This window comes from Panthera tigris, chromosome A1 (genome assembly GCF_018350195.1).
Source record: "Panthera tigris isolate Pti1 chromosome A1, P.tigris_Pti1_mat1.1, whole genome shotgun sequence".
Classification (NCBI taxonomy): Eukaryota; Metazoa; Chordata; class Mammalia; order Carnivora; family Felidae; genus Panthera; species Panthera tigris.
Window position 1 is genome coordinate 9,785,131 of NC_056660.1, and position 70,548 is coordinate 9,855,678.

At 49.6% G+C, this 70,548-nt stretch overlaps 1 protein-coding gene and 2 long non-coding RNA genes across 4 annotated transcripts; all 3 read left to right on the forward strand.

Moving 5' to 3' along the window:
• Positions 1-3,451: 3,451 nt before the first annotated feature.
• On the forward strand, positions 3,452-31,249 carry LOC102960870 (arachidonate 5-lipoxygenase activating protein). Its single transcript, XM_007074332.3, has 5 exons — positions 3,452-3,601; positions 9,888-9,987; positions 19,695-19,765; positions 24,021-24,102; positions 30,764-31,249. The coding sequence occupies exons 1-5, from the start codon at positions 3,532-3,534 to the stop codon at positions 30,924-30,926; spliced, it is 486 nt and encodes a 161-aa protein (XP_007074394.1). The 5' UTR covers positions 3,452-3,531; the 3' UTR covers positions 30,927-31,249.
• LOC122240736 lies at positions 13,242-14,469 on the forward strand. Its single transcript, XR_006220473.1, has 2 exons — positions 13,242-13,732; positions 13,844-14,469. It is a non-coding gene; the product is annotated as an uncharacterized LOC122240736 (long non-coding RNA).
• A 16,694-nt stretch (positions 31,250-47,943) lies between the features above and the next one.
• On the forward strand, positions 47,944-59,715 carry LOC122240753. 2 transcript variants are annotated; one of them, XR_006220511.1, is made up of 4 exons: positions 47,944-48,294; positions 50,342-50,549; positions 57,622-57,789; positions 58,711-59,715. It is a non-coding gene; the product is annotated as an uncharacterized LOC122240753 (long non-coding RNA). The 2 variants fall into 2 exon arrangements; XR_006220515.1 differs by lacking the exon at positions 50,342-50,549 and having other exon boundaries at positions 47,950-48,294.
• Positions 59,716-70,548: the final 10,833 nt, after the last annotated feature.

Here is a 70,548-nt window from a genome sequence, read left to right on the forward strand (position 1 = left end):
TCACAGTCAAACTACCAGCAGTACTCTAATTAATGAATGTGCTAATTATCCTTCCCTTCTCCCAGCACATTTGTCTAACTAACCTGTCACACGCTGTAAGTGCAGCACAGGCATGATCACGGGGGTGCTGGGAGCAGGGATCTGGGAGCAGAGGGCTGGGCTCATAGCTCAGAGCCGTGGGATAGTTCTAGTTAAACTACCCTTACAACAGTGGGGTGTCTGGGGAATATGTTATTTCCTGTGACGTGTATTTGTTTTCCTTTCCTTCCTTTTAAAAAAATCTTTCTTGGGGCGCCTGGGTGGCTCCACTGGCGAAGCCTCTGACTTCGGCTCAGGCCATGATCCTGCAGTCTGTGAGTTCGAGCCCCGCGTCGGGCTCTGTGCTGACAGCTCGGAGCCTGGAGCCTGCTTCGGATTCTGTGTCCCTCTGTCTCTGCCCCTCCCCCTCTGTGCTCACACACTCTGTGTCTCTAAAATAAAATAAACTGAGCATTAAAAAAATAAAAAATAAATCTCTCTTTAGGGGCCTTGGGCCATTGATGAATGAATGCCCTAGCCTCTGAGGGGCCCGCCCAGCACCGATGCAGAAGCACCAGCGAGTCCCAAACTCTGAAAACTGTTCCAGAAGCAGCATTCAGAGCGGTTGAGGACCTAGCCTTTGAAGCTAGAGGAGCCTGGGTTTGAATCCTGGTCCTGCTCCTTTACTACACGGGGGTCCTTAGGCATGGAGTTTAACCTCTCTGAACCTCTGTTCTAGCCCTTTGGGCAATGGGAGGAGTAACCTGTGCACAGAGGGCTGTGTTGAGAAGCAAAAGCACAGGCCGATCAGGGCCGCGGGGCCTGTGCCCGGTCTGGCCTGGGCCCCGCCAGGCCCGGCTGCCCACCCGGGGACCATCTCGTTAACAGTGGGAAAGGAGAGCCGGCCGTGCACTCCCCTCCCCCGCTCCCTGGGCGCCCCTCGTCTTTTTGTTCTGTCTCAGCAGCTCTCTATTGAGATGAATGGCATTTCCAGAGGCTTCACCTCTGATAAGTGTTCCTCTGCGGCGGCAGCCGGAATCTTAATGCGCGCCCTGTAATTTAACGGCCATCTCGGCTGACTATTAAAACGCTCTTCCCGGGTGAAGTGAACTCGCTCCATGGGCACGTGCTCACGCTGCCAGGGTGACTCCGGGGAGCTCGGATGTGGCTGGCCCCCCGTGGGAGGGAGGGGGGGTGCAGCTTCTGAACTCCTACCGGGGCCTTCTCTTCTAAAGGGGAGATGGCTGGGCATCACCCACCCCCACCGCCAACCCCCTCCCCCCCCAATCCCCACACCCCCACCCCACCCCACTCCCACCTTGCGGGGCCCCTGGAGGCTTGGGAAGTAAGAGGAGAGGTTGCCCTTCTTGGAAGGCAGGAGCCCAGGCTGGGATGATTTTCAAAGACATCGTTGGACTCTGTTGATGCTGTTTGTTGTGTGCCTGCGGACACACACTCACACGCCAGAAACACAAACGCCTGAGCAGGAAGGAGACTAGGCTGAGCCTTCAAGACACCAGGCTGTATGAGAGAGACACTTCTTTGATAACTGGGTGTTTCAATCTGGAATTACAAGGAGTCGACAGTCACAGTGTGATAGTGTTTACGTACACCTGGCATGCCTCCACCCCTCCCAATCTTTCTTTAGGGAACGATATGGAAACCACCAGTTCGTTCGTTTTCCTGCCATCTGGTTGTCCAAGGAATGATATGTGACTACCCAGAGCCCGTGAGATCGTTCTAAGAATTCAGATGAGAGAAGTCAGTCCTTTAGAGTGTGGGGAAAAGTGATCTGCAGAGAGAATAAAGCTGACAAACCAAGAGAAAGTTGAGAGAGGAAGAGAGAGACTGAAAGAGAGAGAGAACTCTATTTGAGAGAGAGAGAGAGAGAGAGAGAGAGAGAGAGAGAGAGAGAATGCCTGACCTCCAAGGCCCAGCCACATCTCTGTTCTTTTCAACTTTTGGTTGCTTGGTTCCTTGGATTTTTTGAGCCAATCATTTCCCCCCTTTTCTTTTTGCCCACGCTAGTTTGAGCTAAGTTGCCACTGTTTGCAACGGGAGTACTTTAAAAAGGGACTGGCCTTCGCCTCTGATGCATTATCTCTAAGTTATGATGAGCATTAGAAAGGCAACCTCTTTATGAGGGTCAGGCTCCTTATCTACACGGCCCTAAGCAGCTCCTGAAACTTAACCAAACTTCCCATACGAATCAGATCTCATTAAGGTGAATATACAAATCTCGCTGGTGCTGAGCCCCCTAAGCGGTCTTGTGACATCACACCTGGCAGAGTGCCCCAGGCACTCAGAGAGTACTCAAGAGTGTCAAGACCATATCTGGATCGCCCTAGCTACTGGCCTCCACGCGTCCAAGCTCTGGACACTGCCTCCACGGGCGTCTGTCTCTTCTCAGTAGAACGGAGGACACCCAAGCCGGCCTCTCCCACACTACGGTGCAGCTCCCTGCGGCCACCAAGTATAGTGGCTAACGTTCTCTTTCAAAGTGAGGTTTTGATAAAGGCTCCACTCTGTCGCTGCTAAAGAGTTGTTGGGTCTGGGCCGAAGATTGCAGGAATCTCGCATTTTCTGTGTGGCTTCCGAGGGATTGCCATTTACACGGAGAAAGCTGTCCCGTAAAATGCCAGGTCACCACCTACCTTCCCCAGCGGGCTCACTCTTACACCTTCTCTCCTCTCTTATCAATTATACTGAGGCCATTGCAGGAAGGTGTTTCAACAATGAGCTCTGAGGGGTCAAGCCACGGTGTTTAATAATACTTCTGTTCAAGGTTTTCCTTAAGGGTCATCTGTAACCTCATTTCTGTTCCTTATCTACATTCTTTGGTTTAGTTTTAATTCTCTTGTTGCCTTTTTTTTTTCCCTTGTGGAAATAGAGATGTCAGCTGTCCCCCTCTTACTCATTCATCCATTTATTCACCCATCCAGGCCTTATTCTGTGGCTGCTACTCTGGACCCTGCCATGTGTTATGTATTCTGGGTTTTTTCCTGGGAATTCAAGAAAGCAGTCACAGCATTCAAAACACAGATCTTTTTGGTGCTCTCTAAATAAAACACAAGTTTTGTTTTTAGTTTATTTATTTTTAGAGAGCGAGAGAGAGAGAGAACCCAAGCAAGTTTCATGTTGTCAGCACAGAGCCCGACGTGGGGCCCCATCTCATGAACCGAGAGATCATGACCTGAGCTGGAATCAGGGGTCAGACGCTTAACCAGCTGAGCCACCCAGGAGCCCCTAAAACATAAGTTTTATTTTGTCTTCCCTTCCTGCTCGTCTTCCAAGCCCTGCTTCTCCTGGCAGGTCACACTGAGCCAGGACACTTTGGTGGCTAGTTAAAAAAAAAAAAAGAAGAAGAAGAAGAAAAAGAAGAAGTCACCGTGTAACTGTGCTGGGACCTTTGGAAATTCTAGTGATGAAAGGCAGGGCCCTCACTTCCTCTTTCCGAGCAGCACAGGGTGTCACCAGACAGGAGCAGTCCTTGCCGGGGAGCCTGAAGCAAACATGGATCAGGAAACCGTGGGCAATATTGTCCTGTTGGCCATTGTCACCCTCATCAGCGTGGTCCAGAACGGTAAGGGAACGCCCTCACTCAGAGGGGGAGACAAAACAGATTTTGTTTGTCAATCGCTTGAAAGTCAGAGGCTCACACCGTTCTCTGTGTCTGTGCACACTTTTGCCCACTTTCCCCTTATTTGTATTTGTTTTCTTTTTGCTTTGAATGTATAGGATATATGCATTTATGCATGACTTTGGGGGTTTCCTTCTGGTATTTCTTGCACTTCAATGTTGGTGACTAACCATGTTTGTAAAGCCGGGGCTGCGATCTAGAAGCTTTATAAAAACCCTTACTAAAGTGTCTGCAGTCAGCATTTTAACTATTAATTACTGTGGCCAGAGACTGGGTGGGAGGCAAGAAGCCTAGAAAGGGAAAGTGAAATACATATTGTCTCAAGACACCGGGCTTTTGTTAAGCGCAGCTGGGCTGACTTCAGTGAAACTGACGTTACCTGTCACCTGTAGGCTAAAAAAAAAAAAAAAATTGAATTTGGATGGTGGGAGGAAGAAATCACCTTATTATCATTTATCTCTGTATTGCTTCTTTTTTCTTTGGAAGAAAGAGATTCTTTGTAATATTTTTTTTTTCCTAGCGATGTATAGTTTTGAAGCATTTTTCATACGCATTATATATTAACTATTAATGTAAAGAGAGAGAGGAAACATTTTTTCTTGCGCGGGGTTTGCATTTCCATTCACCTCGCTATCACTTAAGAAAACCGAGCAAGGAAGAAAGAAATACGCAAGGTACTGGGACCTGAAAAAGACAAGACCGTGTAGCATTTTCTCTTTCAAGTTCCGAGTTAGGACTGCCACAGATTCTTTTTCTAAGTATTTCCAGTGCCTTTGTGTTTTGCAGTTTATTAAGATAGAGGAAAAAGGAAAGTAACTACCAAGGGCGGCTGTTACCACTTAATGGTAATTATTGCGTGTTCACACACTGTTGTCACACTTCGGAAATTTGAATGTTTCACCAATTTGGGATCCTCTGTTATTTCCCCCCAACTTGAATCTGGACAGAGGCTGAGGATTAGCCTTCTGAGCCCTGAGTAAGGCCTCCCTGAGACCTCCCCACACCAGAGAGACCCGCTTTCCCCTGTATGTTTCCTCTGTGGAACAACAGTTGGCTGCTTTTTGACCCAACTATTTTCATGTTAAATCCACACAATAAAGTTGCAGCTCTGAGAGGGAACAGGTGGGTTGTTTAGTCTGCCATTCCTCGAGCCATTGCTATTTCCTGCAGGCATCAGGAGCTCCCTTGGCCTTGCGAATCAACAAGGGATTCATTTATTCAACGTGCAGACACCTCCAGGCTCCAGGGACCGCCCCCCCCCACCCCCACTGCCCTTGTGATGGTCAGAGTCCTGGCTTTATGGGGACATAGCTGTGGGGTGGGTGTCCCAGGAAAGAAAGGATAGGGAAAAGAGATGACCAGGCAAGGTCAGTAGGAAGCCTTCAAAGACGGTTCTGGGTGGGTGAGTGGGCGGTGCTTTTCCAGCTCTGTGTAGGGTCTCCCCTCCCACCCTCCCCCTTGTAAATGGCAACGTAACTGACAAATACCGGTGGACCCGGGAGCCAGTGCCTTGTCACTGGCCAGTGTGGATGGGGCTAAGCTAGCTGGAAGGCTGTAGGTCACCCCGAACTGCTGCCTCTCGGTTCAGAGCTGAGCTGGGGGAGGCCGCAGGGTCTCCTGTTGTGAGAATAGAGTCTCTTCATCGCTCCCGAGATGCAGAACCCGGTCCGGGCCTGTCGAGTGGGTCCCGGGCTTTTCCCCGAGTGCAAAGCAAGCCCTGATCCGACTTGAGGGGGACGGCGAAGTTCCTAATTATTTTTGGCAGATGAGATTAAGTCTTCTTCCTTGGTACGGTGTGGAAGGGGAGATGATAGGCGGCCAAATGTCTGAGCCTTAACAGCCGCGGCATGGGGGCCTTGACTTTTGGCAGGCCATTTCAGATAGATGGCGACACAACACAGTGGCCTCACTGCTAGAGCTCCAGCCGCTGATGTGGGATGAAGGCTGCCCGGTGGGGAGCTGCAAACCTGGACCAGGGTGGAGCCACCGTTTGGGGCCCGGAGACTTTTTCAGGCTCTTTTTGAAGCCACATGAAAGCCATGCTTTCCCTCTGAGGCCGAGACCCGGACTGCCGTGTGATGTGGAGACCGCTGGGTGAGGCCTTTTACTTGTGACCGTCAAATGTGCCCATGTCGGGGAACAAGACAAATCCAAACGACCCGGAAGAGAATATCTGTGCTCGCTTACACCTGGGCTTTCAGGTGAACGCAAAGGTTCAAGTGCCTGTCCCGAACCTCTCTTTGCAATGCTAATTAACCTCAAGGTTGCAACCATGGGTCCTCCTCAGAGAGTTCAGAAAATATGCAAAAACGGTGCCTTTCTCTCCCTGCCCCGCCAAGTGCCACTTCAAACCCTTCCTCTTAGTTTTAAAAAATATTTCCGTGTTGTCGCCCGGCACCATAGACGTTGTCTTTGCCCCATGACAGAGAGGTCCGGTCCGCATGTGTCCATGATGGTGTCCAGGGTCTGTGCTCTCTGTTCACTGTGTGAGAACCTCATTTCCCAGAAAGAGGCCAGAGCCCGGCCCGCCTGCTGGAACTTCCCCCTCCGACTCTGAAACGTTGTTGAGTCATCAAGATCTTTGAACCTGTGGCCCTCTTCCAGCTCGATCCAGCAAAACACAGATCTGGAAGCACAGAGCAAGTTTCAAATACGTCGTTCCAAGAAAGCTGGGCCAGAACCACCAAAGGCTGGTTTCCCAGGGAATGCAGATAGATGCATTTCCTATAAATAGCATCCAGAGGGCCTCCGACCCCTCCTGCCGAGGTGCCAGCAGTGTTGACATGCAGAAACACGCAGGCAATAAGCATGGATTTGGAGAAAGTGATTTCCATAAGCAGCCCAACTAGTTAGATTGAGAGGAGAAGGTGAGCCGAGGGGAAGGGCCACTGAGCCCATGCATGGAAGCCTGAGTGGCAGCAGAGAAGAGATGTCCTCCAGCAGAAGAGCCGTTCCTGCCGCCCTTCTGGTTGTGGGGAAAGGCGGTGGGAACTGGCATCATCCTCTGGCCTCAACTCTCTTCTTACCATGAAGCCAGGAAGGGAGACATCGTGGCCCCGCTCTCACAGGGGTTTGTGAGCATAGGACAAGGAGGGCTAGAGAGCTGGCAGGGAACACCTCCATTTCCGTGACTTCCTTGGACTCCCACCCCCACCACACACACTTGAAGTGAATCTCACGGGCACCATATTGGAAGACCTAACGGCCCAACGTAGGGTTAAATGGGCCGTGGAAACAGGACTCAGGAGGCGCCCCCAAGGCAGAAATCTTATTTGCAGCATTCTCAACAGCTCCGGCCTGGACCCTCCCGTGATAGAGAGCTCACAGCTACTGAACTCCCCCTTTCCCTTGTTAGGTGTATTGGGAGTTTGCTTTGTGTCGAGCATGGTGCTTTGTGCTGGGTATAATACTATTTCACTGAATCCTTGCAGCCTGTGAATTATATCTATATCTATCTATCGATCGATCGATCCTATTTTACAGATAAGCAAAGTGGGGCTTGGAGAGGTTAGAACAATGGTTGGACTGAGATTCAATCCAATTCCAAAAAGTAGACGCTTATGCTATATTTATTGCCTCAAATTCATTTATTCAAATGCTCCCTACTCAAGAACTTCTTTCTTACACATGCTGAAATCTACTGCCCTGTAACTTCTATCCACTGGTCCTGTTTCTATTGTCTGGAAAAGCTTGGGCTATGCTTGCTGCTTCTAGGTTTACAGAGTCAGCTATCCTGTCATCAATGTATCATTTCCTTTGTGACTTGGTTTCCAGAGTCCCTTGTCATTGGGTTACACCCTCCCACCCATCTTGCCCTGAGCTTTCTAAGATGCAGACAGACGCTTCCTGTACAGGGAAACTCACTCTTCCTGAGATCCAGACATCAATCCTATTAAGATAATCACAGGTGCATTATTCTTTTGAACACTTGTTATCGCACTGCTGGCTCGTATTAACTTTGTGCCTAAGTCTTCAAGATCTTTTTATGTGATCCTGAGAAAGCTGTTTGCCTTCTCTGGCTCCCAGCTTCCTCAACTGACAAGTGGGGCTACGATAACTTCCGTACGTGTCTGTTGAATATATCACACGGAGAGGCGCCCGGGTGACCCAGTCGGTCAAGCGTCCAACCTTTGATCTCAGCTCAGGTCTTGATCTCAGGGCTGTGAGTTCAAGCCCCGCACTGGGCATGAAGCCTACCCAAAAAACAAACAAACAAACAAACAAACAAACAAACAAAACCACCCTGCAATGGAACAACCTAGGGAAAGTAGCCTGCGGTGCCCGGCATGCGGTGTGTGTGCTCTTTAGTGGTCGGCAGCCTTTTCTCTCTGTGTCTCTGACTCTGGCGCTATCTCTCTGGTTTGGCTTACCATCAGCAGCTGGCCAAGATAAGCGTATCAATGGTCTCTGTGCTCGAGGTTTCTGTAACATGGTAGAAGATAACACGGGGGTGGGGTGTGAATGGGGGGTGAGGCGTGGGCAAAGGAAGGCAAATTCGTTCAAGTGTAGCTAAGAAGGAGGGAGAGGGAAAGCCTCGTAGGCTGGGGCAGGCTTGCTTTTTTGTTTAATGGGTAGGAAAGATCTGAGTATGTTTCTAGGGTCAAGAGAAGGAGGAAAAAAGAGAGGGAAGGTTCAGGAATTGGGGAGAACACTGATGAGACAAAGGCCTGGAGAGGCGGCAGGAACGGGCTGGAAGTCACAGGTCGAGGGCAAGCCCTGCAAACGAGGAAGGCGTCTGTCTGAGCAAGGAGAGAGAGAAGGCAGGCAGGCACGGAGAACTATAGCCACGTCGTGCTGCTGGTTGCAGAAATCACCTCTGACTTTCTTAATGTTATCTCTGCCACCTGTTCAGAGGCGAGGGCCTCTTAGGTTCTGGGCCCTTAGGTTCAGAACCCTTAGGTTCTGGAAAGTCAGTGAGCAGGACTTCCTGCTGTCCTTTGTGCTAAGAAGAGACATTCAGAACAGACAGATGTGTACTTAAACCCCGTGTGGCTGGTGGGTCCCCTGCAGTGAGCTGCAATGTGACAGCAACAGGAAGAAAATATTCTCATCTGCCCCCTTGGATCTGAGTCCCCAGCTTCACTGTTCCCCAGTGGGGTGGCTCTGGGAATGCCACCCAACCCCCCTGAGTCACTGGGGCCTTGTCTACAAAGGGGAGACAGCGTGGCTCACTCCGAGGAGTGGGCACAAAGCCCATCGAAGGAATAGATGTCAGGGGTCTGCTGGAGGGTGACGCCCCCTGCTTACCAGCGGGCCCGTAGCTGCTATGCCCCCAGACGGGCACGTTGCTAGGGTACGGCTGTGCTTTTGCCCAAAAGGAAACCAGAGAAGGCTTTTATTCCTATACACGGTTGATAAGGCTTCCATTTCACAGCTTTTTGAGGAGGCTAATATCAAGCTGATGAAAAGGCATCCCACAGGGACCCCTGATATTCTGGAAATAGGAGCAGAGGAGTAAAAGAGGAGGGGAAGGGAGAGAGACCTTCATCCCTCCCCGCTCCATCCAATCTATAGACAGACCCTTGGGATTCTGGCTTCTCGGCAACCCCCCCGCCCCCAGCCCACCGCCCCACCTTAGCGGGCTCCCTATCTTCCGTTGTCCCGGTCCTGACCCCTCTGGACGCTCCCCATGCAGAAGACCGAGTGGCTTCCTGCTTCCACCACTTGCTCAGCTTATCCCTGCCAGTGACTCCTTGTGGCTCATGAGATGGGCATGAATTCTGATTTTCTTACCGCGGCTCACATCAAGGTCACAGTCACGCCACCAAATCCGGCAGGCGCTTCTCAACTATCCTCTTCTCCAGGCCTGGGCTCGCTTAGTGCTTTCTCGCTCTGTCCACCCTGTGGGCACCGCACGTGGCCCCCCACCAGGCTCTGCGTTCCCCTCCATCCGCGGCTGGGCGCACTGGATAAATTTCATCTAAGGGTTTTGTTCGCGGTTTACCGTCTGCCTCCTCCTCTTCCACCCCCGCCAGAGCATGAGCTTCTCAGGCCAACGTCCTTTGTGTGTTTTGTTCTCGGATGCAAGCTAAGTGTCTGGCTCGTGGCAAGTCAGAGGTTAGTAGAGACAGCTGCTGAGTGAATTTCTGGCAAATGACGTTTGACAGAAGACATTCGGGCTGTTTGGAGGGCACACCGAGGAAACATTTAACGTTCTAGTAAAATAAGGGGACAACAGGCTCATGAACGTGCCCATGGTAAACCAGATCCAAACCTTTCCCTCTGTCAGGGTTCTTTGCCCACAAGGTGGAGCATGAAAGCAAGACACAGAATGGGCGGAGCTTCCAGAGGACGGGAACACTTGCCTTTGAACGCGTCTACACTGCCAAGTGAGTTCAAACCCTGATACTGCAAACTAACAGAGTGGGGCCCTGGGGAAAGGGGGCCTTCCTACTGGAGTGAAGGCCACCGTCAAGGCTACATGTCTGTCTGGGTCGACCTTCAGAGTGCCAGGAAGGCAGAGCTCCCAGGGACGATTGAACCTCACCTGGGTGGGGGGTGTTGGGGGCACCCTTGGTCATCTTAATAAGGGCTAGTGTTTAAAGAAAGGAATCAGGGATAGTGGGGGCGGGAGTGGGGAGAGGTGCGATCGCCATAGCTCCCCCGTGCTCCAGAAACCTCTGAGCCAGTCACGTAGCCACAGCGTTACCGATTTCCTGGGGAATTCGTCCGAAGGGACTACCATGCAAACCAGCCATGCAAACTCATCGGCTGGCTTTGGAGGCAACAGGTGGGATGCGATGGTGACAGCCTTCAGCTCACTGTCCCTTGCGTCCCCCTTGGGGGGACATCTGGAGGTGTGCCAGGACCTTTGGTAACGCCCACTCTCCTTGAGCAACCAGAACAAGAACAGAAAGAATGGGGGAGCTGTGCAATTCCTCCCCATCCCCCCACCCCCCCACCCCCTGCCATTCTTTACTTTTGAATAAAAAAGCTGTTTGAAAATACCTGAGCAGCTCAGAGAAGGAGATGGGAGCTACTCGGGATGCAAATCTGAATGGACGTTATTCACACACGCGTTTTTCCTTTATGCAGAATGTATTTGAACAGCAGTTTCAGGCAGTGGCCTGTCTGCTTCTCTGTGCCTGTGACCAGGGGCCTGTCACGGGGAAAGGCTTCGGAGAGGAGCTGGCCAAGGAGCTGGCCTTCAGTCTCAACTCGGAGGTGGCTCTGATGGCCGCAGAGATCTTTCCACAGGGGCAGTCGTGGATACCCAAGGAAATTGGCACAGGCTGATATCCAGGGCCCCTCACCCTTTCCGAGCCCTTTGCCTTTTGGGCTCGGGACTTGAGGCCACTCCCGAGTGCTCGAAGCCCCTCCAAGACCTCCCCTTTACTCGGGCCCTCGCCACCTGCCGTGGGGCCCCCCTCGCTCACACTCTGCTGTCCCGAGTAGGGTCATTCCAGCAGTCTGGTCTCAGGGAAATCCTTTGCTAAACTACCTACGGGGATATTTCTCTTTTAACATGTGGACCTTCGGGGTATTAATTCTCAGAATCAGTCGGAAAAGTTTAAAGCTGTGTCTGAAGCCATTTTAGACACCGACGCTTAAAGGAGCGTAGGGAACGTACGTAGGGCGCATCTGTCTTTGTGCCATTTGCAGGGTGAGCCGTGAGAACGCCTCTCAGACACTCTGCGTGCGAGAGGTGCGAAGAAGGTGTCTTTGATCAGGGACGACCCGAATCGCTCTCTGCAAACAACCCCGAAGGGCACATTGACGCTATTTGACTACTTGGGAAAGAGAAGCTTCTTTCTGCCCAGATCTCCGTGTTATTAGCAGTTGCACCGGGTGGCTCCGTTCCGGAGAAGCCGGGCGGCGCAGGTGACCTGCGGTGGTTTCCCCGCACCTCGTGCGGAAGTTCAGTTTCCGTTTTGGCAGCAACGAAGACGACGTGGAGGAGGCCAGGGCGTCTGGGTTCTGCCGTGTCTCCCAGGGGGGCGCTGGCTCTGCGCCTAAAGAGTGGCTCCGCCCATACCCGGCCCGGGGCGCCAGCCCCCAAATTGCAGAAGTCGCCCTTTGGTGGCCGCTGCGCTGCGTCATTTGGGAGGGCGGTTTGGAAGTTCCGCAAGGCTGCGGGGTTCCGGAGGGAAGAAGGCGCTGGAGGACCGTGGTGGCCCATCCCGGCTGCGCCGGGGGTCCCCACGGTGTGGGCGCGTGGCCCAGCTCCCCCAAGCCACCCGTCTGTGCTTCACCTCCGTGGGAGGAGAGTCACAAGAGTTAGGAGGAGAGGGAGCTGCAGAGCGGGAGCAGCTAAGGGGGAGAAACGGAGAATTTTCTGGAAGAGGGAGGCGGCCCAGACGCTGCTGTGGTTCTGTTACAAAGACCACTTCCTTCCTGACCCAGCTGACGGCACTCTGTGTGCCTGTGGTGGTTTGTCCAAGGGCTGAAAGATCAGGGCCACGGGCCACCACGTGCTGGCGGAACCCAGAGGCGCCAGTGTGCCTGCGTCTGCCAGGAAGTTCCTGCCAAGGGGTCCTGTGTCATAGGGACTCTTCTCCGGCCGTAGCTCGTCTGGCCCCCAAAGCACCAAAGAGGGTGCGAGCTGAGCCGTGGACGTGCAGCAAGAAAAGAACAGGGATTTAATCTTGCTATCAAAAAAAATAAGAAATTAAGCTTTGCTCGGTTTTAATACACAGGTTGAGAGTGCTGTGTGTATCATACCCGTCACAGGGTTGCACGATCAGATCTTCTGGTTGATGGGGTGTGAGATCATAAATGTTTCCAGACCATGGCTGTAAAGAAAAACTAGCATAAAGGATAAATGATGCTGGCGGATTGAAACGCCTGATGCAGATTTTTCAGCACCAAATATGACTGCTGAGTGATGCAGACGGTTCGAGATCGGGGGGTGGGGGGGGCAGTCGATAAACGGGTATCGCGGCTGGGTGTGGCCCATCGGCTCCAACGGGGCCCCGGTTAACGGTCCACGAGGGTAGAGCCGAGTCAGGGTTTGAGAGATAAAAAGAATCTTGACCTTGACTCTGTTCACGTGTGCAAGGCGTAGTCCAAAGCCCTGTTCCCAGATGATGAGCACAGCTGGAACAGAGCTTGATTTCTGGAGAAAAATCTCAGTTAAACTGACCCAAGATTCTTCCCCATGATGCTGGTAAGCACGGGCTGCAGAGAGGTGACGGGTCTCCGGAGAAATGTAATTTTCTACACACGTCCCATAGATTGATTACACGTTCCTGGGCTGGCAACAGGTATTACAGAGGAGAGCAAGTTCTGTAAAACAGGACTTTTGAGAACTTCTAAGGTACTGAGGAACACTGTGATTCTTGGTTCTCCAAGAAGGGGAAGTCTTTTTTAACTACAGATACGCCCCCATCCCTTTTTTTGGGCAGATCATATCCAGGGTTTAGTGCCTCACAAAATGCATTTTTTGGAAAATGCCACCCTAATGTCCCTTCTCCCCTGCACCTCTCAAAATCCACTTTGTTTATTTTTATTTTTTTTTTAACATTTATCTATTTTTGAGAGGGGGGGGGAGGGGCAGAGAGAGAGGGAGACACAGAATCCGAAGCGGGCTCCGGGCTCTGAGTTGTCAACACAGAACCCAACGCCGGGCTTGAACCCACGAACCGCAAGATCACGGCCTGAGCTGAAGTCGGACGCTTCACCGACTGAGCCACCCAGGCGCCCTTCAGATTCCGCTTTAAGCTCACTTCTAAGTAGGGTGGACTTGTAAATAACTTGAAGCGAATAGTTCTGCATTGATTCCATCCATTAGTATAGCTACTATTACTATTATTAGTGATCATTTACTTGCTTGCAGTCAACCTAAACAAAACCCTTAGTAAGTTCTCCTGCACTTCTTCCCGAAGGTGGAGAAAAACAAAAGGGAAAATATGAGTCCTTTTCTCCACGAACACAGCAGAGTGGCTTGTCGACAAATCGGGCAAGTGCCTCAGAATCAGACCTGGGGAAATGAAGAGAGCCGAGATGGGCCTGTCAATTTTGTCTCGTAGAAAGAACGGCACAAAACCCTCCACAAGAGAAAATTTGGAGTAATAATAATTTGTCCGCAGGAAAGGCATTTCCACTGGGGACTGTAAGAAGGAAGACATTGGAGAGGTAACAGTCACCGTTTATTGAATGCTTGTTCTGGGCTGGGCACCGCTCTATCTCATTTTATTTTCATAAGCCAGGGCGGTAATTACTTACGTCTCCACTCACCTCTTATAGATGAAGAAAACTGAGGCTCAGTGCACTCACGCAGCGGCAGACTAGGCATCGGACCCGGGCTTTGTGCCTTTAAAGAGCGTGTGAACATCCATCCGGCTCCACCTCAAGGGACGGCCCTGTCACTGACCAGTGCCACTTGAATTCAGCCCGGAGGTGGCTCTCTGTCAAGGAGGGACATATGCGTGGGGAGCTGTGGATCGAAGACGGGTCAGAGACTCTGGATCGGGAAAAGACTGGCTTGAGCTAGATCGAGGGACAGGAGTTGGGAGTTTCATTCCAATCCAGACAGACCGTGTTTTATGAAGGACTCGGGTGACTTGAGACAACAGGCAGGAATGACTGAAGGACTGATCCAATGTCACATTACTATACCGTTCTCTCTAATGAGCAAATTCCTTAGATAATTAAGCATTTTGAAAAACTGCATCACCCAGCCCAAGCCAGTACTCAAATACAAACAAAACCAGAAGCACGTGAATGAGGAGGACGTAGGGGCGATCTTTGGCATTAATAGATCGTCAAATTGTTGGAGCCTCAGGTATTAGATCCCATCAGACATAGAACATTATTCAATTAAATAAATAATAACGTGACCTAGTTTTCCAGGGTCACATTCTCAGTCCCAAGGCTGTGGGTTTGTTCCTCTAATACGTAATAGCTGTGACGTTGGGGCGCTCCATAGCTGCGTACGGGACCTGTTTGTTTGCTGAGTACTTCACCCCAAATGATAAGTCGGTTCAAGGCTCCTGCCCTTCCTCCGGGTCTGATTCTGAGGCGCTTGCCGGGTTAGTGGACAGGTCACTGTGCTGTGTTCAACATGATGCACCACACCATCAATGTGTTCGTGGAGAAAAGGACTCGTATTTTCCCTTTTGTTTTTCTCCACCTTTGGGAATGAGACACAGAAGTACTTACGTAAGTACTACTGTGTCCGCTAGATCAGTGAAACCCCTGGGTACCCAGCAAGCTCAGCGGGGCTGTGCTCTCTCCCCTGTGCCTGTATCCCAGGGTAGGATACGCTGCTTTCTTACCTTTAATTTCATTGACCTCTCCGGTGGCGGATCTTTTGATCGTCAGAGGGACACGAAACTTCCTGTGGCCAGGGACACGGCACATCCTCTCTGGGTTCTCTGCGGGGGATGGACCAGGGCTCGGTCATTCCAGAGTTCTCAATGGTACCACTGAGGCATGAGACGCTATCAGTCTGAATAAGGGTCCGTCGCCGATTTAGGAGGAAAGTCATGAGAACCAGATCAGGGAGGGTCCAGATGAAGGAATCCAAGGAAGGGATTCGGATAAAAGGCCAAATACGTTTTGAAGAGTGCATCTTTGCTTTGCCTGTTAGTTTGAGTGACATTAGACCAGTGGTTTTCAAACTTGAGTGTGCTTCAGAGTCACCTAGAGGGCCTGTTAAAACAGCCCGTCAAAACACAGATTGCGGGGCCCCACCCCTGGAGTGTTTAATTCTGTAGGTCTCAGATGGGCATTAACACTTGCAGTTCCCAGGTATTTCTGATGCCTGCTGATCCAGGGACAACACTTGGAGGACCACCTCACTAGAGCATCAACTCTTAAAGCTTACGTGGATCTTAGAGTTACTATCAGTCTCTTAGTGTTTCAGGTGAGAAAACGACATCCAAAGTGATTATTTTGCCATTGACAAGCAGATGGTGAATGTCAGGTCAGAGGTGAAACCTTAGTCACGTGCCCTTTCCACTCCATTGCACTGCCCTTCCCCATTCACGCTTCCATGTCTCGTAAGGTGGTTTTTCCACGGATGTGCGTGTATTTTTTTTCTTTTTTCAAGTGTTTATCCAAGGTATAGGTAGTTCAAATATAGTGTAATATTGTTTTCAGGAGTAGAATTGAGTGATTCATCACTTACATGCAACACCCGGTGCTCAACACGACAAGTGCCCTCCCTGAATGCCCATCACCCATCTAGCCCATCCCCTACCCACCTCCCTCCCTCAACCCTCAGTTTGTTCTCATCATAAAGAGTGCCTTGTGATTTGTTTCCCTCTCTCTCTTTTCCCCCTTCCCGTATGTACGTCTATTTTGTTTCTCAAATTCTATATATGAGTAAAAGCATAGGGTATTTGTCTTTCTCTGCCTGACTTATTTTGCTTAGCATATCCTCTGGCTCCATCCACGTCATTGCACATAGCACGAGTAATACTCCATTGTATTTATGTATACCACGTCTTCTTTATCCATTCGTCAGTTGATGGACATTTGGGCTCTTTTCATAGCTTGGCTATTGTTGATAGTGCTGCTGTGAACTTTGGGGTACAGGCACTGCCTTTGAAACTGTACTTTTGTATCCTCTGGGTAACTACTTAGGAGCGCAATTGCTGGGTCGTAGGGTAGTTCTATTTTTAACTTTTTGAGGAACCTCCATATGTTCTCCAGAGTGGCTGCACCGGTTTGCATTCCTACCAACAATGCGAAAGGGTTCCCCTTTCTCCACGTCCTCGCCAACATCTGTTGTTTCCAGAGTTGTTCACTTTAGCCATTCTGACAGGTGTGAGGTGGTATCTCAGTGTGGTTTTGATATGTATTTCCCTGATGATGAGTGATGTTGAACATCTTTTCATATGTCTGTTAGCCATCTGGATGTCTTCTTTGGAAAAACATCTATTCATGTCTTCTGCTCATTTTTTCCTCTTCCTTCCTTCCTTCCTTCCTTCCTTCCTTCCTTCCTTTTTTTTTCTTTCTTTCTTTCTTTCTTTCTTTCTTTCTTTCTTTCTTTCTTTCTTTCTTTCTTTCTTTTCTTTTTGAGGATGGGGAAGGACAGAGGAAGAGAGAGAATCTTAAGCAGTTTCCATGACCAATGAGGAGCCTGGCATGGGGCTCGATCTCATGACTGTGAGATTGTTACCTAAGCCAACATCAAGAGTTGGACTGACTTAACTGACTCAACCTACTGAGCCACTCAGGCACCCCTTCTGCCCATTTCTTAACTGGTCTTTTTGTTTTTGGGGTGTTGAGTTTGACAAGTTCTTTATAGATTTTGGATACTAATGCTTTATCAAATATCTTCCCCCATTCTGTAGGCTGCCTTTTAGTTTTGTTGTTTGTTTCCTTCACTGTGCAGAAGCTTTTTATCTTGATGAAGCTCCAGGAGTTCATTTTTGCTTCTTGCAACATGTCTAGTAAGACGTTGCTACCGCCGAGGTCAGAGAAGTTGCTGCCGTGTTCTCCTCTAGGATTTTGATGGTTTCCTGCCTCACATTTAGGTCTTTCATCCATTTTGAATTTATTTTTGTGTATGCTGTAAGAAAGTGGTCCAGTTTCATTCTTCTGCACCTTGTTCTTCAGTTTTCCCAACACCATTTGTTGAGGAGACTGTCTTTTTTCCATTGGGTATTCTTTCCTGCTCTGTCAAAGGTGAGTTGACCATGTAGTGGTAGGTCCATTTCTGGATCTTCTATTCTGTTCCACTGATCTATGTGTCTGTTTTTGTGTCAGTACCATACTGTCTTGATGACTACAGCTTTGTAATATAGCTAGAGGTCCCGAATCGTGATGCCTCTAGCTTTGTTTTTCTTTTTCAGGATTGTTTTGGCTATTCAGAGTGTTCTGTGGTTCCATACATATTTTAAGACTGTTTGTTCTAGCTCTGTGAAAAATGCTGGTGGTATTTTGATAGGGATTGCATTACATGTATGGATTGCTTTGGGTAGTATAGACATTTTAACAATGGTTGTTCTTCCAGTCCATAAGCATGGAATATTTTCCCAGTTCTTTGTGTCCTCTTCAAGATACTCCATAACTGTTCTACGGTTTTCAGAGTACAGATATTTTACCTCTCTGGCTAGGTTTATTCCGAGGTATCTTATTGTTTTTGTGTGATTGTAAATGGAATCAATTCCTAGATTTCTTTTTCCGCTGCTTCATGATTGGCGTAGAGAAATGCAACAGATTTCTGTACATTGATTTCATATCCTGCGACTCTGCTGAATTCGTATTAGTTCTATCAATTTTTTGGTGGAGTCTTTCCAGTGTTCTCCATAGAATATCATCTTGTTTGCAAATAATGAAAGTTTGATTTCATTCTTGCCAATTTGGATGCCTTTTATTTCCTTTTGTTGTCTGCTGAGGCTAAGACTTCCAGTACTATGCTAAATAGTGCATGGTGAGAGTGGACATCCCTGTCTTGTTCCCGACCCCAGAGGGAACACTCTCAGTTTTTCCCCATTGAGTATGATATTAGCTGTGGGTGTTTTCATATGTGGCCTTTATGATGTTGAAGTATGTTCCATCTGGCCCTACTTTGTTGAGGGTTTTTATCAATGTGGATGTGCATATTGATGGTCCTGACCGAGACTGTCAACTTTTCCAGAGGATATTTGCTATTTTTTTAGTGTAGTCGAAAAGCTAACAGATATGGTTACAGAGTTGGACTGACCAGGACGTGCATCCTGGTCCCACCACCTTGTAGCTCAGTGACACTCAGCAGTTAGTCAACTTCTCCCAACCTCAGTTTCTCATGTGAAAATGAGGGTAACTGTGGTAGACTGAATAAAGAGCCCCCAAACATCTTTACATCCCAACCCCGGGAACCTGTAGGTTCTGTTACATGGCAAGAAGGAATTCAGATCGTTAACCACCTGACCTTAAAATCAAGAGATTACTCTGGATTATTTGGGTGGAACCAATGGGATCACCAGGATTCTTTTCTTTTTTAATGTTTATTTATTTTTGAGAGACAGCCAGAGAGTGAGTGGGGGAGGGGCAGAGAGAGAGGGAGACACAGAATCTGAAGCAGGTTCCAGGCTCAGGTGTGAGCACAGAGCCCGACGCGGGGCTCAAACCCGTGAACTGCGAGATCATGCCTTGAGGAAGTCAGACGCTTAACCGACTGAGCCACCCAGGCACCCCTAACAAGGGTTCTTTAACTGTGAAGGAAGGAGGCGGAGAAGTGGGTGTTAGAAAGACCCTCTTGGCCACTGCTGCCTTTGAGGTTGGAAGGGGGCCACAAGCCAAGGAATGCAGGTGATCTCTAGAAGCTGAGAAAGGCAAGGCAAGACCGATTCTTCCCTAGGATCTCCAGCAGGCTTGCAGCCATGCTGACCCACCTTGACCGTGGCCCAGTGAGACCCATTTGGACTTCTGACCTCCAGATGATTTGTCTTGTTTTAAGCCCCGATGTTTGGGGCTACCTGTTCCAGCAGCCGCAGAAAACGCATGCAGTCACCCTGCGCGCTCACACGGCTGCGGTGAGTGTCCGGGGGGGACAAAGGGTGTAAAATATCAGCATGGTGGCTGGTGTGAGGGGAGGGCCCCTCCCCGAGAGTGAAGACTGAGCCCTGAACACGGCGATCGCACCACCAGCACGAGACCTTTCTGAGCGTCAGCTTTTCTGAATCGACCCTGGTTTCTTTCACGCTCGAAGCTCATCTCCCCGCCCCCCTCCCCAGCCTCGCCTGTGGGTCTGAGCTGACTTGTGTGTCTGACAAAGGTTTCTCAGTTGGGCTCCTCTCTCCTGCACCCCCCACCCCCCACCCCCAATCCTGACAGCTGCCACAGCCCTGCTGTCTGTGTTGCTCACTTTTCAATTCCAAGAAGCACTTTGGCACAGCCAGGAGCAGGAACCCTGCCAAAACGAATCCATCAAGAAACCGAGTCTCCGACTGGCTTCACTGAGGAAGGGACTAAATGGATTCTGAGCATGTATTTGCTTTATACCACTGCCTATGTCTCATAAGTGGAGTCATGAATGGGGTTCGTGCTTCATGCGTGATGGTGATTATCGGCTTGGGGTTTCAGGTGATTTTCAGACGGTGCCGCGGTAGCGTGTTTCCTAATGCTTCTTCTCCTTATTTATTTATTTTTTTTTATTCTACAGCCAAAACTGTGTGGACGCGTACCCCACGTTCCTTGTCGTGCTCTGGAGCGCAGGGCTGCTCTGCAGCCAAGGTAACTCTGGCTTCTCCTTGTGTGTTCTCTTTCTGGAGCGTGTGCCGTGGGGAGGTTCAAACGCGGGCTCTTTTGTTGAAAAGACTTTGCTTGACCTCCAGCTCCGATCCCCGTGAAGCCCTCGGAGAGGTGAGAACCCTCGGGAGGTCGTGTTTCAGGCATGCTCTGCGCCTGTGCGGAGCGGGTGCGATAATGCATTGCTAATGCTTGCTCCCCGGTGGCTGGTTGAGAGCTTCTGCGCCGACAAGGGTGGTTTAAGGCTAAATGTGACTCAGAATCCTTAAGCAGTGTTAGCGCAGATACAAGGGCATTATAAATGAGGGCGCCTGAGGGATCTATTCTGGGACCAACGTCACTCTGCTCTTCTGCTAATAAGCTGGCAGGGTGGCAGGTCCTCTGTCGGGCCTGGGTCTGCAGAGCCACGGGCCGGATTCCAGGTCCCCAGCCTTCTCTGGGGTTAGCAGCCGCCCACGGTCTTGACTTCAGCAGGTTGACTCCCAGAGTTGACTTAAAAGGACCAGGAAACCAGAGTCGTGTTTTTCGGGTCCCCTTTGGAGATCGGCACTGTGCCTGGCGGGGGGCGGGGAGGGGGGGCTGGCGTGACCTGGCCAGCTTCCACAATGCGGCCCCCCGCGGGGGTGTGTAAGAAAAGGCCACAAGTGTCCCCCGAGGGACTCTTTAATCCTTACCTCTTCTCCCACTTGAGGGAGTAGGTAGAGGGCGTATTATCTCCCTCTGTTATCTTTTTGTTAAGTTTCTTTATTTCTTTTTGAGAGTGGTGGAGAGAGCGAGTGGGGGAGGGGCAGGGAGAGAGAGGGAGAGGGAGAGTCCCACACAGGCTCTGAACCCAAACCGAGAGCCAGACGCTTAACCCCGCGGAGCCACCCAGGCTCCCCTCCCTCTATTCGCCTGGAGAACACTTTGGTTCGGGGAGATGAGATGACGGGCTCAAGGTTACTCAGCTGGTGAATAACAGAGCCAGAAACAGAGCCCAGGTCTCTGGCGCTAAGTCCTGGATTTTGCACCAGGGCTTTTCTGCATTATCCACGTATATGATGCATAGACCTTGAGCACCTCCTACGTGACAAGCCCTGTGCTTAGCTACACGGTGATAAATAACAAGACGTAGTGGCCGAGCACATGGCACTTGGTGAGATGAACCACAGGAAAAAAAGCGAATGGATACATTGTTGCCGAGAGTGAGAAGCGCCATGAAGGAAAGAAATCAGGCGCAGGGACAGAGAACAGAGGTGAGGGATGGCAGCAGAAACTCCTTCGGGGACAGCATGTGGCCTCCTCCCGTGCTCCATAAGGCCGTCATCACTCACTATTTATTTACCACTATCTATCCCGAGTGAAATAGGAAATGTGTCTGGCGTCACTTGAAAAATCAAGCCAAACTATGCTTATACGAGGAGTTACGATTCCTTTTAGGTCCTAGATGATACTCGATAGAGATGGATGTAGAGTTGTTCTAGCTAGATAAATACAAAGGGAGTGTGAAGGTGTTTCAGAGCCCCGGGACTATGCATTTTCTGCCAAGCAGTTGTTGGCATTGCTAGGGGTCAAAAGTGTCAGTAAACCCTCTTCAGTAATCGTCACTTCTTACGCTCTATAGTAAATTACTGGATTGTTTAGTCAAAAGGAACCTCAGAGATCATTCTAGCCCAGATTCTTCACTTTACAGGAGCAGGAGCCCGAGTCCCAGAGGGACAAGCGGTTTGCTCAAACCTCAGAATTTTCGAGTCCAGATTCGAACCCACTGTGCTTTTCCTACTGTTCCAAGCGGCCTGGTGGGTCCACGAGGCATGAGCACAGCCATTTTCCACCCCTGACTCTTGTGAGCTCATGTTCAGTTTAGCTCCCGTTGAGAGAGAGATGTGCTGGTAAGTTAGAGCAGAGCCATCCAGATGGGACAAACCAGGAAAAACTTTGTTCAGGGCAGATTGTGAATTGTGACAGTTTCGTGACTTTCAGATAATAGCATGAACTTCATAAGTGGTTTCTTTTGTGTTTTGGTTTTCTTACCTGTCACATAACACTAGTATTTTGGGAGGGTCTGGGGACTGACAGACTGGAGACGGTTCTTTTTTTTTTTTTTTTTTTTTTTAATTCTTAAGTGTTTTCTTTCTTTCTTTTGAGAGACAGAGGGACAGAGAGAGAGAGAGAGAGAGAGAGCACACATGCATGAGCAGGGGAGGGGCAGAGACAGAGGGAGAGAGAGAATGCCAAGCAGGCTCCGCGCTGTCAGCGCAAAGCCTGATGGGAGGGCTCTAACACACGAACTGTGAGATCATGACCTGAGCCAAAATCAAGAGTCAGATACTTAATCAAATGAGCCACTCAGGCATCCCTAGAGACTATTGTGAGGACACTCATTGCTGGTGTTGTGACCCTGGGCTGTTCTTCACTCATCCTTCCTAAGCCTCAGTTTCCCCATTTGTAAAGCAGGAATAATTGAGTTCCCAGGATGCTTGAGAGACTGTGCATAAAGTCCCTGACATAGTGCATGGCATATATCAGATTGAACCATAGAAAACTGCTGATGCCTGACAGTTTAGGATCCACAAAAATGGCAGTTTCATATAGTTCAACCTAACAATAGAAGCCCAGTAAATGTGATTATTGATGGCACGGGTGGTGGTAACACGGTTTTAAAATTATACAAACTTGGTTTCAGATTCCACCTTGTTAAAAAATAAAATTCAACCGAATAAATTTGAAGACCTAATCGGCTTCATTAAAGGATTCACGATTCCGGCACCCCATCTAGCAAGAAAAGGGGGTGCAGAGGGGTGGTACAAAATGGAAGGTTTTTATAGGAAGGAGGGTGAGGCAAGAAAGTTGTCAGCAAAAGAAAAGGATTTTTTCCGGGCAAGGTTTCTTTCCCTTAGAGAGGAGAGGAGGGGCCCTTATCCTGCAGACCTCACCTTCCTTCCATCCCCCACGTGGGAGAGGGCCCATGCGACCCATGACTGCCTTGGCTCGGATCAGAAAATTCCTGACTACAGATTAAGACTGCATTTTGGAGGGAGATGGAAATTGCTATCAGGTTAGATAGGAAGCCCAGTCTGGGGACTTGGCCTAACTGATGCCATCTTGGGTGTGTGGTTTTCTTTTTAACAATCTTTTCTTTGGCTTACTTGACGTTTATTAATTCACTTAACAAATAATTTTTGAAAGCCACTATGTGCCAGGCGCTATGCCAAGCACAGAGATGATGGCTGGCCAAAGATGTGTGTCCTCATGGGTCTTTTGGTCTGGTAAGTGCAGCTGGGCAAACTGACTTCCTTGAGCCTAAATTTCCTCATCTGCCCAATGGCGACAGTGATACGCTCTTTACCAGGGGGCTGGGAGGATTGGAGACCCAAGTACCCAAAGTGCCTGGGGGCAGTGCCTGACATATAAAAAGCACTCTGTCGACACAATTAATTTGGCATTTGAATAATGCTGGCAGGTCTTCAGGGTGCTTTTATACCCATGCACTTATATCACCCTCATAATTATTCCTGAGAGGTAGGAAAGCTGCAATCAGCCCTTTGTCCAGATGTAGAATGAGTTAAGTATTAGCTCCTGATCTGAATGGTTCTTGTGGGGTTGGGTTTTCTAACTCTCAAATCCAAGGTTCAGGACTCCCGATGCTCACAGATGCTCCTCAGGGGACTAGAAGGCAAAGGGAATCTCCTTCCCTACAGATGTTTTCTGAATTGGCAGCAATTTTTCAGAAAAGGTTGAGCATTGCACTGCCTGGTGGCCCAGAGGGGAAGGGTATACTTTTAAGAGAGCCAGCCTAGAGCTGGGCTTGGGGTTCGGGTCTGGTTCCCCATCCCCTGCCCCAGACCACATCACACACACACACACACACACACACATACACACAAACACATACACACCACCCATCCCACCTGGCAGTCTTACACAAGCCCTTTGACCCCTGAAGCCCAAGTTTTCACATCTCGAATAAGCAAAGATGATATTGGGCAGGTGCGAAGGATTCAGATTACATGATGGGCAGGAAAACACTTTGTAAACTGTACCACGATGCCCGTAGAAAGTGACATTACTATCATCGAGGTCCTAGGTTTCTACCAGCCCTGGGCGTTTGCTGAAGTTCAGCCCCAGCTGCCAGCACTTGAGGCTTCTGCTAGATTTTGTGACCAGCATTCGTTGTGTAATGACTGGATTAATACCATGCTAACTTAGCATGTTCTGGCATCTGTGAAACTCACACGGGTGTTTCCTTTTCTCCACTCAGTTCCCGCCGCCTTTGCTGGCCTGATGTACCTGTTCGTGAGGCAAAAATACTTCGTCGGCTACCTGGGGGAGAGAACTCAGAGGTAGGCCACTGGGACTGTTTAAGAACCAGGGTGTGAGCCACGCTTTTTGAGCAAGAAGAGGGATCGTTCACCACCATATTCTGCCCAAGATTTAAGGCTCTGGGCGGGGGGTCACTCGGGGCTGGAGGGTGAAGGCTATAGTATCCCTCCCCCTTTTCCCCCTGAACTTTGCGGGCTCGGCAAATACAGCTGGGGGACTTGATTCCTACGCCCCGTAACAAATTCCTCTACGTGGCGTCGGGCCCACGAAGGATGCTTTCACACCGCCCGCTGCCCATTCTTGCACCCCCTCTGCCCCCTGCTCTACTCCCACCCTTCAGAGTCTGACTTTCTGGGTCTGGCTTCCCAAGGCCTCCGGTGAGTGAAGCGTTTCGTTGTTTGCCTAAAGAAGTGAGAACTAAAACGCGCACCTTGTGATCAGTTCTCTTGAGTAACAGATTTTCCAGGGACCAGCAGGAAGAATGTTGCAAAAATAGGACGCATGAACACTCAGAGGACGGAGCCTGTGAATAGAGTCCCCGTTGCATGGCTGATGGAGGCTGCCAGACGGAAAGCCCCAGAGCAGCAGCTATAACTTTGGCTACACCCGGTTTGGGAAATCCGGATTTCCATAAAATAAATGAGGATACTTACAGGAGACATGTTATAGTCTGCCACCAGTTCCTCAGGATTCTTGTTAGAATGTTTTTTATTTATTTATTTTTTGAGAGAAAGAGAGAGAGAGAGAGAGAGTGAGCAGCAGAGGGGCAGAGAGAGAGGGCGAGGGCGAGAGAGAATCCCAAGCAGGCTCCGCGTGGCCAGCGCAGAGCCCGATGTGGGGCTTGAACTCGTGAACCGTGAGATCGTGACCTGAGCTGAAATCAAGAGTCGGACACTTAACTGACTGAGCCACGCAGGCGCTCCCACTTCTTTCGAATTCTTAACGTACCAGCAGGGCTCCAGGAGCCAGGCGTGTGTTCTGGGAGGCTCCCGCCTGCCCAAGTGGTGACTCCAGCCCTCCCCTCCATTTTTCTCCCTTGTCTAGTTTCACGTCCCCCCACCCCCCCCCCCCCCCCCCCCCCCCCCGTCTCTTACGATAGCACCCTCCTCTCGCGGTTAATGGGCTCTCCGTTTAGATAACATCTGCAGCGGTGACAAAGGCATTGACATCCCGGGAGGTCGGCAGGTGAAAGCATTCTATCTGGGGACCTTGGGAGCCTGTGAAACTAAATGGCTGGGGGCCGGGGGGTGATGGCGAGCTGCAGCCAGGAGAAGAATGACTCGTCTCTCAGAGATTCTTTCCTGGGCTCGTCTGCTATTCATTCCTCTCTAGTGGGGTTCTTATTTACCCTTGAAAACCACAGTTCCATTATCTCTCTTACCCTTATCAACACTCTCATAAATGATATTCCTCATTCTCTTCCACTCTGGAAAGCCTCTATTCCGCCTTTTCCCGGGAGAGCACCTGTTGTCAAGAAGCGAGGGGTGGTGGGGTGTCTATCAGTAAAATAAGGGGGTTCTGCTCTCTTGGGCTGCCTCCCCGTGCATCCCTGTCTTCCTCCGCAGAGTCTCCGGGGTCTGGCCCAGTCACTGTTCTCTTCGCCTGTCACCTCTCGCCTGAGATCTTAAAGTCGCTTTAATTCTAAGACAATCTGTGGAGCATGACAACATTTGTTGATTTGCCCGTAGGCTCTCTGCATTTTAAAGGTAATCACTGCTAGGGAATGAACCGAGGTGGCAAAAAATAATAAGATCTAGACTTAAAATCTTAAAAATACTAGACTTCCCTGGACCTCATTAAAATGTAATTGGCCTAATGTCTTAAATCCTGTCCTAGTCTCCCCCGTGAGATCCCACCGGCCCCTTTACCACTGTCTGTGGTGCCTTCAGAGCCTTCTCACCTGTCCCGCACCCACAGCCTTCATTACTCATCCATCACGGTGCTCCTTCCTGCTGAGACCAAACACGGCCTCACAACACTTCTGAACACAGAGTTCGGAGCTATTGGCATCAGGAGAAATGACATCTATGGGATGAAATGTCTAATCCTAATCTAGACCGACATATAGTTTGAGGTAGATGCAACCCCGAGAGCCTCTATGGCTAGGTCCAAGAGGATTTTCAATTCTGCCTTCTGGAAACTATGTGCTAATACCCTCTTCCGCCGTGGACCCCCTCTTTCGGATCCCCACTTCCGTCCCTGGGCCGTGTCGCACTTGTTCTCTGCAGATGCTCTAATGGCCAAATGTCTTCGGGATCTGCTTTAGTTCTTGGGCTCACCATAGAGGAAGATACTGCTCAGGGAGACCTTTCCAGGAATTTCTCCCGGGGGCTGTCAGTCATCTTTGCTCCTCCCCAGAAGTTGCTTTGGCCCTATCCACATCAGAAGTTCTAGTGTCATTTTGGGTGCAGTGGGTGGGCATGACATTCCTTGATGTGTCTCCCCCACCAAAGCTTCTTCCTTCTGGAAATTTGGAGCCCCCACCTTTGTCCCTCCTAGAAGCTTATGGCTCTGATTCTCAGCCCCACATCCTACTCCCTGACACTTTTCTCCCTGTTTTGATTAGGTAGTTTGTAGCATCTCAAACCACGTGAATTTCAGGGGCGCCTGGATAGCTCAGTAGGTTAAGCGTCCGACTCTTGATTTCAGCTCAGGTCTCAGATCTCAGATCTCAGGGCCGTGAGATCGAGCCCTGTGTTGGGTTCTGTCCTGACAGCATGCAGCCTGCCAGAGATTCTCTTTCCCTCTGTCTCTCTGCCCCTCCCCTGCTCACTGTCTGACTCTCAAAAAAAAAAATGAATTTTAGTTTCTTCCCCTTTCATTCTAAGCTACTATCGGGACCCAAACTCAGCGGCAGTTGGCATTATATTACAAGACTGCTTGCCTTTTATCATCTACCTTTACTTGACTTTTTTAAAAAAAATGTTTATTTATTTTTGAAAGAGAGAGAGAGAGAGAGAAAGAGAGAAAGAGAGAGCATGAACAGGGGAAGGGCAGAGAGAGAAAGAGACATAGGCTCCAGGCTCTGAACTGTCAGCACAGAGCCCGACGCGGGGCTCGAACTCACGAACCGTGAGATCATGACCTGAGCCGGAGTCGGACGCTTAACCGACTGAGCCACCCAGGTGCCCCTCAAGGCTGGTGTTTCTAAAGTCCAACCCACCAACCAACAACCAAGTGCACCAAGAATTGCCTGGGGGTGCTTGTTAAAAATAGGCATTCCTGGGCCTCACCCTCAACGTACCGAATCAGAATCTCTAGGGTGGGAGCCTGGGAGTATGCATTTTAACAACTTCTGCACACAGTGTGGGAATCACTGAAGGCTGTTCATGCCTCTTTTCTGAGAATGGTTCATTTGACAAAAATCTCTGGAGGGCCTGATTTATTGGAGATATGTGGGTGAGCAGAGGAACAATATCTTGTTCTCGTGGGCCTTACAATTTTTATTCCCTTTAGAAGTTACCGGGTTTAAAGTGGTATTTCCTTTCTGAAAAGAACAGAATTTTAAGGCCAGATGGGACCATGCAGTTTTCTTTTTCCACCCACATTTTGTATATATTTTTATGTGAGGCGGGGGAGGGCCAGTGACTTGCCCAAGGCCACACAGCCGGGAGCGGGGGCTGGAGCTCAGGGGTCCTGGTGCCCCAGCCACACCTCACACCACACCTCCTCCTCCTCGAAGTTTTAGGCACATTCGAGTTGGGAATTGTCTGTCATAATGCCTTTTTGAATTTTTTATTTTATTTTATTTATTTTTGATAGCGAGAGAGCACAAGTTGGGGGGGCGGGGGGGGCAGAGAGAGAAGGAGACAGAATCTGAAACAGGTTCCAGGCTCCGAGCTGTCCGCACAGAGCCCGACGCGGGGCTCGAACTCACAAATTGTGAGACATCGTGACCTGGGCGGAAGTTGGGTGCTCAACCAACTGAGCCACTCGGGTGTCCCTGTCGTAATGCCTTTTTGATGTTTTCACGTAGGTTTGATGCTGTGTGTGTGTAAAAGAGAGGGGGTACATTTATTTCAAAACGTAACAACAAAATCCTAGTCTCCAAAGGAGCCCTCGGGAAGGTAGACAGAGCAGGACTCTGGCCTCACCCAGACAGGTTTGAATTCCCCCTTTGCCTCTTCCTGGCTGTGTGCCCTTAGGCACATCATTCAACCTGTCTCTTCTCAGTTTCCCCACCTGGATAATAGGTTACCAATACCCCACAAACGAAGTCACAGATATAAAATGCCTGTCTCTCAGATGCTTCGTTTAATTCTGACCTTCCCCGCCCCATTTAGAGAGAACTGTGTATCAGCTTCCAGAGACAATCACAGAGATGCCTTGGGTTTCAGTCTAATTATGCAGGACGTGTCCCGCGGGCCCCCCACCCCGGCCCTTCCTTCTGCCCCCACCGCGCCCACCGCCAGGCTGGACAGATTTCAAACTGAGGCTCCCGAAGTGCCCGAGGTGGGGACCCCCATTCACACTTAGCCCTGCGGGTGGTGGGCACGTGCTGGACCCTTGCCTTCCACGCCCTTCGCACGGTCCGGGAAGAGTTAAGGCACCACCCAGCCGTCTCCTCGGGGGCGGGATGCCTTGAGACCTTTGAAAAATGCTGCCCCGAAGTCAAGAACACCACTATTTCAGCAGCAGGCGCTGCCATTTCATCCTTCACCGCAGATTTATCTCGAGCACATTCTGAAACAGCTTTGCAGATCGCTTTTTCTTGTTTCTGTAATGAGCATATGGTGGCCTCATTCCTGTGATAAATCTGAGCCACCACAATATTTGACTTTTCACAAGTTAATTTCTCTGAACCCTCTATTCTCTGGCTAAAAGATAGCCCTTCCTTAGACTCTGTTACTTTCTCATCAGCATTAGCAGGTGACTGTATTTGTCCGCCAGGGCCACGGTAATCAAGTACCGTAGACGGCGTGGCTCAGACAACAGAGACTGATTGTCTCCGGAGGGTAGAAATCTGAGATCAAGGTGTTGGCTGCCTTGTTTCTTCTGACGCCTCCCTCCTTGGCTCACGGGTGGCCATCTTTCCCTTGTGTCTTCCTTCTGTGTGGGTCTGTGTCCAGATCTTCTCTTCTTAAAGGACACCAGCCATATTGAGTCAGGGTCCACCCTGGTGATTACAGTTTTACCTTAATTACCTCTTTAAAGATTCTGTCTCTAAACACGGTCATGTCCTGAGGAATTGGGGTTAGGATTTCAACATATGAATGGGGGGGGGGGAGGGAAGGACACAATTTAGCCCATCATGCTCTCTTTAGAGAGCATATTATTTTTCTCCCCAATAAAGAAACAGGAGGTCTCACTTCATGAGCATGACTGTAAACAGGGAACCGAGGACAGAAGAACAGGTCAGAACGGGGCAGAAGAACACAGCGGGCCAAGGAGCAGGGACAATGTCGGCCAGCCATGTTTCTCAAACTTTAATGGCCTGTGAGTCACGGAGGGACTTGTCAAAACGCAGATTTGGATCCGCTGAATCCAGAGAGGGACCTGCGATTCTGCATTTCTCAACAAGCCCCGGTGGATGCCAACGCTGCTGGTCCGCGGCCCACACTTTGAGTAGCAAGGAAATAGTCGCACCGCTGAACGTTTTTCAGACTCTTGACATAGGGAAGTTAGGAGTTCCGTGATGAAGCTTTGGGGTCCATTTCAAAAAGATAAAATTTCTAACGTCGAGCCTGGGGATGCCAAATTCTGCTCTCTCTCTTGATTATGTCAAAAACCATAATGCTCAGCAGCACTGACGCACCTGTTTAGCTGAGTTGGCTGTTCTCGTTGAGCAGCCATGATTGCCAAAGGGTCCCCTCACTGGGTCGTTACTAACAGCCTTAACGAGCCATTTGGCTGGACTTTCCAAACGCGCTAGCGCTACCCGGGTTGGATCCGGCCACGGCGGTCACAAAAGGATCGTTCAGAGGGAAGCCAGGGCAGCCGCTGTGCACAATTAGGTGGTCACCGATCACTGGGGAGCTGCCTCCTGACCCCAGCTGACGATTTGCCTAAGCAGCGTAGGATTTAGAGCCTTTGAGAGAAGAATATGAATGTACTAAAACATCTCTGCCCCACCTCCATTCGCTTAAAATGTAAGAGCCTGTCTTCCGCTGCTCGGGGTCCAGCTTTCATTAGTGTGAACATGGCTCATTCCCAAGCAGCCTCAGGAGAATAGATTGAACCCTCAGATCCTGAAGCACCTTTTAGATTCCATCAGCCTCACTGGTTCGTGAAACGAGCCCCTGTCTCAGAGAGGCACTTCAGTCCTGGGTGAGACACAGCGGCCAGCACGGCTTCGCAGGCACTCCTGGAGCAGAGCGGCTGCAGAAAGGGTCGGAACGAGTCACTGGGGTTCCTAATCCCGGGTCAGAATGCCTGACGACCGACCGACAGCACCCACTGCCTTCACGCCATCAGGGTTCAGAAGGACACTGGGGGAACGCAGAGAAGCTGTAGAGCAGAGCCCTAACGATGATGGGGTTTGGGGTCTCGGCTCTCGTAGCTTGGTTCTGAAATACGTTCAGTGATTAATAGTAGCAGAGACCCTTCCGTTCTTCATAGGAAGTCAATGGAGCCTTCCTGAGTAAAAGGAACTATAATTGAAACCCCTTGTGTCTCAAATTGATGACGTTCTTTGTTAAGCCCATCTCAGTTGCCGCTTCTACCGTTTTCTCTCTTTTCCAGCACACCGGGCTACATATTTGGGAAGCGAATCATACTGTTCCTGTTCCTCATGTCCCTTGCCGGTATCTTCAACTATTATCTCATCTTCTTTTTCGGAAGTGACTTCGAAAACTACATAAAGACGGTAACCACCACCGTCTCCCCTCTACTCCTCATCCCCTGACTCTCCGCCGAATACAGGGTCGGCACTTCTATCTGATCGATACCTGAAGTCATCATAACTCAGCCCTTGGAAAGATACAGCTCCTCTTTAGACAGCTGTAAATCGAATGACCATCTGGGCTCTGCAGCTTGAGTTAACCTTGCTTTCCCCGGAAGAAAATAACTTAGTGTCCGCTCCCCCGCCCTTGAGAATGGCAGTGGCCCCGTGTCTCTTACTCAGACCCGTTCGGTAGTTCTGTAGGTTTCCTGAGTTACCCCACTTCCCGAAGATGTTTTGTGACCACATTTATGTTTTCCTCAAATAAAGCGCAGAGACATGTTTCAGGCTGGGGGTCGAGTTTTTGTGTGGGTTTCTTGCTACATTTGAACACCTAGTCGGTTTTCCTCAACCTCGACGACGATAATAGAAAATACACTGTCCTTGCACGCAGGCGTGCCTGGAAGGCATTCACCAAAATGTCAATTAGGATTATCTTGGGCTGAAGCGATTTGGGGGTGAGTTTTACTCCGTGTTTATATTTTCATGTATTATTTGCAGCAAATAAATGGCACTCAGCACAGAACCAGAAGAGACAATAGCCGGAGCGTGGCCTTTCTGGGAAGCCTTTCCCATCTCCCGGTTGGTCTAGTGTTGCCCTCTGACCTCCCACAGCACCCTCTGAACATCTCAACCGCAGCAAATCCATATTACAATGGAAAGATGTTTATTAGCGCGTGTCGCCCCGTCCCACTAAATCATTAGCTCTTGGATATCCCTGATGTCCCATCTATTTTGCTTTTCCTGTGCCAAGCTCGGAGACTGTCACATCGCAGGCATCCTGCCTCAAGCTAGTTCGGAACTCAAACAGACGTCCTGCAAAGTGATATATGGTAGGGGACAGTTGGGGTGTTTTATGAGATTAAGATGTTTTCTTTCGATGTTTTAATGGGATTAATTGTGGAGAAATGCAAAAGCAAAAACGAAAACCAACCCCCCGCCCCCCACACTATCCTTCCTTAGACAGACAGACTTCCTGAAGGATCTTTTGTTGACTTCCTTAAGAATCCTTCACACACCCCATGAGGATTAGGTTGGTATCTTTATGTGCTAGCATCGTGCCCAGCACCCATCGTATCATCTCAGTTTAAAATGTGCTGTGGGGTGCCTGGGTGGCTCAGTAGGTTGAGCGTCGGGTCATGATCTTGCGGTACGTAAATTCGAGCCCCGTATCGGGCTCACCGCCGTCAGCGAGGAAGCCCACTTCAGATCCTCTGTCCCCCTGTCTCTCTGCCCCTCCCTTGCTTGTGTGCTCTCTTTCGGAAATAAACATTTAAAACAAAACAAAACGGAACATGCCGTAACTCAGTGTCAGAGCCTAGGATAATGCCGGGCCCATTGAGGGGCCCCCAGGTATTGGTTGAACAAATGAATAAATGAATGAATGAGTTTATAAATCACTGGCTAGCAGCATTTAATAAAATATGTCTGTAGAGCCATTTCCCATATTGAGGATGGATTCACGGTGGTGCAACCAACTGTCACACACACACACACACACACACACACACACACGGTGTCCCTTGTCACGATTTAGATAATAGCTGGGTGTGGTCAAGAGTCCAGGACTCCCGACAGAGAGAAGCCAGCAACTCCTGAGGACTGAGCTCTCGGCTGAGGTGAACAGCGATGGATGAGTCCCTGCTACCCCCGCTGAGTCTCATGATGGTCACAGTCTTAGGCAGAATGAGACAAATCCAGGGGCCACAGCTCCCCAGTTTTCTCGGAGTTGCCTGCTTGGGGCGTGGAGGGAATGAAACACGGAATCCGGCCCGTGCGACGTCTGGATCAAGGTGATTCGCGTGCGGTGCCCAAGGCAAGCAGATTTCTCAGTTCGCGGGAAAACCCCCATGTGGGCATGGTTTCCTAGGCCTATCTGGTGGTCCAGACTAAAGCCCCGCTTGGGCTTTTCTGGCCAAACCCCAACCAGCAGAAGCTTCTCCATGCCCATGGCTCCAGAAGAGTTGCTTCCGCTCTTAGCCCTCTGTAGAGACCAGGACCCAAATGTCCTAGTGGGCAGTGGGAAGGAAAGGGCTTCGCAGACCGCAAGGTGGAGGGGGCTCCAGGGGCCACCTCATCCTGGCTTGGTGTGGAGGGCAACAAGGTGACCAGGCATCCATGTTTGCCTGGGACTAAGAGATTTCCTGGGAGGAGACGCTTTCGGTTTTAAAACTGGGACAGTCCTGGGAAAACCAGGATGAGTGGGTTGCTCTAAGGGCGAGCTGGGCCAGGATATGCTCGGGGGAGCCTGGGGACCCCTTAGCTCCCAGAGGCCGCACGGTCCGAGCTGACCATGGGACCTCCAGGGTGCAAAGACAGGAAATGACGTAATGGCCCATCAGAGGCTCTGCGGACTCCGGCTTGGGTGGAGAGTCCACGACTGAGGGCACTCAGGGGTTGAGGTGCAGGTAGAGGAGACTTGACTGTTATGAAGAAGAGGGTCTCAGGGCAGAACTCCTGCTGTCTGGTTGGAGGCGACCCCGCCTAGTGGTCAAACTCTGTCTTCAGAGTTCCAGGCCTGGGCTCAACCCTTGCCCTGTCACCCCCTCCATTCTGTGACTTCCCCCCAAGCCTCCAGTTTTGCATTTATTAAATTGGGATAATAATAGCGTCAAAATATGGGGTTGCTATAAAGAGAGAAAGCAATTGAAAAATTTTAGCATACAATACGTGCTGAATATTATCATCTGGTATTGCTATACTTATTATATTTATTATCGTTACGTTGTTTGATTCATTTTCTATTGCTGCATAAGAAACTCCCACAACCTTAGTTGATTATCACCCCATACGTTGCCACCTCACCGTTTCATTGGGTCAGAGGTCATATGCTTGAGCTGGGTCCTCTGTTCAGGGTCTCAGCAGGCCATAATCAACATGTCGGCCTGGGATGCAATCTCCGCTGAGGCTTGGCATTCTCTTCAGGCTCACTGGTTGTAGGCAGAACTCGGTTCTTTGCCACTCCAGAAGAAAAGCCCTCAGCTCCTGGTAGCCCCTTCCCTGACACATGGGCTTCTGCACAACATGGCATTTTTACCGCTTTAAGGCCAACAGGAGAGCAACATTGGTGTCTTTTTCATCTCTGACCTCTAGACCCACTTTTATAAGGTTCTCCTGATTAGGCCAGGCCCACCCAGGTCAAGCTCACCTTTGATGAACTTAAAATCAACTGCTTTGGCACCACAGTGACATTGCAAAACCCCTTCACTTTTACCTTATAATGTAACTTAGTGAGATTACAATCTAGGCCCTGCTCACCCTCGAGGCGGGGGGCAGATGATACAGAAGGGTGAGTCATTTTAGGATTCTGACTACCCAGCTTACCTTCCAGTCTCAGAGGAGCCAAAGGGAGCGGGATGGATGGTGAGATTATGGGTCTTCTGGGCAGAAGCAGGGTGGAGTGTGTGTGTGTGTGTGTGTGTGCTCGTGCACGTGTGAAGATTTGGGTGAGAATTCTGTTAGGAAGGAGGCTGGGGTCTCTCCCAATTCCTTGGGAGCGGGGAAGCTTCATTCATAACCTTTTCTATCCCCTGTGGGAAACAGTGCAGTGATAGAACAGATGAAGCTGAGACAAACAAGAAGTGAACCCCACCCTCCCCTCCCATTTTGACTAAAATACGCTATTTTCATAAGAATGTCCCTGACTGGCTGTCCCCGTTGCCTGAGCCGACGTTACGTCTCTCCTGGACCATTTCCGTAGCCACCTCCATTGGGTGTTACATCACATGCCCTCGCTTGAAACCTGCCAGGGCATTTTTATCACTCTTAGGATAAACCCCAAGTGCCTTGATGTGGCCTTCCAGGGCCTGTGCGGTTGGTGGCGGTGTTCCTCTTCGAGCTGCCCGCCTTGGCTCACTGGGCGCCAGCCCCGCTGGCCCTCCTGCTGCCGGCTGTAATGCGGGGCTCCTCCCCCAGGTGCTCTGTGGCTCCCTCCCTCCTTGTGCTGAGTCTGCCAGTGGTCACCTCCTCACAGAGCCCTCCAAGACCAGTGCGGAGTCTACAGAGACGTGCAATTCCTCCTGTGCCCCACCCTCCATCTCCTACCCTTGTTTTACTTTTTCTTCTCTGTCGCCTGAAGTTAGATCACCTATTTAGTCCTCTACTTGTCCATTGTCTGTCTCCTGCACTAGGATAGAAGCTTCCAAAGGGCAGGGATTTTGTCTGTATTGCTCATCCCTCTATTCCCATGGCCTAGAACAGTGCTAGGCAGATAATCAGTGCTCCAGACATACTGAATGAGTCAATGGAAGAATGGACTGGGTTGGATGATTATGTCTACTGGCTTAAGTGACTGGGAGGTAGGTTGCAGTGGTGATGGCTAAAGGGCTGTGAGCAAATTCAGGACAGGGAGCCTTACAGATGATCTTAAATTTGAGTAAGCCAAACTCCAGCTAGGGGACCCATTAGAAAATGGAAATCCCTCGGCACCACCCCCAGAGATATGATCTGGTAGGTTAGGGATTGGGCCCAGGAGTTCACATTCTTATTAAGATTCTCTGGATCGTCCTGATGCAGACAGTTGAAGACCACTCTTCCAGAAGCTTTTCGTTCTACAGCTGTACCACCCAATATGGCGGCTACTGGCCCTTGAAAGATGGCTCCTCTAAACTGAGATGTGCTGTAAACGTAGAGTGCACGCCAGATTTCAAAGATTTAATACCAAAAATGTAAAGTATCTCATTTATAATGTTTATGTATGGATCACACGTTGCAATGATACTCTCGTGGCTGTAGGTGTTAAGTAAAATGTATTATTAGAATTAACTTCACCTGTTTCTTTGTACTTTTCTTAATCTGACTACTAGAAATTTTAAATTACATATACAGTTCACATTATGTTCCTATTGATCTAGAAGTTCTACGGGAGCCAGCAAGCCTCACAGCTGAAATAAGTGCTGGACCCCACCCTGCGCACTTATCTTCAGGGATGATCTCTTGCAGACAATATTGAAAAATGTGCCGATGAAAGTTACCGCAAGAAGCAAACTGGTCCTGTCTGAATCTGGAAGTAGTTCTTTGAAGCTTGTTACCATATGATCACGAGAGTGTTTCATTAAGTATTTCTGATCACAGATGTGGCACATTATTAAAATATCATTTTTACGGTCACCCTAGAGGCGAGGGTTATCTGAATATGGAGAGAGAAACAGCTTGTGGGAGCTGTTGTATAAATGAAATTACTAGAAAGCAGTGCACTCGATTGCATATTGGCTTGGGGGCTTATTCTTATTAAAATGTTTAGATAGCAGTTTCTGTTCATTTTCTGCAGAATTGCTCTCCAAATTAAAAATTTGGCTTGGCACACCAATAGACCAGAGTCCCGGGAGAAGTTTATCCTCCTTTTCTTCTCGTTATCCTTGCCTAAGCACTTAGATGCCGTGCTGATAGGGCGCGCAGAAGGTCTGCACGGAGCACACGTGTTTGAATTTCCTGCAGCCCTGCAAATGGGCGCGCTTGAACTTGCCTAAAAGAAGTCAGCGCGGGCTTCAAGCATATCAGAAGGTCTATCTATAGGAAAGCAACCACTCTGTCTCTCTTATGATAATTTTTAGAAACAATTTTTAACGGAAATTGGCCTTCCTAGTTGAAGACTTGCAAAAATGGACTTGCTATTAATAGACTAGAAGCCACTGCATAAACAAAATGAAATATAAGCCTTCGCAGAATTCGGACTAATAAATGGCTTCTCAGCCAATGAACAAGGCAGCAGAAGACTGAACCTTTGGTGCAAGATGACTTCCTTCCCTACGTGTACGTTTGCTTCCTCGACGTCAACACGATGGCCACCAGAACGCGGCCACAGCAACTGTCTGGAAACGTCTATTCTCACCCGGAGCCCAAGAGCCACGCCCACTGGGCACACAGCCTCCCTCCCTCACCTCAGTTATATTCAAACTTACCAATGCTTCAGCTGGTGTGAAAAGAGTGCTAGCTGATGCGATTGACCGTGAAGCGGGATGATTCTTGTAACTTCCGTCAGCAAAAGGCCTTATTGGCAGTGGGGTTGGGGAGCTGGGGAAAGTGTGTGTGTGTGTGTGTGTGTGTGTGTGTGTGTGTGTGTGATTCGTTCGCGCCTACAGAGAGGACAAAACCCACAATAACATTTTGTGATTCAGCTGACACATCCTTTCTCTCTGTCTCTCAATCACCTAGGTTAATGAGGACAACAGAAAACATAGTTAATGCCTGAACCTACTCTCATCATAATCCTTTGTTTCAAAGCCCTTCCTTTCCTGAGATCCTTACCTTCACTCTTCCCTGTCGTGAGGCTGTTATTGAGGAATTAAATGGGGGAGGCCAGGCAGAGAAAGGAAGTGGGCCGCCAGAAAGTCAAGAGTTGCGTGGGTACTCTTCTAGAATGTTCCGCATTGCTTCAGTGAGGGATTCTTAACTAGTGTGTTACTATGAAACAAGTCAAATAAATCTCTGACCTTGATAAAGTGCTAACGAATTAATTAATTTAACAAGCAGCCATTACTTGTTACTTACATTCCTCCTTTTTTTCAAGTTTACTTATTTATTTTAAGAGAGAAAGCAAGCGGAAGCTGGGGAGGGGAAGAGAGAGAAGGAGAGGGAGAGAATCCCAGGCTGGCTCTGCACTGTCAGTGCAGAGCCCGACTCAGAACTCGCACTCACAAGCTGTGAGATCGTGACCTGAGCCGAAATCGAGAGTCTGACGCTTAACCTACAGAGCCACCCAGGTGCCCCTCTGTTGGAAGCATTTTAAAGCATCGCATCAGAAAAGCTCCTACCACCGACAGATATATATGCAAGATAGATATGGCTTTTCATATAAAACACAAGGCTTGAAAGTCACGTCTCCCACTGTGTACTTGAGTCAACCTCCTCTGTGATTTGGGGAGACTGGTAGGAAGGTTTGAGAGACGCTGGACTGTGAACACAGGCATCAACGGCAGATCATGAGTAAACCATTTTGACTGGAGTGAAAGATCGCCCAAAAGGAAGGTCCACGGGTTAAGGTCGCGGACTCTTCAGCGCCGCCCAGCCTGTGGGATTTGGATGCTCTCAGTTGAGGGTTGTTGAAAGTGTTTGTTTTTGTTTTTAAGAGAATGATGCCTTGTGCAAAGCAGGATTTTCATAGAAAAACCTGGCAGCTTTACTGAAGATAGCCGAGGAAAGGAAATATCTAGATGGGGGAGGAGGAACGCGCTGGAGATCATTGGTAGGTGAAAATTTCAATGGTTTAAATGCAAGATGGGGCCCGGATCCAAGTTCAAGTCTATCTTTTATTTATTTATTTATTTATTTATTTATTTATTTATGTTTTAGAGAGAGAGAGCATGGGGAGGGGGTAGAGGGAAAGAGAGAGACAGAGAGAGAGAGAGAGAGAGAGAGAGAGAGAGAGAGAATTTTAAGCAGGTTTCACGCTCAACACAGAGCCCAACGTGGGGCTCGATCCCACGACCCTGGGATCATGACCTGAGCTGAAATCAAGAGTTCGATGTCCAAACTGAGTGAGCCACCCAGGCTTCTGAGTCTACCTCTTTTTAAGGTCATTGTGAACTGACCTTACCACGACTCGTGGGTAATTTGGGGCATATGATGGCACTGGGGCATTGAAGGTGGGTGAGAGTTAGCTATGTCCTCAGCCTCATTATCTTGTTATCAAGGAAGCAATTCTCAGGCCAGATTTGGCCACAAATATAGATCTTTTATTAAACAAACCTCCCTTTAGAAAGCAGGCCTGGGACAGTTCATATAACTGCGAGCTTGGGGATTCCTCTCGTCTAAAAGCTTCTTTTGAGTCAGATGCAACAACATTCGGTGCCGTCCCTAAGGACATGGTCCCAAGCCTCACTGGATTCCTACAGCCCGTTCACACCCGGGCTGGGGAGCACCTGCCCCATATTTACCCAGTCCTCAAAAGATGAATACGTTTAATTTGAACACTGGGAGCCCATTTTTGACATTCATCATGTAAACCAGCAAGCCTCTCTTTTCACCAACAGAAACTCACTTCTCACGGGGGCGCCTGGGCGGCTCAGTCAGTTAAGCCTCCAACTTTGGCTCAGATCCTGATCTCACGGTTCGTGAGTTTGAGCCCCATGTCGGGCTCTCTGCTCTCAGCACAGAGCCCGTTTTGTATCCTCTTTCCCCCTCTCTCTCTGCTCCTCCCTCTCTCGCACTGTCTCAAAAATAAATAAACAGGGGCACCTGGGTGAGCTTAGTCGGTTGACCGTCCGACTTCATCTCAGGTCATGATCTCACACTCCGTGGGTTCCAGCCCCGCGTCAGGCTCTGTGCTGACAGCTCAGAGCCTGGAAGCCTGCTTCAGATTCTGTGTCTCCCTCCCTCTCTGGCCCTCTCCTGCTCATGGTCTCTCTCTGTCTCAAAAATAAATAAATAAAAACATTTTCTAAAAAAATAAAAAAATAAATAAACACTTAAACTCACTTCTGATACTCACTATCCTGAGTTTTAAAGCCTCAAGTGGTGATTGAGATCAGAAGAGCCGATGGCTTTCTGCTTTCAGCTTCGAGGCTGAATTTCTCTATTGCCCTTGAATTTCTTTCTTTTCTTTTCCTTTTTTTTTTTTTTTTACATGTATTTATTTTTGAGAGACAGAGAGAGAGCACAAGCAGGAGAGGGGCAGACAGGAGGAGACAAAGAACTCGAAGCAGGTTCCAGGCTCCGAGCTGTCAGCACAGAGCCGGCTGCGGGGCTCCAACTCACGAACCATGAGATTATGACCTGAGCTGAAGTCGGACGCTTAATCGACGGAGCCACCCAGGCGCGCCACCCGCCCCTGAATTTCTAAGGGCTACTAAATGCCCCTAGAGTTGAGACTTCCAGTAATACAAACTCATGTTCTCATGCTCAATGTCCAACTATTTTAAAGTAAATTAGGAACATTGTAAAATAAACCCATACGTTGAACTGTTATTCCATAAAACTGTAATATGGATTTTTAAAAAATGGTAGCAATAAACTGTAAAGCACCTATATTATTCTTTTTGACCGGGAAATCTTGACCTCACGGCCCAGGCATGAAAATAACACATAACGATTGCTGTCATGATGGGTGAGAGACTGTGCCAAGGGCTTCAGATGTATCCACTCATTTAACCTTCGGAACAAACCGATGAGGCAGGTGTCATTATTCCATTTTACAAAGGGGGAAAGCGAAAGTGAACCTTAAAGAGAACAAGTCATTTGACCCAGGTCGGACAGCTTGAAACTCATGGACGTGGGATCCAGGTCTGGACCTTGGGGGTGGGGAAGCTCAAAAACCCTGAAATTATCGTCAGGATTGTGGATGTGTGGGCATCCGTATCGTGCATGATGTTTCTGGGGATGGAGGGTAGGGAAGGGCTGTGGTAAGTTTCTATGACTTTCAATGGATTCTTGACGACTTTCAGCCCCACGATCTAAACCAGCACCATCAGAATCCAGACGCCCTGCCTGACATCTGCCTGTCATAAGTCCATCTTCCTAATGGATGCATTTTCTCTTCCGCGGATAGACATACTGAACCGGGTCTTTGAATCTAAAAACACAGCCACATTATCTTAATTTATGGAAAGCATGTCAGGTAAGAAAAATCACGTTCATAAGAAATCAGTTGATCTTTTGTATTTATAATTGACTTTTCTGAATTTTCCAATTTAAGATTGGGCTCAAAGAGAACAGGATGGCTCCACACTGTGAAAAATAAAAATATGTTTAAAATTGTTTAAAATTGTTTCTCTGCTAAAGACAAGAGACTTTAAGGCATTTTCCTGATAATGGCCTTACAAGCCTTCCAGACTTTATAGGTAATTTCTAACTCTATGGTCCTTTGCTGTTTGAAAAGATAATCTACTCCCCGTATTTATCTGGACCAAAGCGAAATGATCATGTTTCCTTTGGTTTTGGTGGGGTGTTGACAGAACGGATAATTGAAATATCTTACTGTTGCTAAGGCAAACTGACTTGAAGAAGAAGAGGCGGGGGAGATAGAGGAAGTAGATATTTTCTTGAAACAATTTGTCCTTCAATCTTCCTTTTGAGCTATTTTGAGCTGTAGTGAAATAGTATTTCAGGAATTCGTACAAAAAGAGAATATACGGTTTCTCTTATCCCTTCTCTACTCTGGTCATACACAGTTATCTTAAAAATTGTTTGAATTGATATAGAAAAAAGCACATAACTTGTACAGTAACTTGAAGCATATTCTGCTTACGCGTGCCCAGCAATCCACTGCTTTACCGCCCAGCCCGTCCGTACTCCAGAAATGAGGCTAAAAGAGGCAAATCCTTGATTGTCCTTTGAGGCTCATCTGCCCCTTACACAAAAAGTTCCAGGGAGCACCGAAGCTTGGCTCAGTCTAATATGAGGATTGGGTTATATTATGCAGAAATTCATGAACTTCCCACTGTAATGTTTGGGTATGCAAAATTGAGAAGTATTTTGGGTTACTATATCAGACTGAGGGAGAAATTGGTGTGGAAATTGATTTTTCCAAAGCCTCAACATTTCAAATGCAAAACCTCTTTTATCTGGTTACTTCTGGGGAAGTAACAGCTGGGAGCTAATGAATGGGAAGAGACACCAAGATAGCTCCGCGTTGGTTGGCCCCGATTCCACTCACACCACCAGTCCCAGCAGATGCTTAATCATGAGGCTGAGCACCTAGAAAAAGTCTCCTCTGACTGGCAGCGGGTGGCCGGTGTGCTTTGGGGCCACTTTCTCAGAGGCTGTCACGGTCAGATGCTGATTTATTTACATCTTCTTGCCTGATGGCCGCCTTCCGTGCCTCTCCCATCCCCCAGGCCTATGTGAACCACCGCAGAGGGGAAGCATTTCAGGCTGGAGCTCAGGAAGAGAGGCTTTTTAAGATGAATGGTTTCCTCCTTCCTCAGACACCTAGGGCATTTGCCTTTATTTCTTCTCTAAATATTTCATTTGTGTTTACCCCGGTCCCAGTTTCCTCTACTGCACTATAAATTCCGTGAGACAAATGCCTTTGTTGTACATTTCTCATTTCTCATATATAAGTGTGTGTGTATATATATATATATATATATACACACACACTCATATATCTGTGTGCATATATATATATATATAGAGAGAGAGAGAGAGAGAGAGAGTTTATTTACTTATTTGGAGAGAGCACATGCAAGTCAGGGAAGGGCAGAAAGAGAGGGAAAGAATCCGAAGCAGGCTCCCCACTGTCAGCACAGAGCCCTGGCCTGATGCAAAGCTTGAAACCATCAAATACGAGATCATGACCTGAGCCGAAATCGAGAGTTGGGTGCTTAACCAAGTGAGCCACCCAGGCTCCCTTCTCTTGTATATATTTTGTTTTATTTTTATTTTTGAGAGAGGCAGAGCATGAGCAGGGGAAGGGCAGAGAGATGGGAGACATGGAATCAGAAGTAGGCTCCAGGCTCTGAGCTGTCAGCACAGAGCCTGACGTGGGGCTCGAACTCACAGACCGTGAGCTCAGGACCTGAGCTGAAGTCGGATGCTTAAACTGACTGAGCCACCTGGGCGCCCCTCCTTTGTATATATTTATTTATTTATTTATTTATTTATTTATTATTTTATTTTATTTTATTTATTTATTTATTTATTTTTCCTCCCTTGTATATTTTTAACCATAAGGAGAGTGCTGAGTTTAGTAGATACCCAATGAATACAGATGGATTAATTCCTTCTTTTGATGTGACAGAAATTTTTGGGGATATTGTGTTTTCTCCAGCAGAAAGCTTCATGAGGACAGAAACTATGTATTTATCATTTTTGCACCTTATGTGAGATCCAGTTTAATTTATCGGTCAGGATACATGCTCAGTAATTATCCTGGAAGAGACTGAACAGATAAGGCAATGATTGGCGGGCCAAGTTTTGTGATGGCCTCACCAGAACAATTCATAGTGTTAGAAAATGGCAATGGGTGGTATTTAGATTTCCTTCCTTGCATGGGACCCCTTACCACACATGGTTTGACCACTCTCTTCTCCCGAAACACTTTCTTCCTTTGGCTTCTGACACGACTCTGCATGCCTGCTTATCTTCCTAACTCAACCTTCTTTGCTGGCTCCTCCCCAAGCTCCCCAACGGCGGAGAGTTTGGGCTTGGGGGGGAGGATCTCTCGGATGTGTTCTTACATTTAAACCGAATCCCTGAGTATTGTTCTTTACATTTGCCAATTTCTAAGATTCTCTCTCTTATTTTTTTTCATCTCCAGGCCTTTTGTTTGTTTTCAAACCTCCAGACTAAAATATCCAGTTGCCCACTTGTCTACGTCATACATCCAAAACAGAACCCCCCTTGCTCCAGCCCCCAAATCACTTTCTCCTCCAGGGGTCGTCATTTCAACCCATGGCAGATCTGTACTAATTGCTTGGGACAAAGCTTTGGAGTCAAGTCTGACTCTGCTTTCTGCACATCCAGTTCTGAGCAAACTCTGTCAGTGTTACCTTCAACAGACATTCAAAAAAAAAAAAAAAAATCTGACCGTCCTTACCCCCCTGCCAATCTCTGCTCTGTTCTCAGCTTCCGCCATCACTTCAAGGGGAGCTCCGTGAGGGTGCCCACCTCGTCTGTTTTGTTCGTTGTGGTATCTTCAGTTCCCGGTGCATTGCCTGGCACATCGTAGGTGCTTGTTCTTGCCTAGATTATTGTAGTAATTCCCTGACTCTGGATTTCCCAACCTCAGCGCTACTGACGTTCTGGGCTGGGTAATTCTGTTGTGGGGGCTTTGTGTGCGCTGTAGGAGGCCAGCATGCATCCCTGGCCTCTACCCACTGGATTCCAGTTGCACTCACCCCTTCCGCCTCAAGTTGTGGCAGCCAAAAATGTCTCCAGACGTTGTCAAATGTCCACTAGGGGGCAGAACCACCACCATAGCTGGTCTGCTTTCTGCGGGGACCCCATGGTGTCTGAGCAGCCGGAGTGATTCTTTAAACACGATGAGTCAAATCATTGCTTCCCATCCACTCAGAGTAAAATTCAAATACCTTACAACACCCGTAAGGCCTCTCTCTTCTCCTCTGACCCCGTCCGTCACCACTGCTCTCTCCGTCTCAGATCCACTCCTTCCTCGTCTTCCAGATATGCCAGGCGTGTTCCTGCCTGAGGGCCTCTACACTTGCTGCCCCCACTGCCTCGAATACCCTGCTCCCAGACCCCTCATGGACCTATAAAGCAGCATGGTTCTATTCCTGGGTGCTCCATATTTCTCGACCTTACTGCCTCTTGATGGACAAATGTGCCTAGAATAGCGCCCGGCAGTGGTTAGTTGGTCAAAACACGTGTGTTGAGTCAGAGACAAATGGATGGATGGATGAGACGCAGAAGACACTGGTTTATTGAGGCCTTCATGGCCTTCGTCCTCTTCTGTCTTTGGCTCTCTTGTAATTCTTGCCAAATCACGATTGGTTCTCCTTCTTCCTAACGTTGAATATATGACCGAAACTCTACAGATGAAACAAACCAACATGGACAACCAAAAGCTTCATGGGGAATATCTTTCAGAAACTAGCTTGGACTCTGCCCCATTTATGTCCCAGGATTTGGGTTTATTTGGGGTTACCAGCACAGCTCAGTGAACGGTTCCTACAGTTCGGAGGTGGACTTCCTGGGTGCATCCAGGCAACTCTTACCCCGGTGTGGTCATGGGCAAGTTACTTTTCCCGCCTGTGCTCCAGGCCTTTGTCTGTAAAATGGGATCGTGTATAACAGAATTCCTAGAGCTATGGTGAGAATTAGGGGAATTAATTATACATGTCAAGTGCTTAGGCATGTGGTAAGCCCTGGATCAATATTCACTAGCATGATCAGTCTGTGTATATGCTGTCTTCATGAGGGTTTCTTCATGATGCTGCCTTCAGAAGGATCTGGTGCCTGGTGATACGGCAAAGCTTTGAAAAAGTTTCTGCAAGACTCATATAGTGACAGCCTACGTGCCGTTCTGGGCACTGGGGATATGGGTTGAGTAGGACAAATAAGATCTCTGTTCTCTTGGAATTTACATTTTATTTTAAGGATACAGACAATAAACAGATAAATAACAAATTATGAGCTAGTGGTAAGTGTGATGATAAAAATGAAATAAAATAAGGTGAGGAGAGGGGGAGGGATGGGGGAGGGAATTACTTTAGGTTTCATGATCTCGAAAAGCTGCTCTCCAAGGCAATTTTAAGCTGTTACCTGAATGACAAAAGGCAGCAGCCAGCCAAACACCGAGGGCAAGAATTTTTCAAACACAGTAACCAGTTCATGCAGAGCCTTGAGCAGGGATCAGGCTTGGTGTGTTTGAGGAGAAGAAGGCGGGCCAGTGTTGGTAGGGTGGGGTGAATGCCGTTGGGGAGAGTAGAAGAAAGTGAGGTCAGAGAGGTCGAGTCATGAGCATTGTAGCCCGCACCAAGGGGTGTGGATATATTTTTTAGAGGGCTGGGAATCGTGGGAAGGCTTAAAATGGGAGAATGACATTTTACAAAGATCCCTCTGGCTGCTGCTGGGTTGAGCATGGCCTGCCGTGAGGCAAGCCTTAAAATAGGGACACCAGTGGGGGACAGTGACAAGTAAAACACGTGGCCAATGAGGGTGATTATGATGGAGGTTCTGGCACAATGTGATGCTTAGATGCAGCTCCGAATCTTGTTACTAACACGAGGCATCATAACACCAGCCAGCATGTGGTGGTAGCTGTCTCAAACCAAACCTCCCGACCCAGGATGGTGATTTTGCCTTACCCCTTTAGCCCTCTTGCCTTTTCTCTCGGAGATTTTCCTGTAAACTTGTCATGTGATCAGTGTGGGGGAAAAGGGGTGAGGTTAGATTCCTTTTGCCTCTAGAACTTTCTCCCATGGCTGCTAGGAATATTAAGATAAGCTAAAATTGTGTCGAATCCAAAGGGAGAGAACAACAGTGTCTAAGTAAAGACCCACCAAGAATTCTGTGCCGACAGTGGACTATTTATTAAATATCAGCTTTTGGACAAAGACAGTAGCTATATGTGAATGACATTTGTTTTGAGAATCTTGAAAAAAAACACAGAGAATTCTTCTAAACGTTGAAAACAGCAAGGCCCCTTGTACCCCCGTTCCATAAATTCTGTTATGAATGAGGTTGTATGTTTCACATTTAATAAACAGTCACTGGCTTGGAAGGATTTCTTTTCTGGATCTAATGGACTGAAGGCCAAAGTTGTTTTTTTTTTTCCCCCGTTCTAATTTACACCACTATTTATAGACCTGCCATTTTCCATACTTAGCATGCTTTCCAGAATGCAGGAAAGAGGCCAAATGAAGTTGCTACAGGTCTTATGCCTCCTGGTTATCCACACGAGGCAAACCGCCCTGATAGTGAGACTGAGTCCCTGAAACAATGGTCTTTGATCATCCCATGTCAGCTCCCTCCTCCATTTGTCCAGACTAGATCAATTATTGGGCAGCCTGCTTTAGGGTTGCCAGATGAAATTACGGGACATGCAGTTAAATTTGAAGATAAGATTTTAAAAGATGAATAATTGTTTAGTACCAGTATGTCCCAAGTTTTATAGGGACAGATAGTAGTTGTTTATTTGAAATTCAAACTTAACTGGACATCCTGTGCTTTTATTTGAGGAAGTGGCAAGCCCAGCCCTGGCTGGGGATGGGTGTGAAGCATTTTCAGCAGTAGGGGCCACTTAATGCCACACATTGGCTGCCTCGTTGGGCCTGTCCATCTCTGGTCACCTACTGCCCTCAACCCAGCTGGATTGCAAATGGGTATTGTCACTGGAGTGACCAGCTCTCTTTACCTACCTTCCGGTGTCTCAATTAGACTCTCAGCCCTATATTTAGGACATTCTCTCCTTTCCCTATAGTAGGAACCCTATAGTAGAAGCTATTTTCCATCCATCCATCCATCCATCCATCCAATAAGTATTTATAGAACACCTTTTAAGTACCAGAGACCAGGCAGAAAGTCCATAATCTCCCTGGGAACATGTCATGGGGACAATTCATGCTCTGTCTTGGAGCCAGCTTCTTGGAAGGCCTCCAGAGCATAGGAAGCAGCTGTTGCAATGAACAAAACAGCTCTGATCCCAGCATCTCTGGACTTGTCCAACTGAGCCTATATATCTCAGATGCCACGAGTTGCCCTGGAACTAGCCCTAACCTGTGAGACATGGCACAGTGAAGCTGAAAGCCAGACAGGACTGTCCTGTCCTATCCGTTAGGGAAGGCTACTTGTAACAACAAACAGACTTCGACATGTAACATCACACTAGAAGTTTATTTTCTGTTCAAGTAATACTTCTGGGCAGGTACAGAGATTTGTGGGGGAACCCACTCAGCACAGTCATTCATGGACTTGAACCGGTGGAGGCTCTGTTATCTTCACCAGGTCACTGATCATTTCCAAGGTTGCCTGGGGATCATCATCAGCCCACCCGGCCATAAGAGGGTCAGGGCGTGGAGGCGTGCGTGGGAGATTTGACCAAGCCTGGAAGGGGCCCACATTGTTTCCTCTCAGATCCCTTGGACAGCCACACGGCCGCTCCTAGTTGCAAGGGAAGCCATGCAACGTGTGCCCAGGAAGAAGAAACCAACACGGACTCAGCTAACTTCTCTGAGCCTCAGTTCCCTCATCTGCGAAATACTCCACCGATTGCCAGCTGGTAAAGTGACTGCTGGGACCCACCACCGGCAGGTCTGACGACGTTCCCCAACTCCCCGATTTGCCAGCATCGGACTTGCCACCCCCAGTCTGGAGATAAAGGAGGTCCTATCCCTCTTCCATTTGCCCAACTGCCTGCTTCTTGGTTCTCACCCTTCTCAGACCAGCTGCCTAGAGCCAAGCCCCTTTATCTCACAGGTCGTGTTCCAGGAGTTCACTTACTGGAACTTTGCAACTTGGAGTGCACTCTTCCATAAAAGCAGCTGTACGGGGATCACGGCCAGGGCCCGGCCTCCATCTTCTGGCCCGAGGCAACTCTAAGGGGTGGGCTGGAGAGAGTCGCTGGCACCCGGGCCGTTCCCACGGTAGCATCTGAGAAGGCTCTGCAGCAGGGAGCACGGGTGGAGTTCGGGGCCCCAGAGGCTTTGTGAGTGGCTGGTTCCCATGGCAACCATGGGGTGGCCTCCACAGCTGCCGGGAACTGAGTAGCCCTGGTTAGAAGCTAACGGTAGGCTTGTAAGCCTGGAGCTGCCTGTGGCTGCAACCCAGAGCAAGGCGCCCTTCCAGCTGGGGTCGTTCATTACCAGCACGCCCTCTGCAGCCCTGCGTCCATGTCATTGAAACAAATACCTATTGATCATCTGCTTGCCAAACACCGTGGTGGATCCTGAGAACCCAGGAATAAGACACAGCCCTGGTGTGCCAGCCTCGAGGGGTGAGATAAACACGCATCCACAACAGAGAAGGACAGTGCCATGTGACCCAGGCAGGGGACAGGTAGTTGGGAGGCTCTGGGAGGAGAGCTTTGGTCTAACCCGTGGCCACGGCATGTGCAGAAGCATGGAGGGAAGCTGCAAGGACACTTTGACGAGGTCACGTGGGGTGTGTGTGTGTGTGTGTGCGCGCGCAGGGGGATGGCATGGGAGCTGTTGGCAGGCATCGGATCTGGAGCACCCTAAGGAACTTGGGTCATGTGGGCCCAGAAGCCTTCTTAGAGATGAGCATTCGAGGAGGGTGAGTCCAGGGGATCCATGAATATTTTCAAAAATTTTATCTAGTTTTAGATTCCTTGAATTCACATAAAGGGAAGAAAACCTTAGGGATGTTTCTCTAATGTTTGGCAAATCTTACCCACTGACAAAACCCACGTCCACTACCCAAATGATCATGACGGTGCTCTGGCCTGGAGACTCAAGTTGTAACCCTCCGCAAAGTTGGAAGACTTGTCATTGCAGGGTCTGTCCTGCAGGGGGCTTCTCTGTACATAGTGGATATTCTTTCTCTTGGCTCTTCACCCCCTGGCATCTGCACTCCAACCTGAGGCCCACCTTAAGGTCCAGATGTCCACCCTCCCTCGATGACCAACTGTCCCGGTTTTAGTACCAAAAGTCCCACGTCCCACGAAACGTCTCAGTCCCAGCGTTAACCTTCAGGCCAGAGAGGAAAGTCTGAGCCCAGACCTCAGGTTTATAGGATGTTGACCGGCAGGTGAGGAACAGAGAGGGAGTTGGCTTTGGAGCCAGGCCTGCCCAACGGAAGCTTGATTTCTCTGCCCAATCTTTTTCTGTGTGATGTTGGAGAAGTTACTTCACCTTTCTGAACACTAGCTTCTCATCTGTTATAGGTGAAAAAAGAATATGTATCTTTTTTTTTTTTTAATTTTTTTTTAACGTTTTTATTTATTTTTGAGACAGAGAGAGACAGAGCACGAAGAGGGGAGGGGCAGAGACAGAAGGAGACACAGAATCGGAAGCAGGTTCCACGCCCTGAGCCATCAGCCCAGAGCCCGACGCGGGGCTTGAACTCGCGGACCGCGAGATCGTGACCTGAGCTGAAGTCGGACGCTTAACCGACTGAGCCACCCAGGCGCCCCAAGAATACATATCTTAAGGGAATGGAAATAATGTACGTTAAACACTGTCACGTAGGAAGTGCTCAGTAAATGGTGTTATTTTCTAGGGGAAGGCATATCAACAGTCACCATATAATGTGAAAAAGCGTATTGGGCTTTTATACTGAAGGTTGAGGATACAAAGGAGTAGAACTGCCTCTGGGGGTCAGAGAAGTCCTTCAATTGCTACCACCTGACAAAACTCCCAGATGTGACTCTCCTGCCTCTCACACACCCACTGTGGACTGTGATTAAAAATTCGAGAAAAAGGAAATGCAAAATAGTGAGAACGTACTGAATAGCAAACAAAATTTGAGGAGTGAGCCAATAGACACCGAGTACAAGCAGTCTCCTAACTCCAGTTCAGTTCATGTAGGGGAGGAACCTGTAAGTGGGAGAGTGTAAAACCTGCACGTGCTCTGGAGCAGAGAACTGGGCAGGCCTAGTGGGAGAGCACAGGTATTCTAGAATTCTCAGGAAGTTCTGGAATATTCCAGTATATTCTGGAGTGCACTTCCCGTGGGTGAAGCCGGAGGGCAGGGTGAAGTTCACACAATTATGTTTGTGAGGAGTGGGTTTGTTGACTTGTCTGCTTGTGGGGTGACCCGAGGAAGATCACAGCAGCCTTGTAGTAACATCTGGAGAGTTCTGCCCCTTTAAAGAGACCGGGGCTCGAGGTAGTGATGAAAACTTCCTCTGAGAGTGTAGCCAGGTCTCAACTGTACCACGATTTCTTTCCCGGAAAGCCTGAATAATATTAAATGTGGAAAATTGGTACCTCCCCCCCACCCCCTCCATACTTGGATGTCTCCTCTTCAAGTTCATCTGCTGGGCTGAAGCTGTTGCGAAGATACTATTCTTTCTTGTTCAGGAATTGTAGCTCCATGACACCCGAGAATGTCGTTGACAATCACATGTAGCAAGATGAGTGATGAGCACGTCTCCAGCCTCTCAAGAATCCAACCTTTCAAGAATGCTTCATTTCTTAGGACCGATGGTTCCAGTAATGGTGATGGGGAAGAAGGCGCTGGAAGGAACAGCTGGATCTCGTGCCTTTGCCTCAGATGCCATCCAAAATGGTGGGCAATTAAGCATCAGCCGCATACCCTCCCCAGAGCTGTGTGAGGCGGCAGCTTATTAACAGGGGCAAGTCTGGGTCTGCTGTCCCGTGGGGACCCGAGCACATGTTCTGCCCTGACTTCTCTGTAAAATTCCCAAGTAGGGCCCCCGGAGCTCAGTCCCGTAAAAGGTGGGCGTGTGCTGTAATGAGTTAGGCGGAATGGCCAGGGGAGGTGGGGGTAGAGGGCAGGAGCCCATCACCTTCTCTGTCTATTCATCCGATCTTCTGTTGTCGTGAGTGCGTTATCATGGGGCCTCCTTACGTATCATATAGAAACATCCTTTCCACCAAGTGCAAAGAGAGCAAGCTTTCCCCGCCTTTCCGGGTGTAGTTTTGTGGTAGTGAGAGATTTGCAGGCAGATAGGTCATGGTTTGAGCTGCGGGGGGAAGAGCTCTGTCCAGATGGGCTGACCCCAGCACCACAGCCCCTTCCTGTCACCCTGCAAGGCGTCCCTGTGCGGGATGGGGCTGACTCTGGTGCACACCTGCTGAGCCCCCGCGCTGGCAAGCAGCCCTTCAGAACAGCGCCTGGGTGCCCCCTCCCCCGAGGGCCTGCTAGCGAGCAGGGTAGGGCTTCTGGATCCCATTAGGACGCAGCTGTCCCGGTCTGGACACCGCGAGCAGAGCGTGGGCCTGGTTTCCATCACTTGGGTGTTGATTTGGCCTGTAATCATCATCAGAGGGCACATTCCAGGTTCGTGGTTTAAGAAAAAGCACACTTTTGCCTGCAGTTGAGGAGCCGTTCCGTTCCGAGCCTTTAATGCTTCTGGCTGAGCACCGTGGCTCCTCCCATCTGAATCTGACCATGCAGCTTTGATTTCCGAGGCAGGCGGCCGTGGTGCTTGGAAAGGCACACCGGCCCCTTTTCTGGATAGCCCCAAGTGCTTAAGAGTGCAAATGTGGCCAGATAAATGTGTGCCGGGTTACTGTGCCAGGGATTCCGCTGGGAGGCCTCGGGCTCTGCATCTTTACTGGAAACACCCAATAAACCACCGGCCTCAAGGCTCTGTCGTTTTCAGTGCAGGGCTTACTTACATGCAGTCTCCTTCAGGCCACCAGGGGACCTTTGGCCAGATTGCCGTGTGAAGCCCCACGCCAGTGCAGCTTCCCGGACCCCCAGCCTGCTCCACAACAGAGCCAACTGGTTTGCTCTTACACGCAGGGGTGGGTTCTCAGTGCTTGAACTCACTCTCCTCTGCACATCAGGATGACACTCGGGGGCAGGGGAAGTGGATGAGCTCTGCTCTCCCCATTCACCCATCTGAGACTTTCCAAGCCGGCTGGCTAAGGCCCAGGATGTACTCCGGGGGCCAAGGGACGGAGTTTGTCTCCGGGTGCAATGAACCCACCTTCTCCGTTTCTCTAAGTGATAACTAGCCCGGGCAATAGCAGTCAGCTATCTGACAATCAAGGACGGATGGAACTTCTATTGGCCAGCTAACCAGAAAATTAAGGCTTCTGTTTTAAATAGCCTCCCTTAAGAAAAACATAGCACACTTTAGCAACAGGCAGGTTCTGTCATTGCTGCGTCCCCCAAGGAGGCTGCGGGCTTGGCTGACCCACAGTTAGAGGGTGGCCTTCGAGGCTGAGCTCAGGGTATCACAGCAGATGACACAGCGCAGAAAAGCCAGCGCTGGCCGTGGGGGCCAGTGACAAACAAGTGGGAGCTAGATTCTGATGCTCTAGAATCTGGCTGCGGTCAACTCAGGATCAGTGGTGCGGGAGGATTTGAAACAAAAATGTAACCAGTCGGGCGGCCTCTGGTCTTAACAACAGCTGAAGGCAGGAGGTGCAGGTACAATTGCACTATCCGTAAATTCAGTCAACATTTCACGCAGCGCAAGGCCTTTTTCTCAACAAGTGAGCTCGCCCACGGCTAAGATTTCACCACCTGTCAGGGCAATGACCAATGACCCGATCGGTCACCGTGGATGTAAAATTCGTAGTCATCGGGGGCGGTGTCTGTCAACTTCTGATGAACAGTTGAGGGCAACCTAATCTGATCTCACCCACGCACACCTTACATTTTTAAGCTGTAGGATCTCGTGAGTCTTTGACAAGAACGTTAGGCCGTGATATGTCTCTCTCACTGCTGTGCCTACCTGACATAATGTTAACTTGATGGTAAAGTTGAATTTTTAAAAAAATGTTTATTTATTTTTGACACAGAGGGAGAGAGTGCATGCACACAGGTCGGGGAGGGGCAGAGAGAGGGGGAGACACAGAATCCGAAGCAGGCTCCAGGCTCTGAGCTGTCAGCACAGAGCCTGACGTGGGGCTCGAACTCATGAACCGTGAGGTCATGACCTGAGTCAAAGCCGGCCGCTTAACCGGCTGAGCCACCCAGGCGCCCCCAAAGTTGGATTTTGAACTGCAGGCACCGGGAACTTCAGAGGACCCCATGCAGAGGGAAGTTGGGGAGAGAGCGGAGACTGACTCCAGTGAAGGGATAAGTGAGTTCTCCTGGATTCGCCAGGAATCAGAGGCCAGACGGGACGACCTGGGAACACAGGCTGTGATGCCCGAAAGAGAATAGAACCCTTCCAGGCCTAGCTTTGCCACAAGCTGTTGTGTGAATCCTGAAGCTGGCTTGCCGGCCCGGAATAGTGCCTTAGTGTTCTCGCTACCCAAGCCCTTCTTTGATGAAACTACCTGCTGTGTCCCCCGACGCCAGCCACTTGGACCAAAATGGGGCTGTCATCCCTTTCTGTGACTCTGCCTCCCTGGCCTCAGTCCCCTTGAGGGGAGGACGTTGGAGACGGTCCCTCCCTGACATTTATCGGAACAGCAGCTGGTGGAGGAGAGGGGTCCTCACTGGGAGGGAGAGAAGAGCCTGGACGCCGCTGGTGGTCGTGTCCCCCACGTCCTGGAGGAAAAGATCCACTACCTTTTGGTGACAGTGAAGCTGACATGCAGAGAGAAGCATGTGGCAGAAGTGGCTGGAAGGTTCTGTCTGAATTTGGGTCCCTGCTCCAACCGTCATTCGGTTGTCTGAATCGAAGTGCGCCTCGTTTCACCCAAGTTCAAGTTGTGGTCCCTGCTATTCATTCTACTTGCCAGCAGTTTCTTAGCATTCTACATGTCCTATTGTTACCATTACTTCTGGTGCACAGTTTTGGGCACCTTTTGGCAGCCAAGCACCCATTTTGCTCGGCAACTCCCCACATGCAGGGTTGGCGTGGGCAGGAATCCTACTGTGCTAAGGCTCAGAAGACAGAGAAGGCTTTGCGTCTTACCATCAGAATCCGGTGCCGAAATCCCGTTTTCAGCTCCTGTTTCAACAACTGAGTCAATAGTCAGTTATACTCAGTTATAAGTAGCATTTAGATCAGAAACCAGATTTCCCCCCCTGCCTTCCTATCCATCCTACAAATCTCCGTTCAGGTCAACAAATAACGGAGGAGAAGCTGTCTGCTGGAGACAGAAAGGTAAGTCCCATCTTGGAGGCAGACCCGTTAGTGTGTCTGATACACTGATGGCTTCCTACTACCCAAAGGGACCCTTCAGCAGACTCCCCAAATACGCTCCGAATAAAGTGTTGTCTGGGACGAGCTTTCAAGGCCCCACATGACTTTCTACAGCTAGCCCATCATCCTTGCCTTCTGGGCTCCTGTGGCTAGTCCCCACGCTCGCCCAGTGGCCTGCCTCCGGGAGGACTGGCCTCCATGATGCTGAGAAGGTACTTCCCTCACCCGCCGCCCCCGACCGTCCATATCCTACCCACCCGTAGGGTCCAACTCATGTTCTTCCCTCTTTAAATCTTCCCAAGTCTGGTTCTTTTACACCTTCCTGGTGGAATTTCGCCACCATTTATTCTTAAGCTTTCTCAAATATGGTGGTTTTACATTGTGTCCTTACCCTGTATCCAGTTGTCTCTGGGTAAACCATGCTGTCCTTGAGGCCTGCCAGCAGCTAGGTCACGTGCATGCAGAGTATCCCCAGGGCAGCAGACAGGGCTAGGGCAGAAGGTCTGGGTTTGAGTCTCGGTTGTGGGATCTTGGGCAGCTGTCCAACCCTTCTTCTCTAGAGGGCTGCCTCCGCGCACGGCTCCCCCTGGTCCCTCCGCCTGCAATATACCTAAACCCCTCCTCTTGCCGGCCCGGCAGCCTCTGCTGTCTACAGTTCTTGGCTCAAGGCTTCCTTCATTAGAGGGACCTCCCCAGTCACCCTGCTTCCCACCAGAGATCCTCTCTCTGGACTCCCAATCCTGGGCATGCCCCTAACTGAGTCTTGTCACCCCGTGCTGACCTTCATGTTAAGCTGCCTGCCTTCCCTGCCTGCCAGGAGCCCCTGAGGTCAGAAAAGCCATTCAATTTCTCTCTGGTCCCCAGGGTTACTGAGGACCTGGGGTCTGGCAAGGACTTAATACTGGTTCGTTTTATGAATACGGAGGGGGTCTGCCTACCCCACAGCAGAAGATCTCCCAAATAAAGAACAATAAAATAAGAATTATCATAACGACAGCTGACTAAATGGCCACGTGCCTGGCGCTGTTCTGAACCTCTGTCACGTATCATCTAACGGCAGAGCCCACGAGGTAAGGAGTATCCTTATCTCTGTTGTAAAGATGCGTGTAATAAATGACACAAACCTAAAAGTCTAAAATGGATGTATCAGCAAGACTATACTCCTTCTGGATGTTCTGGGAGAGAATCCTTTCCTCGCCCTTTTCAGTTTCTGGAGGCTGCCCATTTTCCTCGGTTCCTGGCCACATGGCTCCAACCTCCCAACCATGGGCTTCTCTTGTCTCACCCCCTACGACTGACCCTGACCCTCCTCTCTCCCCCTTATAAGGACCCTGGTGATGACACTGAGTCCACCCAGATAAGGCAGGGTGTTCTCCCCACCTCAGGACCCTCCGTGTAATCACATCTGCAAGGTCCCTTTGACCATGTGAAGTCACACATTCACTGCAGGTGTTAGGACAAGGGCACCTTCTGCAGCCGCCGTTCTGCCCACCTCGTGAAGACGCCGAGAAACACAGAAGCGTTCTGCGACATGTGCCGAGGGCCATAAAGCACTTTCTGTGTAGAAGATCTTAATTTCCCCCGGAGCTTCAAGCACTCGGGAGGTGCTCAGTGAATGCTTTTGAGTTAGTGAAGTGACTCTTACAACGTGAAGTGAACTGTCCCAGGAGCTACTGAAATACTTGCTCGGAAATCTAAAAAATAGTTTTCCAGCGTTGTTTATTGTCTTTGAATTCTAGAGGCCCTCTTCGTCTCATTTTTCAATGATCCTGTGAACATTCGACCACTGCTTAGTTACTGGTTATTCCCTAGGAGCTCTCCACGAGGCGGCGTAGATGTTTACCATCTCAGGGAACAAGGTCGTCCTGACTCTCTCTGAATAAGAAAGCAGTGCATTCCGTCTGCAACGAAAACAATGACCGGACAGATCCTTCCGTCTGGGAATGTGGATCGGAGGCACGAAGTTTCTATTCCCAGGCCGCCATCCCTTCGTTCAGCCTGCCATTTAGCACGTGTTGCGTGCCTTCCGGGGGCCAACCCTTGGACGACAACCCTTGGAGCGCCTCGGCGGAGCTCACCGTTCGCAGAAGGGACGAGTGTCTACACGTGCAATTATGAGGTCGTCCAGAAGGAGTAGGACCGGGTGAGAAGAAGCAGGCTGTGCCAGTCTGGCTGCATCGGAAGAGCCGAGGCGCCGACCCATGTAAGGAGGAACTTCCAGAAGTAAATGTGGCTGCCGGCAATCCAGGGAACAGAGGGCGGAAGGGCCTGGCCGGTGGATCCAGAGGTCTGTGTGAGAAGCAGAGGGACAGTCCCTGCCAATGGGCGGGGCTTGAAGATGAAGGTAGAGTGGGCTTCCTCTCTCTCTGCCTACGGGTAGCACAGTACCTCAATCCTGCATCTATTTTCTTTTGTCTCTGATGTCTTTCCATTCCCTTGAGTCTTAATATATACATCTTTTGAGATAGCACAGAACTTATTTTCCCAGTGGGCATCCACGAAGCATCAGGAAGGGGTTTAGCATCCACCTAGTCGGGAAGCTCGGAGGCATTCCCTGGAGACAGGAGCCTTCTCCCTGGTCTCAAGGATAGCCAGTCTCCAAGAGCATGTCACCGGCAAGGCTTCAGGGTTAAAAAGAGCAGGACTGGTTCCCTTTCTCCGTTGGTACAGGTCCCAACTCTGGCTTCGTCCCCTGGTTCCGGCGCTGAGTAGCTGTAAAACTCTGAGGACACTATTTAACCTCTCTGACCTCTGTTTCTTGGTGACAACCTCAGTCCCTTCTCTGGCTGTTGTAAGGATTAAAACATTCAGTGTATGCGAAGTTCTTAGCCTAGCGCCTGGAGCTTAATGGGCACACAAGAAATGTGCCAATTCCCTTCACTGGGAAGCTCTGCCCAAGGAAAGCTTTAATTACCGTTGCTTTCTCTTCCTCCCAATTCAAGACTTTGTTTCCAAGACAATGAACAGACCGCAGGATTCTGCTACCTGACAGCCATCGGTAGCCGACAGACTCCCCATCTTTGGCCTCAACGCTGTCTCTCGAAGCTGGGACCCTTGGGTGCCAGCGTGTTTCTCCATGGCTCCTGGTGCACCCAGATCCATGATAGTTACACAAGACATGTGCATAAATATTTACCGCGCTCAGAGCCACCCCCAGCATGGGGGGCCTCAGAAGAAAATCTGAGGGGCAAGACAGCTCTGGCATCCTCCACCCCTAGCTTGGGGGATCCTATGTCTCGATGGGAGGTCTCATCGACAGACTGGGCAACTTGTTGCTTTGAGAATCGAGCGATAATTATCTCCGCTCAACATCAGGAGCAACTAACTATCAGGGCACGACAGATCACAGGTGGAACTTAGGCAGTTCGACTGGTTCCCTGACCCCATTTCTCTGAGTGTGCAGGTACACGCCCAAGTTCCTGGTGTGGACACCCAGCAAGAATGCTGCCGGCAGGCAGGGGAGGAATAGATCCGCTGAAGAGCCAGCCAAGCACTTGGTATGAGATTTCATCTCATTGATGCCGCAGGAACATCATGACTATTATTATTTTTTCTGTTTTGCAGGTAAGGCCATCTGTGGCTCAGGGGAGGAGACTAATGTACCCAAGATCGCATATCTATAAAAGGCAGGGCCAGGATCTGGCTGCTGGCTCCTTGCCTCTAAAGGCTTGGCACAGAGGAAAGACGAACACAAGAAGAAAATCCCAGCATCCTTGAAAGCCTCCCGAGGAGGTGGGTCCCACGTGGGTGCTACAGTGGCCAACATGCCCCGGGTGCATCCGATAGTCAGAGGTTGGGAATTCTTGCTACAGGCATCCCTGATCCCCGTGCCTGTCTGTAAATTTCTTCCACCCAATATGGCTCCCGCAGTGTCTCTCTAGGAATGTGAATAGGATAGGGCCAGGCCCACATGCCAAACAGGCAGCCCTGGGGGGACAAAGGCCATCTCCAGGGTAACTGAAATCCACACTCGTAAGCACTTTATGGAGAGACTCTAATACTCTCTTGGATTCTACCCGGGAGCACTGAGGTGAAGACACCAATGTGCGCAAGAAGATTCAGAGTCCAGAAGGCTGGCAGGCACAGCCTGCTGACTGCTCCATGGGGACAGCGTGCCTTCGGGGTCCCCTGTGGCCTTCGGGCATGCCCTCTCCCATGGGAGCCCAGTATTTCTACATCTGGAGAGAAAGCCTTCGGGGACCATCAGAGGAGGCCAAGAGGCCTGCATGCCTCAGGGGCTCAGAGGCAGGTGCAGGAACCTTTCCTGGTCTTTCCTGCCATTCCCCTACCCTCCGGAGAAATTCTGAGTTTGTAGCGGGCAGTGCTGGTGGTGGTCGCGGTGGGGGAGAGTCTGTATTTTTAACAAGCTTTGCCGGTGGTTTTGATGTGGGAGGTCTGTGGGCCCTATTTTGAAAACTCCCGCTTTCCCCGCCGACACAGCTTCCAGTGGATTCTCTGGCCACGGTGACACTTCTGAGAGCCATTTGGAGTCTCAGGACATTCTCTAGAAAACAAATCTATGCCGAAGTCCGTAGGAATCTTTACCGGACTCATCATCGGGGAGTTGTGGAGGGTCCTGTTAAGGCCCTGGGGGCTGGGCTGTGCAGGGAGCAGTGCCCTGACCAAGAATAACGTCCCCTCTCCTTCCCCCAGAACCCACCCAGGGATGGCCAAGCAGGAGCTCGGAACAGGAGGGTGTCCCTGCAGGGTTAAGGCCCTGAAAGGGTTAACAGTCTCCCCAGAAGCCTGGATTCCAAGGAGAGTTGGAGCACTGGGCCTTTCTGCTGGCCCTCTGGGCACACCAGCCAGCACCTCTGTTCTGGTGCCTGCCCCTCGGGGCTGAGACCCTGAGCCTCCCCCCTCCTCCCTTCCCCCTTCCCCCATGCGGGGTGCTCCGTTCCGGACACAGTTAGCCAGAACCCTCGGGACAAAGAAGCTTCCTTTGAGAAACACATGCTTGGAGGGGGACTAGGTCTGTGTCTACACAACACTTCCCAGTGTTCTGAAAAGGAAAACAAAATAAACAAATGTGTGAGGTAGCGATGAAGACAGTCAAAATATTTCCCTCTAGAGCCGGAGAAATCTGACGGTGAAAAAAGAGAACTGATTTTGCTGCCCCCCCCCCCCCCCACCTTACACCCGCTTCAATTTAGGCTCCTTATTGCTTTCTGGATCTTTCAGGGTTATAACCGCTATCTCAATGACTAATAGAAAACTCCATTAGGCCCTTTCTTTATGAAGGGAATTAATGACTTCGAAAATTTAGTGCTTTGTAAACATAGTAGGGAAAGCATTTCCCCAGGCTCGCGGATTCCTTGGCAGGGAGGGAAGCTGGTTAGGAAAGTAAATGTTTCCAGCTTGCTGAGAGGCCCCCCTTCACCAAGCACTGTCTGCTTCTTGTAAAGCCTGGCCCCACAACACTGGGATGTTTCAGAGTCCTAAAAAAAGGAGTCAAAGTAAAACCCAAAGAAGCAGGAGGCAGAGAGAATGAGACGCATCTGCGGAGTCGAAAAAAGACCAACTGGTGGAATTTTCTAATATAAATGAACTTTTTCGGTAAAAATGTGCGTCCTTGGTACATCCACCTTTTGACCCGAATTAGAGAAATTGGTTGTTTACCCAGCCCAAACCCACAGGGTAATTACCCTCTCTGTTCTCTTAAATTTTTAGGCCTGGCCAATGACATAACACCTTCAGAAATGAAAAACCTCTCACAAAAAATAAAAATAATAAGAAAAAAATAAAAAGCCTCTCAGGACAGACATTCAGAAGCGAGCCCGGGAAAGAAGGGACTGTGGGATCAGGACGGTGGGGTTTCATTGCTGGCATTCACATGGCAAGTCGCTAACACTTGAGGGAGGGGAGGTGACGGGGGAGAGAAGGGAAAAAGCTTTCCTTGTCCACCAAGGCTTTCTCCTTCAAAGCTGCCTTTTCCAGAGACCAGCCTTTTCTGGCCCAGTCCCTTCCTCCTCAAGAAAACCGCAGCAACACCAGTTCAGCAAATGCTCACATCGCTGAAAGTCAGTCAGTCCCACTCGAGGACCCGGGTAATTTAGGAACTACCCAGGCCCGACCCAGGGGATTCATGCATTCCTCCCCTGCATCTTGGTTAGGTTGTGCTAACTCATTCGTTCATTTACCAAACGGCGTTGAGCACCTATTGTGTCCAGTTTGGGGTCAAACCTTTGAGATTCAGGAAAGGAGGCCTTCAAAAAGGCTATCAGTCCTTGTAACAGCAACACCAGCAGCCAAAACGTGTATTGCTTTGGGAGCATCTGAGTTTTTGAGACAAACCGCTGTGACTTTCTCTTCGTTTCTTAATCCGTTTCAAAGGGACCAGCCGGGTTGGTGAAATGATATTGCTGGTTTGTAGTACTTAGGTCTTCTGAGAGAGAGAGAGAAGAAAAAAAAAAAAAGTTTAAATGTGTAAACCAAAGTGAATTTTTTTAAACAATGAATCTGTTGCTTCAGCCACCCGAGACGTTAGAATATACTTTCCGAAATTAGAAAATCAGAAAAGTGAGGTTGGGTATGACATACAAAAGAGAAAAGTCTAGAAGACGCGACTTGGAGGTGTCCAAGTAACAGGGTAAGCAAATTAAGGGTGATAGGAAGTGGAAAGTTATCGGAACATGTCACCAGTCAGGCAGTCTGGCAGAGAACGTTAAAAGTCTCCTTTCCTGCCTAGGATCACAGGTAACAAACATTCACGCACACTTCGGCCTGGTGCTGTGCCACAGAAAGAACGTATCTGATGTCTGTTTTATTTTATTTGCCGTTTGCTCTGTTCCACAAAGGATTTAAGGCAGTTTACAAAAGAGACACAAGCCATAAGCTTCATACACACTAAAAACAAGAGCAGGAGAAAAAAAACAAAGATTGGAGACGTAACAAGGAGCCAGGAGTGAGGTGAGGAAAAATACAAAGTTTACCGAGCCGGTTGACAGACTTCCTTCCAAAGGGCCACAAGCCGGGCACCAGGAGTAAACAGAAAAGGGAAACGGATGAATGTTGAGATAAAAGCAGGTCAACTGCTTAGGAAATCACTATTTTTGGAACCAAGGAAAGAGGGGCATTTCTCCTAAGCGCCTTTCCTCACCCTCTGGTTAGTTACTAAGCCACAACCTTAATGGCATCCTGTGTCTGACCCACCCCTCCGGCAGTTCAGAATTTAGACCTGTGGCTCTTGCTTGAGATTTCCGTTCACTTTTTCTTGGCGCATCGTGTGCTCCTTGAACACCCCACACCTGGGAACATATTTATTCAGTGTGGACCTACTTTGGTCCGGACGATGGAACCTTCCAGAATCTGTCCTACACATTAGGTCAACAGTGTAGAAAATATCACCAGTGGCCCAATTTTTCAGCGCCCACATTGTAACGAAGATGCTGACAATGTGCGTACTAATGAGAAAAATTAGTACGAAGCAAGGCTACTCGACAGGTCTGGAGGATCTGGACACCATACCCAGGCAAGCCCCCCAATCTTCAGCCTGTTTGGGGAGGGGACAGGACTCAGCGGCATATAGGCAAACATGAGACCCATCCCAGAGCCGATCTACACGCCCTGGAGACCGAAATGGGTGGTTTGATGTTTCAAAATGGTAACAACCCTTCGTTCTATCCGTTAGCTGTTTTCCCGCTGTGGTCACATTAAGCGTGTTTAATTGATGCTGTATGGAAGCTTCCTCATGTTAGAGGATAAAGAAGCTGTTCCCTTGATTTATTTATTTATTTATTTATTTATTCAATATATGAAATTTATTGTCAAATTGGTTTCCATACAACACCCAGTGCTCATCCCAAAAGGTGCCCTCCTCGATACCCATCACCCACCCCCCAAGCTGTTCCCTTTAATAGAAGCCTGGAGCTTTCCTTGGGAGGAGGGCACTTTGGGAACAGCCTTCTCATTAAAGGGCCATGACAACCAAGGGTTTCCCCACCCGCGCCCTCTCGGACGCTCCCGGAGTAGGGAAAGGACGGACGCGCCCTCTAGTGGCCGCTTTCGGAACGTCCCCCTCGGGCGCGCTCTGCCGCTGCGGGCGCTCTGGGAGGAGAAGCCCGGCATCGCAGAGGTTAACCAAGAGCTTGCTGGAGGCCGCTTTGGCTCCTTCCAGCCAGGCTGAGCCTTTCCGGGAGGGTGATCGCAAAGAGGCCTGGGCTGATGGCAGGCAAGAAACCCTGTTAGTAAAGAGGCGGCGTAACCTCACTGCACAGAGCAGCGTGCCTTTGCTGCAGGACCCCCCCCCCCCCCACCTGCCGCAGACCCCGGGGGTCTCCGCATCCCTGGGTTCTGTCTCCCTACAGCTAAGCCCCTCTCCCTTTACTGCGGAAGTCCTGGGACGCCCTTGCCAGCCTGGATTCCTTCAGACTGCCTCTGCCCCCTGATGCTGGCAGATTTTTCCTTTTCCTCCGCTGCTGCAGGATTCCCTGGACAACTCAGAGGTGGGATGGGGGTGGGTGGGGGGGGTCTTTCCGGCCTCCGACCTCAGGATGACCCTTCCTATTATTGAAACCTAGCTAAGAATTTAATAGGTTTTTGCAAATGAGCCCGGGGAACCATTTCTAATAGGATTTCCGTGAGAAAATGTTCCCAAATTTTAAACAACCATCATGCATATAATCCATTCATGAGATAAAGACTTCCCTTGCTTCTCCTGCCCAACATCCCTCTGGCTGTCTTCCGCAGGTCAACTTCAGGGACTCCTATTTCCTAGGTCAAGGGCAAGGGGCCCCTGGTGTGGCTTAGGCTGGGCCACTTGGATCTGGATCTACCTGGGCAAGTCTGATGGACTGTGAGGAGGACGGGCCAGAAGCTGGGTGCAGTGGCTACCCAGTGCATGTAAAGGGCACCGGGGTGTACCGCCCAGACCCCCTTCCAGGAAGGGCTCAGGCCCCGGCCACAATGAGCATGGCGGGGTGACGGGTCCTTCAGGATAGACCTCAGCTTTCAAACGTGGCCTTACTCTGCTTAGGACTGCGGAGGCAAACACGTGGTCCAGGGGCCCAGCGCTTCTGTCCAGCGCGGGACCCTTCTGCTAGTCGTCTGTGCTCCAGAAGCCCAGCGAGCAGCTCCTGGGTAGGTTTCCCTCCTGCCTGACTGCCCCCCAATTCTGCTTCTCCAACAACCCCCCCCCCCGCCCCCATCTCTCCCGCAGGAGTTTCTCAGCTACCCCCTGCATGCCTAACTCCAGCTTGGGGCCTTTTCTGGAGAGCCCAGCCCAATAGATTGACGTATCCGATGGAATCAATGCCAGGGTCCCTGACGTTTGGGGGATCGCAAACCCCTTTTGAGAAGAGGACACTAACTGTGGAAGTCTCCCCAAGAAATGCGTCCTCGCGTGGGCGCACACACACTCAGTTTCGCAGACTGCAGACCCCCCGCCTCCCAAGGGCCTTTGCAGTCAACCCCGGACTTGAGGGAGGTGGGGAGGGTGTGAGGGCTGGAGGGCTGGAAGGGAGGGGGAGGGGAGAAGGGGGTGGGGAGAGCTAATGGCAGAGCTTCAAGCATTTGGAGAGGAGGCTTAATTCTAATTTCTGCCTCAGATCTGACCCTCAGCGCAGCCTCCCATGAGCTCCTGGATGCGGTGAGAAAAAATCGGAAGCCAATTCCCTTAAGTGCTCCGCAAGGCCCTGGAGGCAGGCTGCCCGGCTTGGCCCCATATGGCTCTGGCACAATGAGGGCTCACAGAGCAGACTGGCTCGGCCTTGGAGTGCAGGGGCCCAGTCGCCCATCTGGCAGGGGTGGGGGAAGGGACCCCCATTCTCTGGGGAGACCGCGTTAGACACACAGCACTTGCTGTAGCCCAGGCACAGAGAAGCACTCACGCGTAGTGAGTGGCTGATTTCACGCACACGCAACCCCACGTGGTGGCTCCTATCGTTATTCCCAGCTTATACCTAAAGTGACTGATGCACAGAGAAGCTTGGCAACCTGCTAAAGTCACACAGCTAAAGAGCAGCAGAGGTAGGATCTGAACCCACGTTGTGTGGGTCTGTGTTTTCTATCCCTGTCTGTGCTGGCTCTGTGCTTGTCAAGAACTTAGACACTGGTGTCAGAGGGCTTTGGATACATTCCCAGCCCCTCCTCTGCCTAGGTCACGTGAGCTCACTAGGTCTCCTGCCTCTTTGTGACTCAGTTCCCTCAACGCAGTAGAAAGTGGTATTAATCCTACCTCATAGAGACGTGTGCGGTGTGAGTGAGCCAATCACGTCAAGGGTTTTTGCTGCCACACAGAAAAATGATCCAAATGATGTGGCATACAGGTGAAGTCTTTGGACTTATGCCATCCACAGAGCTCGACCGACGTGCCCTCTTTCTTTCTTTCTTTCTTTCTTTCTTTCTTTCTTTCTTTCTTTCTGTTTATTTATTTATTTTGTGTGTGTGTGTGTGTGTGAGAGAGAGAGAGAGAAAACACAAGCGGGGGAGGGGCAGAGAGAGAGGGAGGGAGACACAGAATCCGAAGCGGGCTCCGGGCTCTGAGCTGGAAGCACAGAGCCCGATGTGGGGCTCGAACCCACGAACCGGGAGGTCACGACCTGAGCCGAGATCGAAAGTCAGACACGTAACCGACTGAGCCACCCAGGCGTCCCTCAGAGTCCTTTGTGCCCCAACTCCTTAGGCCAGCCCGGCCCAGACACATGAGGCCTTGAGGTAGGAGGCCTGAATCCAGCCACAGAGTGAAGGAAACCAGGTGAGGTTTTTTCCACGGATTCCTTGCCCGGCACGCAGCTCCAGCTCTCCCGATTGCCTCAGTGCTGTGTCTTCCAAGAGTTTCCGTGCCAGGAGCCTGCCCCAGCCCCTCCACATTCCTGCCAGTGCCTGAATTAATAATGCTGTTGTTTCCCTCGGAGACGAGGGACGTGTGGGAGAAGGCTTGAGGGTACGCTGTCGTCCCCCCAGGCCTTCTGGAAAGCCGGAGTCGACCCGAGGAGGAAGGGAGGCCCCACGACTGTGCCACCTGCCTTACATCGGCCCAGTCTCCTAGTCTGTGGACTTACAACAGAACAGTTATGGGGAGCGTTGCTTGCTTTTGTAAAAGGATTCCCTTCTAGTGAGTTTAAAGGCCTGGGATTAATACAAATTTAATCAACACGAAACTTTTCTACCACACATGTTTTTTGTGTGTAAGGGCATATGCACTCACAATCGGGAGCACTGAGCACCCGTTCCACAAAAATATTTCTACAGGCAGATGAAAGAGATTCTCAGTTGTGAAGACAGTTCTAAAGGCAGGTTAGATGAAAGGTAGGGGCTGAGGGTAGGGGCTGTGTAGACAGCAGAGTGCGGGATGCAGGACCAGGAAGAAAAGAGGATTTTTTTTTTTTTTTGGAATGGATTTTCCCCATTTAAAAAATCATGTTTTTAAATTATGTTTTATATGTTTGTTTTAAAACATGATATGAAATAATTAAACGCACGATGTAATTTCACTGTAGAATCTGAGTTCTGTCAAATAGGACCTCAAATACTCAAACGCCTTCAATGGAGGCTTTTCTTAAACGAACTAAATTTCTGTGTTTTACTTCTCATTTCAGAATTCATTAATCCTGTCTCCTTAGAGGCCTTTCTCCCCCCTGGCATGTCAAGGCATTAAGAGCGAGAGAGTGTGGTTCTCACATTAGCTGCAGCAAGGAGGTACCTCTAAGCACTAAAAATAGCCAGTTCATCCCGAACTTTCTTTCTCTGTTTGCGGATTCAGAACTCAGCTCACTTAGGATCTTTCACAGGTGCGCATGTCTTTGCATGGTGAGAGGTTTTGTCCCTCTACCCCCGCAAATAAATTGGTGCGCATGTATTTTTCCTAACACACGACGTTTAATTAAATCCGTTACTTTGACGGTAAGTGCACCAGGAAAGTTTGCTTTTTAAAACTGCCCTAAAGTTAATACTTTTCATCTGTATTCTTTTCTGTTTGCTTTTACTGCATAAATGGTCAGTGCTTATGGGGCACCTGGGTGGCTCAGTCGGTTAAGCATCTGACTTCGGCTCAGGTCACGATCTCGAGGTTCGTGAGATTGAGCCTCGCATTGGGCTTTGTGCTGACAGCTCAGAGCCTGGAGCCTGCTTCGGATTCTGTGTCTCCTTTTCTCTCTCTGCCCCTCTCCTGCTCATGCTGTGTCTCTCTCTCTCTGTCAAAAATAAATAAACATTGAAAAGAAAATTTTTTAAAAAACATTAAAAAAACTTAAAAAAAAAAATAAAACTGCCCTAAAGTTAATACCTTTCATTTGTATTCTTTTCTGTTTGCTTTTACTGCACAAATGGTCAGTGCTTATGATATGCCAAGCACTTTATGGGGAAATAACATTGAACAAAATTATGTTGAACAAAGCTTTTCTGAAGCTTTGATCTATTATCTATCTATCTATCAATCTTCCGATCTATCAGTCTATCTATCTATCTATCTATCTATCTATCTAAATATCTATCTATCATCTATCAATTATCTATCTTATATCTCTGTCTATTAATTATCTATCAATCATCCATCTATTTATCTGTCTATCTATCTACTATATATCTATCTATCCGTCTATCGATCTATCATCAATCTATCTATGTATCCGTCTGTCTGTCTTCCTATCTATCCGTCTATCCATCTATTTATCAATCATCTATCAATTATCTATCTATCTATCTATCTATCTATCATTTTTCTTAGTAGGCTTCAGGCCCAGCACGGAGCCCAACAAGACCTGAGATGAGACCAAGAGTCAGACTCCCAACTGACTGAGCCACTGGGCGCCCCTGAAGCTTTAATTTTAGGACGAGCAAACTTTTGAAATGAGTGAACTGATTTCAGAGTCTTCTAGTGGAGTGTGTCGTTAGAGGTAAGGGGCTACCAGGATGGGTCCCCTGGGAAGACCTTTCAGAGGGGTGGGGCATCTGAGTTGAGATGTGAATGCCAGGGTAGAGCCAGCTGAGTAGACGTAGGGCAGGACAGCAAGGGTGGAGGCATGGAGTTGGGACAGGTTCAGTGAGTCCAGAGAACAGAAGCACCGAGGTAGCTTGAGCCGAATGAGGAAATGCCCCCAGAGTGGTTAGCAGGGCTCCGAGTGTCACGCTCAGTGTAGGCTTTCACTGTCAAAGCCTTGGGAAGTTGTGGGAGATTTTTAAACTAGGAAGTGACTTGATCTGATTTATAAAGACCCTCTGTTGTCAAGGATTTGCTGCAAATTAGTTGGGGAAAAGGGGGAAGGGGGTCGTGGTATAGTTACAACAAGACTGGCCGTGGGTTGATAAATACTGAGGTGAGGTGATAGCTGGGGCTGGGGGATATTATACCCTCGTTTGTTTTGTGCGTGCTTGAAAACGGCTATTACAAAATACACGAGAGAAGTCTTTAAACTGCAAAAGAAACAAACTGGGGAAGGTACCCTCTAAATGGCAAATGGGCATACCAGACAACTAGGGACAGCTTTGCCCCAGAGCCCTCTGAAGTTTATTCCGAGTAGCCAATCCTAAGCCTGCTTCCCCTGCCTTGTCCATTCCTTCCTGTGGGAAAAACCACAATAAAGGCTCTTACCCGCAGTCCCCTGTCTCTGCCACGTGCCTGACCCTGATGCTTCCCCGGGTGGCCCTCCTCTTGGGAACTGAAGGTCACAGACTCTGTTTACAATGCAGTTACCTCGTGATCTGCTGGCCTCACCATACCTGAAGAGTCGTGCAGCTTATATCTTAAAGCAGAGGGCAGGGGTGCCTGGGTGGCTCAGTCCGTAAGCATCCGACTCTTGATTTCGGCTCAGGTCATGGTCTCATGGTTGTGAGATCGAGCCCCACGTCAGACACTGTGCTGGGCACGGAGCCTGCTTAGGATTCTCTCTCCCTCTCCCTCTGTCCCTCCCCTGCTCTTGTACATGCTATCTCTCAAAAATGAATGAATGAATGAATGAATAAAACAGAGAACAGCTACCTGTTGCTACTTAAGAGCCTGGAGCCTGCATCCAGTTCTGTGTCTCTGGCTCTCTCTGCCCCTCCCCTGCTCACACTCTGTCTCTCTCTCTCTCTCTCTTAAAAATAAATAAATATTAAAAAAAATTTTTTTAAATGTATGCCTTCCTACCTTTTCAGTGGGCAGAATCAGGAATCATACATTTTATTTGTTTAAGATAAAATATATCATGGGCCGCCTGGGTGGCTCCTTCGGTGAAGCGTCCGACTTCGGCTCAGGTCATGATCTCACAGTTTGTGGGTTCGAGCCCCGTGTTGGGCTCTGAGCTGACAGCTCGGAGCCTGCTTCCGGCTTCTGTGTCTCCCTCTCTCTCTGCCCCTCCCCCGCTCGCACTCTGTCTCTGTCTCTCTCAAAAATAAATAAACATTAAAAAAAAAAAAAAACCTAAGTAGGTAAAACAAGAAATAAAACAGCTAAGTTGTATCAAGGGCTATGATGGAGTCCAAAAAAAAAAAAAAAATCTGAGACAGAATAACTGATGGAGATTATAAGGAGGAGCCAGGGGGAACTCTCCCCCAGGGCCTCATGGAAGGAAAGGGGTGGGCTACGAGCAGAGGCGGGGTGGAGGTCAGGACTGGGAGAAAGAGGATGCAGAAGGAGGGCATGAGGCATTCCGGGCAGAAGGGGCTGCTTGTGCAAAGGCCCCGAGGCCATAAGGCTGTATATGTCTGAGCAGCTGAACCGACCAGTATGAGACAAGGTGGGAGCGAGGGAAAGTGGCATGAAATGAGGCAGGAAGAGTGAAAGGCTGGACGAAGCAGGGCCTGGGCAACGGTGAGAATTTGGGCTTTTACTCTCCTTTCAGTGTCATCCTGGCCTTTTTGTTTCAACGGGCCCACCTTCGTCTTCATCCAAAAGTTATGGAAATCTTACAGACGGCCCCTTTCCGGTTTTGCCCTGAGTGGGTGTTCATCCGCTCCAGGCTGGGCGAATCCCCACGGAGCTTCATTTTCTCCATCTCCTCTAATTCCCAGCTGAGGGGGGCTGGCACCAGACGCAGACTATGTGGCTTCCCGACACACCAAAGGCAGGAGCCGGGCTTGTGGGGTAACCGGACCGGTCACGGCTGCTGGAGCTTTCCATCGGCGCTCCCCCAGGAGCCGAGTCAGCCGGCTGCTGCCGGGAACCTCCACACCCCATGCTTTGGGGGTCGGGAGAGGCACACGCGTGCACGCACACGCCGGCACTGTCCCCCCAGAGCGCGGGCTTGAAGCCAGCATCAGTGGGGAGGAACCCGGGAGGACAAGAACGCAACAATTCCCTGGCCGCACTGCAGAGCGGGCCTGACGCCTCCCGCCCCGGGCGTGGGGCCAGGTGGGCAGGCCCTGCCAGGGGGTGACGGAGGCCACACCAGGGCATGACCGAGGCCTGCCCTGACATGCTCTCCGACACCAGCTGGCAGCAGCCACGCTCTGCCCTTAGGAGCGCTCGCACGACACTCCAACCCATCAGCTGCCGCGAGAGCCACATCGCTTCTGACAGGCGGGCCGCGACAGGGCCAGCGCCGGCCAGCGGGCAGGTGCAGAGGGCTCCATCCTGCGGCTCTTCTCCGAGGGGGCACCGCATGTTTCTTCCCCGCCCAATTAACTCCCCAGAGACCCATCCAGAAGGACTGGATTTGTCATGAAAACCGACACGACAGGATTCGTAGAGAGCTGGCTGCCACAGAGCGGAGGCTGGGATCCAAGGCGCTCCTTCCCAGCGGGTCATTTGCCTGACTTCAGCAGAAATGCACAGCAGATAACCCAGAGCCGCACGAGCACCTGCAGTGGAAGAATTCAGAATCACAAGTAATGGGTCTAAATTGGCAGGCTTTCACGACAGTCCCACAAATCTCCAAGTAGACAGCTGCCATGGGTCACGTAAAACGTACGTAGCTTTAATATACAGTTTCATTTTGCTTGAATATCAGCCTGGGTGCAGAGAATCAAAGAACGGCTCGGGGTAGAGAATTCAATATGAGAATCCAGACGGGGCTGCCAAGCCATATATGTGCTAAAGTTGCAGTGTCGACACTGGACGTAAGGTCAAGATTAATTCGGTGAAAAACAATCATTTCACAATGTCATAGACACCTTCTGAGTTGCAGAGCAGAAGGCATCCAGGAGGGTAGATGAGGCATGGGGTGTGTTTTGCCAAATGGCCAAAGTGGGGAATTCTTTGGACGGACAGCCATATTTTTCTTTGCCTCAACTGCTCAAGTCGGCTGCTGCAGCACAAAGGCAGCCAAGGACAGTGCGTAAATGGTGACGCTGTGTTCTAATAGAACTTTATTTGTGGACGCTAACATTTGAGTTTCACATAATTTTCACATGTTGTGCAATACTCTTCTTTTAACTTTTCCCTAACATTTAAAAATGTAAAGGTCATTCTCAGCTCATCAGCAGAGCAAAAAATAGTTGTTATTCTGACCCCTGAAATGATATAAGGATTCCCTATAGCCATTGTGCACCCATTTTCAACAAAAAAACCAACTCATGGTCGACCTCAGTTTAGCTGTTCTCTCATCCCTTCTTCCTCCCTGCTGCAGTCTTGGA

Bases quoted from the DNA above. Each gene is read 5' to 3' on its own strand.
- LOC102960870 (XM_007074332.3), top strand. From the start codon at position 3,532: ATGGATCAGGAAACCGTGGGCAATATTGTCCTGTTGGCCATTGTCACC. The intron at 3,602-9,887 runs GTAAGGGAACGC...TCCCTCTGTCAG, and splicing joins CATCAGCGTGGTCCAGAACG to GGTTCTTTGCCCACAAGGTG. The intron at 9,988-19,694 runs GTGAGTTCAAAC...TTTATTCTACAG, and splicing joins GAACGCGTCTACACTGCCAA to CCAAAACTGTGTGGACGCGT.